The 72,089-nt window shown below is 43.6% G+C and overlaps 1 protein-coding gene across 1 annotated transcript; it reads left to right on the top strand.

The window, feature by feature from the left end:
- Positions 1-45,170: 45,170 nt before the first annotated feature.
- On the top strand, positions 45,171-64,140 carry GDF6 (growth differentiation factor 6). The gene is made up of 2 exons (XM_054498775.2): positions 45,171-46,334; positions 61,060-64,140. The coding sequence occupies exons 1-2, from the start codon at positions 45,929-45,931 to the stop codon at positions 62,019-62,021; spliced, it is 1,368 nt and encodes a 455-aa protein (XP_054354750.1). The 5' UTR covers positions 45,171-45,928; the 3' UTR covers positions 62,022-64,140.
- Positions 64,141-72,089: the final 7,949 nt, after the last annotated feature.

Raw genomic sequence — 72,089 nt, 5'->3', positions numbered from 1 at the left:
TCCTTAGAGGATTTTGTGTGGGTCAAATATCCATTTTTTTAAATGTAGCTGAGCTCTCTGGAGAGGCAACAAGCCGGAAGAAAGAATATAGGCATTGATGCAAGAACTGGCTTCACATCCCACACATGTCCCTAACTATCTGTGTGCCCGTGGGCAAGTTGCACCAGATTTGTGACACTGAGTCTCCTTCCTTCTTAAGTGGGGGCAATAACGTCTACTTCATAAAGTTATGAGGATAAAATAAAGCATTATCCTGAAGGCACATAGCAGAGCACCCATCACATAGACAGTAAAGGTCAGTTGCTTCTCTGCACACACCTCTAATTTGTAGCATAAATTAGGCAATAAGCTCCTGTCTTGTCCTAGGCACTCACATTAGATGCTGGCGGTTGAAGGATGAGTAAGACACAACCCTGGCTGTTGAGGTTCTCAGAGTATTTTAGGGAATTCACTCATTCATTTACTAGGTATGCATTAAGTGCTTATGATGTTTTAAGAGAACACTCTACTTATTACTGTTATTACTCTTTTATTACTGTTCTAAAAGAGAATTGATGAAGTCCCTGTCCTCAAGGAGCTTTCCTTTTGCTGTAAGTAGCTATATGGACAAATACAAAGGAAAAATTAAGTAGGTAGGGCCAGTGCTCTGAAGAGGGTAGGGGTCTAGAGAGTGGTGGTGGGAGTTGGCACTAGTTGGATAGGGTGTTTGGGGACAGCCTCTCTGAGGAGGTGGTTCTTAAGAGGGAAATGAGGGAGTGAGCCACGTGGCTCCAGGGGAACAGAGTTCCCAGAGAGTGCAAAGCCCTGATGTGGCAACCTGCATGACTGAGAAATGGATGGAAAGCCAATGTGGCTGGAGCAGGAAAAGCAAGGAGGGAAATGCAAATTGAAACCATAGTGAGATCTCACCTCACATCTGCCCAATGGCTATTATCAAAAGATGAAAGATAACAAATGTTGGTGAGAATGTGGAGGAAAAGGAGCCCTTTATACTGTTGGTGGAAATGTAAATTAGTACAGCCATTATGGAAAAATGTATGAAGGCTCCTCAAAAATTAAAAATAGAACTACCATATGATCCAGCAATCTCACTTCTGGGTATTTATTCAAAAGATTTCAAATCAGTATATCAAAGAGGTATTTGCATTCCCATGTTCATTGCAGCACTATTCACAATAGCCAAGATATGAATCAATCTAAGTGTCTACCAATGAATGAGTGGATAAAGAAAACATGATATATTTACACAATGGAGGATTATTCAGCCTCAAAAAAGAAGGAAATCCTGTCATTTGTGACAACATAAATGGAACTGGAGGCCATGATGCTAAGTGAAATAAGACAGGCACAGAAAGATTAATACCACATGATCCACTTGTGTGTGGAATCTGAAACAATCAAATCCACAGAAGCAGAGAGTAGAATGGTGATTACAGAGGCTAGGGGGTGGTGAGAATGAGTAGTTGGTGGTCAAAGCAAACAAAATCTCAAACAGGAGGAATAGATGTATATATATATATATAAATATTTATGTATATAACTATACACACACATATATATATACATATAGAGAGAAGGGAGGGAGTTCTATTGACAGTGTAGTGAATATAGTTAATAAGAGTATTGTACATTTCAAAATTGCTAAGAGAGTAAATTTCAAATGTTCTCACCACAAAAAATGTTAAGTATTTGAAGTAATGGATATGTTACCTAGCTTTAATTATACCACACTGTATGCATAAATCACATCATTTTGTGCCCCATACATTTAAACAATTATAAATCATTAATTTAAAGTTTAAAAAATGAAAAATCAAGGGGGCAGTAAAGAAGGTAAAGTTGGAGAAATAACCAGGGCTCAGTAGTGGTGACAGGTTTTTCTGGTGAAATGAATGTGGTGCTTCGGAAACGCAGAGGAGGGTTTTCTTACTCCTGCTTGGAAAGGAGAAATAGCATGCTGGTTGGTGTAAGGGAAGGCTTCTCAGAAAGGTGGAAATGGAGCTGAGCTATTGAGCAGATGCTCAGACACTGCTCAATGCTGGGGTGCAGAGACAATCAGATAAGGTACATACAATCTATTGAGCTTATGAAACAAAATACTTGTCCTGATAAACTGGAATGCAGTGGAGCCCCATTGAAGCAGAAGTCAGCAGCTTGTGGTGTGTATAGGGCAGGGGGTTGCCTACTGAGTATTTGGCATTTGCTGAAATTAATTCAAAGATATGCTTTCTCTAACCCGTCCAAAGGAGATCTTGGCCAATGGGACACAATATACACAGGCCATCTCTCCCTCCTGTCACAAGAGTGTGGATGAGGGTAGCTGTTGGCGGCTTCCTCTTCTGTATTTCATTTGTGTTCCCTCATGATTTTGGTCTCCATTTGGTCTGGAGGCCCCTGTGCATCCAGAGGATTATCAGAAAATGTAGATATGTACTCGGGATGACTCCATGTCCTTTTGCACTGGCTATCCTGTTGATATGGGAAATGACAGAGAGAAACTGTAAGATGGGCTTACCAGAAGCCATGAGAGGCAGCAGGCATGGAAAGCTTTCAGTGAATCAGGCAGATCCAGGCCTGATTTCCAGTTCCACCCTAAGGCAGCTGATGGTGGGTCAGTTACTAAACCTTTCTGGGCTTTCTATTGCTCATCTGTAAACTGCACTAATAATTGTATCAGTGTCATCATGTTGTTGTGAGGACAAAGTGAGTTAATGCTTAGAAAGCATAAGCATCTTGCCCAACACATACTCAATTTTCAATAAAGGCTTTTTTTAGTTAATAATGCATCTCATTAAAAAGACAGAAATGGTCTCAGTTCAGATTGAAAAGTTTGAACTACTTGAACTTGAGATGGTGAACCCATAGGAGCTAGCAAAGTGCTTTGAGCAGTCAAGCAATGGGATCAGATGCCACAGTGAATAACATTGAAGATAAACTTGAGAGGGGAGAAGGTGGTGTTAAAAAAAAAATGTAGGCAGCATAGTAGGTCCCTGTTTCAAGACATTTGGTGGCAAAGGGAAGGAAAGACTTTCAGATTGCTTGAGGGGAATTTTTAGGTTAAGTTTTCCAGAAGGTTGGGAATCTAGGCTGATGCAGCTGATGTGATGTGCCCTAGCATGGGTATCATTCACTCCCAGGGAGGTGGGTTGGCTCTTTACTCTGGCCAAGGGGTTGGTAGAGAAGAAAGATGGTCCTGGCCTTCTTAAGCTGGTACCAGAGAGTGGAACAAGGACAGAGTCCTTACTTAGACATTACTGATAAGCCCAATTGTCAACCATAGAAATTGCTTTACTCATAGCCTAAAGCTCATCCCATGGTTAACTCATTCCCACCTCTAAGGCCAGAAACAACACTCACCGTGCTTCACCATACCTGGCACATCATACATACCCAATAATTATTTTTGGCTGTATAAATAAATCTATTTTTTTCTTTAATCAAAAATTAGACAAGGAGTTAATATCTAGAATATACAAGGAACTCAAACATCTCAACAGCAAAAAACAATCCAGTTTAGAAATGGGCAAATGATCTGAACAGACATTTCTCTAAAGAAGACATACAAACGTCCAACAAATATATTTTAAAATGCTCAGCATCACTAATCATCAGGGAAATGCAAATCAAAACCACAATGAAGTATCATCTCACCTTAGGATGGCTGTTATCAAAAAGACAAAAAGTAACACATGCTGGCAAGGATGCCGAGAAAAGGGAACTCTTACACATTTTTGGTGGGAATGAAAACTAGTACAGCACTGTGAAAAATAGTATGGAGTTTCTTAAAAAAAACTAGAGGTACAATATGATCCAGTAATCCCAATACTGGATATTTCTCCAAAGGAGAGGAAATCAGTGTATTGAAGAGACACTTGCATCCCCATGATTTTTGCAGTACTATTCACAATAGCCAAGGTATGAAATTAACCTAGCTGTCCATCAACAGATGAAAGGATGAAGAAAATATACATATACATGATGGAATACAAAATGAAATCCTGTAATTTGCAGCAACATGGATGGAACTGGAAGACTTTATGTTATGTGAAATAAGCCAGGAAAAGAAAGTTAAACACTGCATATTCTCACTCATGTAGAAGCTTAAAAAAAGTAGTACTTTTTACAGAAGTAAAAAGTAGAGGCTGGAAAGGGTAGGGGAAGGAGGAAGAAGGAGAGAGATTTGTTAAAGAATATAATATATAATATTACAACTAGATAGGAGAAAAAATTTCTAGTGTCCTTTATCACTGTAAGATGACTACAGTTATCAATAATCAGTTATATAGTTTCAAATAGTTAGAAGGAGGCTATCAAATGCCCCAATATAAAGAAATGATAAATGTCTGAGGTGACCGATATGCTAATTACTTTGATCTGATCACTATACATTTTATGTATTGAAACATCACTATGTAGCCCATAAACATGTACAATTATTATGTGTCAATTTTAAAATAAAATATTTTTTAAAATAAATTATAATCTATTATTGGATAAGCACAAACTGATCCTGATGGCTAGGTCTGATGATTAGATGAATTGACCAGCGCATAGCTGATTCAAGTTCACAGTCATAAACTAGAATTATTTGGCAAAAATACTACTAAAGATTTTGAAGGTCACATGCATTTTTATTGGCCCATGTTTGCCAGAGAAGTGACACAGGTGGAACAATAATTGAAGTCAGCCTTTTTCACGTGGCCTTTGAAAGTCGTTACTTACTCTGGACAAAGAAATGGTGGAAAGGCTATGGAGCAGAAACCTTTGCAGTAGAAAACCTTGAGACATGAAGACTTATCAGCAAATTTCACGCTGGAAAAATGATGGTATAGGAAGATTAAGTGACTCAGTCAGTGTACCAAATTTAGGGACATGTGTTGGAGATTATTAGTGATAAATTTCCTGTGAAATTCATCAACAGACCACTAAGGAAAAGTTGTTCATTCTAACACAGAACTCACTAGAAGGGGGAGATGGTAAGAGGAAGATGATTAAACAGTAAAACTCTACTAGGGGGAGGTGAAAATATGTCCAAAGTATATAGACAAGGAGCAATATTAGAGTCAGCCAGAAAAGACTCAAGGAGCTACAACTGTTTAAATAAAATTGCCATTTTATATTCACAAAGGGCCAGATTTTGTCCCAGTATAGCTCTGCAGGAATTCTTTGGAAAGATTCCTAACTCTAGAATTACTTGGTGAGAGTGAATTGGGGCCCTATGAAAATGATACTTGGTGATTTTATGCAAACCACCTAATAGACATAGAATTACTTTTCTACTAGTCCCACATTGACACAGCCTTGAGCCACATAGAGATGAACATTCAGCAAATCCCATTATACATGAATTTGACTTTCCTTTCAGTTTAATAGCTTTTATGGAAAAACCCTCCAGTGAGTTGTGTATTTGTCTAATTATTTCAACATACATATTAATTTCTACAGAATACGTGTACTATGCAAAGTTGGCCCAGCCATATAAGTTTATAAAGTTCAGCAAATGCTGTAAGAATCATTTAAGGAATGAAAATTTAAAACTTAGCAATGTCTATGTACCTAGATAATCAGATTGCTTCTAGTGCTGCCTGTTCCCTTGTTATGGGCAGCAAATACCAAGGAAGTTTATTCTGTTTCCTCATGCTTTGTCCATCTGTTATCTTTATTGTAATTACATCCTTTCTTCTGATAGTTTAAAATGTTCCTACCAACTTAATCTTTCCTTAAGTTGTCCTCAAATTTTGGGAGCTGTTATCTTCTTCCCTATGCTTTATTGTCCCAAACTCACCATCTATAGAAAAGCTGTCTCTCTCCTTCCCTCCCTTCCTTTCCTAACTCTCGTTTATATGGTGATAAATAAATCATAACTTTTGTCCTTGAGAAAGTCACAGCCTAGTAGAAGGTGGAAGTATAGTGATTAGGAAAATAATGGAAGCATTAAAGAGAGGAATACAAGGGGACTCCAAAAAGTTCATGGAAAATGGAATTTAAAGATAAAAATTTTGAACTATAACCTTTTTTCTCAATATAAGTTCCATCAAGTTACTTTTGGAAGTGATGATACCAGCCATTTAGCCCATCCCCCAAAATTGAGGGTATTGGGAATTTAACGAGGTATATGCAGTCTTTTTTACATTATTCAACTGAAGAAAAATAGGTGCCCTTTAGAGACTTTTTAAGATTAGCAAGAAAAAAGAAGTGAGAAAGGGGCCAAATCAGGACTGTAAAGTGGATGCCTAGTGATTTCCCATTGAAACTCTTGATGAGAGTAACAAGAAGGAGCATTGTCTTGGTGGAGAAGAACATTCTAGTGAAGCATTTTTTTTTTTTCTGCTAAAGCTTGGCTAACATTCTCAAAACACTTTCATAATAAGGAGATGTTATCGTTCTTTGGCCCTCCAGAAAGTCAACAAGCAGAATGTCTTGATCATCTCAGAAATCTGTTGCCATGACCTTTGCTCTTGACTGGTCCACTTTTGCTTTGATTGGACCACTTCCTCCTCTTGGTAGCCATTGCTTTGATTGTGCTTTGTCTTCAGGATCATACCAGTAAAGCCATGTTTCATCTCCTGTTACAATTGTTTGAAAAAAAATGTTTTAGGATCTTGATCTCACTGGTTTAAAATTTCCATTGAAACCTCTGCTCTTGTCTGCAGTTGATCTGAGTGCAATGGTTTTGGCACCCATTGAGGGGAAAGTTTGCTCAACTTTAATTTTATAGTCAGAATTGTGTAAATTTGAACCAAGTGAGATGTCTATGAGGTTGCCTATTGTTTCTGCTGTTAATTGTTGGTCTTGTTCAATTAGGGCATTAACAAGGTTAATTTTTTCCTTAAAAATTGATGTGGATGGTTTGCCACTGCAGGCTTCACCTTCAACATCATCTCATGCCTTCTTACAATAAGAAATCAATTTATTAACTGCTTATTTCTTTGGGGCATTCTCCCTACAAACTTTTTGTAAAGGATCAGTAATTTCACTCTTCTTCCATCTAAATTTGATGTTTGTTCTTGCTTCAGTGTTAGCAAATTTGTGTTGCTCTGACAGGGGTTCTTTTCAAACTGATGTCTAATTCTTGTTAGTGGTTCAAACTAAATCCTGTCTAGAAATGTTATAGCAAGTTAGTATGAGTTTGTTTTGGTGCAAAATTTTTTTGAAATCTATGCATAATTTTTTCATAATAAGAATTTTCCATGAACTTTTTGAAGACCTTTCATATCTGCCAGCCTGGAAAGAAATCCCAGAAGGACTCCAAAAAAACCTGGCATCTTAACAGAGTCATAAGGTATGAATGAGAGCTGGAAGTGGGTAGGCAGAGAGGGGAGCAGGGGAAAGAAGTCTGGGCAAAGAAGACATGAGCAAAGCCAAAGAGAGGGGCAATAGGAAAATGGGTATTGTGGCCAGGGGTGGAAGACTACAGGTCCTTGGGATGGCACAGTAGGAAGCAGGAAGCTGGGGAGATGGGGAAGGAGGGGTAGACAGGTCTTCATCATCAGACCCAGTCATGCTTGGAGATTCTCTTTCTAGAACTCTTCTGTGCCAAATCTTCACAGAGTTCTGTTCCCAAAAGAAAGTCTCCTTTGCAGTCATGGGTATGTAACAATACATTGTCGGAGGAATGAAAAATGAATCACTAAGAAATTGTTTTTATGGTGAGGTTCACAGAGGTATTGAATAATATATGTAAAGTTCCTTAACACAGTTCATAGCAAGGACTTGGTTTCTGTGTAGATTAGACTCACAATCAAATTGCTTGATGATTTATTCAGTTTTTATTGTGTACATTATTGCCTACGATGTGCCAAACCTTTACCGGATGCTAAGAATACAAAGATAAAGAGATACCAGCATGCCTGGCTCAGAGTATTGTGTTTTCCTTTAAAGGTATGGCTCATGGAATTCATGTTTGGTTACAAAAACACAAGCAAACACTGGTGACGTGCCCTAATCAAGGCTTGAGTTAAGCTGGGTGGTGGTGAAGCCACTGATATGCAATCGGGCAGGAGGCAGCATGGCGCCGAAGAAAGATCTGGGGCTGGGAAGTCAAGACTTGCTCTTCCAGACTGTGCTCTAACAATTAACAGCTGCGTGTGGCCTTAAGCAAGCTACTGACCCTCTCTGAGTCTGCTTTCCTTCTGTCAACTGAGAGTAATGACGTTTACCTCAGAGAGCTGTTTCAAGGATTACATGAGATCATACATATGCCTGGCACATTGTAGGCACACACATTTCCTTTCAGCAAACATTCCTCCAAGATGCAATTTGTGTTGAGTCATATGCTATTTCTTCCTTTATTTATTTCCTTTGTTTAGAGGAGGTACCTCACTCTGCGGCCCAGGTTGTAGCACAGTGCTGTGATCATAGCTCACCGCAGAGTCAAACTTCTGGGCTCCAGAGATTCTCGTGCATCAGCCTCCTAAGAAGCTACAGGTGCCTGCCGCCATGTCTGGCTAATTAAAAAAAAAAAAATTTATAGAGACGAGGTCTCACTATATTGCCCAGGCTGGTCTCAAACTCCTGACCTCAAGTGATTCTCTCATCTCAGCTTTCTGAGTAGCTGTGATTACAGGCACACACATATACTATTTATTTTTTCTTTTCTTTTTATCTTTTTTTGAGAGGGCTCATTCTGTCACCCAGGCTGGAGTGCAGTGGCACAATCACGGCTCACTGCAGCCTCAACCCCCAAGAATTGGGTGATCTTCCCACCTCAGCCTCCCAGGTAGCTGAGACTACAGATGCACACTACCATGTCTGGCTAACTTTCTGCATTACATATACCTTCCTAATCATCAAAACACTAAGAATTCAAAGATGAATAAAACACAGTTTAAATTTAAGACACCTATCACCAAGTGTTAGCTCTTTTCCAATAATTACAGATATAAGCTTCTGTTTCATATTTCTGTTTCTCATCAACTATAAGGTTAGTTTTTCTGCTTTTCTCCCCTCCTCCATAGATAGTCTCATCACCTAATAGTGTAAACATTTGCCAAGCACTGGAAGAATAAAAAACTTACGCTATAAAACTGAGTGTATATATATATCTATATCTTATCTATCTTATCTTTTCTTTCTTTCTTTCCCTTCCTTCCTTCCTCCCTCCCTCCCTCCCTCTCTCTCTCTCTCTCTTTCTTTCTTTCTTTCTTTCTCCTCTCTATCTATCTGGGTTTTTTTTGAGATGGAGTCTTGTTCTGTCTCCCACGCTGGAGTGCAGTGGAGCAAGCTTGACTCACTGCAACCTCCACCTCCCGGGTTCAAGAGATTCTCCTGCCTCAGCCTCCCAAGCAGCTGGGATTACAGATGCCCACCACTATGCCCAGCTAATTTTTTTGTATTTTAAGTAGAGACGGGGTTTCGTCACATTGGCCAGGCTGGTCACCGGACTCCTGACCTCAAGTGATCCGCCCGCCTCTGCCCCCTCAAGTGCTGGGATTACAGGCATGAGCCACCGTGCCCGGCCTGAATGTATATATTTTTATATAGTGTGACATTAAACATACATCCTGAAAATAAGTTACCAAACAAACAAACAAAAAAACCATGCCAGTTTCCACATAGGCTAGGGCTGGTGCTGCTTTGGCTCCTAAAGTTATAGGTTACAGCATGGCTTCTCCCAGGATATGGAAAAACTGTGGGCAGGTTTTTCTGGCTCATGCCCGTAATCCACTTATGTCTCCTTGGTGAGGGAAAGGCAGACAAAGTCACAGGAGACTCAGTGTTCTGATACTGCTTCTAAATGCCAGTGCTATCACTGGGCAGGAACGCAAGAATTCCACAAGCCAAGTACTTTTTGATGATCATGACGGGGTGAGATGGGGTGGGGGCATCTCCATCCTTTAGAACTTTGTTTCTTTCTTGTGATGTGCTACACTTGTTCATCTGTTCCATGTGTCCTCATTATTAGCCAGCAGCTTTTTTCAAGCTATCTGGGCCAATCCACAGGAACACTTAAGCATTCAGAGAACATTAGTGATAATGCACCCAATAAATCCTTTTCTGTTACATTGTTTTCCTGCAGAGAAACAGGGAAAAGACCAACATTCTGATGATATTCTAGCCTATGGGGCACATCTACCACAGATTAAATGACCATTTCAGGGGCTCATTTCTGAAAATGATTTCTTTTCATTTTGGAAGGACAGCTACAGCTGTGCCTCCCTGCAGGTTACATTCTATTAAAAGCAGTCCAAACTTAGCAGTTGTTAAAAATTTCAGATCACTTTCACTGATGTGTGTGGGTTTCAATGAAGCAGAATTTGTCAAATAATGTTGTTGTGTGTATTTTTTCTTTTCATTTCTTTCTTTCTTTCCTTCTTTCTTTCTTCTCCTTCCTTTTTTTGAAAATAAATCTTTTAGGTGATTCAATTGAGTTTTAATTCATCAAAAATCTTGTCCCACAGTCCAGAGCATCCTGTTAAGCGTGCAGTCTAACTGGAATCTTCTGTAGTTCCTCCACAAACAGATGGTGTTTAGAAATGTAGGACATATCAAAGTTAGAAAAGTAGAATTTGCAAAACACAATATGGCCCACCTGCATGTGTAGACCATGGTTTGTACTCACCCTGGCGAGAGTTTGTAGTGAAGGAGATGTCGTGTGTCTTGCAATGACAGAGTTCAGGACAGTTCTAGAGCTACCTGGCCAGTCTACTGTCAAAAATAAACTAAGGAGAGAGTATTCTGCCTCCTCTCCTCTTCTTGTCCATCCCTAGGACCCAACCTAATCTCACCTCTCATGCTAGCCCTCAGGTTCTCTCAGCATAATTCAGGGGGAAATAAAGTAGAAATCTGATTTGTGAATGGAAAACAGGAGGAACTCCTGGTGAGCTCGGACAATGGCTTTTTGGTTACTAGGAACTGAAATTCTGTCATTGTAGCTCCAGAAATGGGTACTCTTGTAATAAAGAAGACTGAATATCATGAGAATCATAAAACACTGGCATGAGCAGACCTCAGGGAGCCAAAGAGGGTTCAGGGCATCTCTGAAGCTGGGCTTTCTGAGTCTGTACCCTTGTCATCACATTTGGTGGCTTCCGCATCCACATAGAGAGATAATCCCCGTAACACTTGCCTCAGTCCCATGCCCTGTCACTTCGAATGACCTCTCCTGCAGTATCTGTTAGTTCTCTACTCCAAGAGTCTAACCCTGAATCTTGACATTACCAATAACTGCACCACCTCCTAAATCGCGATTTCCAGCACCCCACATTCCTTTGTTTAGTATTTCCACTCCCAAAATTCCATCTTTTAACACCCTTTTCACGGTCCTTTCCCACCATCTCTTCTGCCCCAACCACCTCATTTCCCTCTCTACCCAGCATGGATTCTGTAGTCCATCAGGGTAGCCTATTACTACACCCCCAATCTACTACTTATACCCTCAACTCCCAGAGCTCTCTTTTCCTCCACCATACTCACCTGGAAAACTCCCAATTCAAATTCTACCAAGCTCTCTGATTACTCTGTGCCTGCCCTCAAGCAGCTAACTCAGCTAGGGGAGAACACACATCATGTTGATTTTTCCTTGTTTAAATTTATGATCATGCATCTCAAGTGGGCTCTCTGCACCCCCTAGTGCTCTTACCACCTTTCTCTGCTCAATTCACTCTTCCTTCCACAGGACAACTATGTTACACTTTCTTTTCTCTCCCTACACAACTATCCTACGCTGTCCCCTCCTCACTCTCCGGAGGACCTCTGTTCTCATATCACCAGGAAAGCAGAAGCTGTCCGAAAAGAACTATTTCATCATTCTGCCGCCAGAACAACAACCTGTCTCTGTATCTACCCACTTGCCCTGCCTTTCCTCCTGTTATAAAAGACAAATTGGTTTTTTATTTTGGTCTCTCATCCAGAGTGAACTTCCCTGTCTTATGGAGTAGATTCTACCACTTCTCATCTACTCAAGAACTTTACTGCTGCTGTTTTCCCTTTCTCACCTCCAGTATTCTCTTCTGCATGTCAACATTCTGTAAAATCTTCCATCTTTTAAGATTTCTCCCTTGACCCAAACTCTTTCTCCAAATACAGGCTCATACATAGTTTACCTCCATAGCAAAATGTTTCAAATGAATTTGTATACTCCTTTTCCTACTTGCTCATTTCCCACTCTTTTCTGGATCCTCCCTAATTGGGGTAACCCATTACTCTTCTAAAACCCCTCTTGACAAGGTTGCTCATCACCTCTATGCTGCCACAGATGTTAATTCTCAATTGTCACCTTCTACCTTTCAGTCAGCTCGAAACACTGGACTCACTTGGCTCCCAGGACACTGCATTCTTCCATTACTTCTTTCATCTTAACCTCTAAGTGTGGCATTCTGCCAGCCTCGTTTCTCTTTTCCTGTCCATCCATAAGTCCCCAGGTGGTCTCAGTAATATATATATTTTAAAAATGACGGTATGTATATACTGATGAGTTCCCAAATTGTAGCTCCAACCCTAATCTCTCTTTTGAGCTCCACCTTAAAAATGCCAACTTCCTACTCTGCTTCTTCATTTGCATATCTCCAAGCCATCTCCAATGTCACATGCCCGCCACAAAGCTCTTTATTCCTGCCATCCACCTCTCCTCCCAACTGTTCCTGATTTCAGTAAGTAGCACCACTATTCACCTGGTGATGAAGCCAGAAACTAAGACTCATCCTCGCTGTCTTCCTTTTCCTGGCATCCCTTAACCGATCCATCAGCAAATGCTGTCAGCTTCAAGCTTCCTGTGTCTCAGTGCTCAATCTATGAAATGAGAATATTAAGATTTACTTTATAGTTGGTCATGAGGTTTAAATGAGGTAGGTGTGAGAGATATTTGCTGAGAGCATAGTAGCCACTCAATGAACATTATTCTCCTGTGACTTTCCAATGACCTTGAACAGTACTGATGCTCACTGCATCAGTTCCACACCTCCATGTGGCATTTGAGACTTTTCATGTTGTGGTCCCATCTTATCTCTTCACACTTAAGGCCCAATGATTACATTACTACTATGATTTATACTTTACAGAGTTTTTTGGCATATCTTACTTGTTTCTAATATTATCCACATTAAATTGGTATTATTATCCCTATTTTACAGGTTAGAAGATGGGAGGCTATGTGAATTGCCGAAAATCATAAACCAGTCAGTGATAGAGCTGGAAATGAAACAAAGAATTTCGAATATGAGATGTCTTACTTTTCCTATCATGCTATGCTGCCTCCCCCACACAAAACTTTCTTATCCTCAGGCCAGAGTTATCTTTTCACTCTATCTGAAACCCACTCCATGCCCTGCTTTTCTTTGATTTTCTTACCAAGAAGGCTCTCTCCCTCTTCTTCTTCTTTTTATTCATAATTCCTTTGCCGAGTACTCCAGTGTACAATTGTCTCACAGATTAATGTTTATTGTTTCATTAATTTACTCATTCATTACCTCCCTCTCTCATTTTCTTGCTCATCAAACATTTAATGATAATAAACTATGTACAATTCACCTTGAAGGGGTCCTTCACATCCCTTGTAAGCTGGATTCCTAGGTATTTTATTCTCTTTGTAGCAATTGTGAATGGGAGTTCACTCATGATTTGGTTCTCTGTTTGTCTGTTATTGGTGTATAAGAATGCTTATGATTTTTGCACATTGATTTTGTATCCTGAGACTTTGCTGAAGTTGCTTATCAGCTTAAGGAGATTTTGAGCTGAGATGATGGGATTTTCTAAATATACAATAATGTCATCTGCAAACAGAGACAGTTTGACTTCCTCTCTTCCTATTTGAATACCTTTATTTCTTTCTCTTGCCTGATTGCCCTGGCCAGAACTTCCAATACCATGTTGAATAGGAGTGGTGAGAGAGGGCATCCCTGTCTTGTGTCAGTTTTCAAAGGGAATGCTTCCAGTTTTTGCCCATTCAGTATGATATTGGCTGTGGGTTTGTCATAAATAGCTCTTATTATTTTGAGATATGTTCCGTCAATACCTAGTTTATTGAGAGTTTTTAGCATGAAATGCTGTTGAATTTTGTCGAAGGCCTTTTCTGCATCTATTGAGATAATCATGTGGCTTTAGTCATTTGTTTTGTTTATGTGATGGATTATATTTATTGATTTGCATATGTTGAACTAGCCTTGCATCCCAGTTATGAAGCCAACTTGATCGTGGTGGATAAGCTTTTTGATGTGCTACTGGAATTGTTTTGCCAATATTTTACTGAGGATTTTTGCATCGATGTTCATTAGGGACATTGACCTGAAATTTTCTTTTTTTGTGTGTCTCTCTGCCAGGTTTTGGTATCAGGATGATGTTGGCCTCATAAAATGAGTTAGGGAGGAGTCCTTCTTTTTCTATTGTTTGGAATAGTTTCAGAGGAATGGTACCAGCTCCTCTTTGTAACTCTGGTAGAATTCAGCTGTGAATCCATCTGGTCCTGGGCTTTTTTGGTTGGTAGGCTATTAATTACAGCCTCAACTTCAGAACTTGTTATTGGTCTATTCAGAGAGAACTACAAACCACTGCTCAAGGAAATAAGAGAGGACACAAACAAATCGAAAAACATTCCATGCTCATGGATAAGAAGAATCAGTATCGTGAAAATGGTCATACTGCCCAAAGGAATTTATAGATTTAATGTTATCCCCATCAAGCTACCGTTAACTTCCTTCACAGAATTAGAAAAAAACTACTTTAAATTTCATATGGAAACAAAATACAGCCCGTATAGCTAAGTCAATCCTACACAAAAAGATCAAAGCTGGAGGCATCATACTATCTAACTTCAAACTATACTACAAGGCAACAGTAACCAAAACAACATGGTACTGATAGCAAAACAGATATATAGACCAATGGAACAGAACAGAGGCCTCAGAAATAACACCACACATCTGCAACCATATGATCTTTGACAAACATGACAAAATAAGCAATGGGGAAAGGATTTCCTATTTAGTAAATAGTGTTGGCTAGCCATATGCAGAAAACTGAATCTGGACCCCTTCCTTACATCTTATACAAAAATTAACTCAAGATGGATTAAAGACTTAAACATAAGACCTAAAACCATAAAAAACCTAGAAGAAAACCTAGGCAATACCATTCTGGATATAGGCATGGGCAAAGACTTCATGACTAAAACACCAAAAGCAATGGCAACAAAAGCCAAAATTGACAAATGGAATCTAATTAAACTAAAGAGCTTCTGCACAGCAAAATAAACTATCATCAGAGTGAACAGGCAACCTACAGAATAGGAGAAAAATTTTGAAATCTATCCATCTGACAAAAGGCTAATATCCAGAATCTACAAAGAACTTAAACAAATTTACAGGAAAAACAACAACAACAACAACAACAAACCCCATCAAAAAGTGGGCGAAGGATATGAACAGACGCTTCTCAAAAAAAGACATTTATGCGGCCAACAAACATATGAAAAAGAAGCTCATCATCACTGATCATTACAGAAATGCAAATCAAAACCACAATTAGATACCATCTCACAGCAGTTAGAATGGCAATCATTAAAAAGTCAGGAAACAACAGATGCTGGAGAGGATGTGGAGAAATAGGAAAGCTTTTACACTGTTGGTGGGAGTATAAATTAGTTCAACCATTGTGGAAGACAGTGTGGCGATTCCTCAAGGATCTAGAACCAGAAATACCATTTGGCCCAGCAATCCCATTACTGGGTATATACCCAAAGGATTATAAATCTACTATAAAGACACATGCACACGTATGTTTACTGCAGCACTGTTCACAATAGCAAAGACTTGGAACCAACCCAAATGCCCATCAATGACAGAATGAATAAAGAAAATGTGGCACATATACACCATGGAATACTATGCAGCCATAAAAAGGATGAGTTCAGTTCCTTTGCAGGGACATGGATGAAGCTGGAAACCATCATTTTCAGCAAACTAACACAAGAACAGAAAACCAAACACCTCCTGTTCTCACTCATAAGTGGGAGTTGAACAATGAGAACACATGGACACAGAGAGGGGAACATCACACACTGGGGCCTATTGTGGGGTGGGGGACTAGGGGAGGGATAGCATTAGGAGAAATACCTAATGTAGATGATGGGTTGATGTGTGCAGCAAACCACCATGGCACGTGTATACCTATGTAAAAAACCTGTACGTTCTGCACATGTACCCCAGAACTTAAAGTGTATATGTGTGTGTGTGTGTGTGTGTGTGCAATTCACTATGCTAAGGATGGAATACAAAGATGAAGGTCATAATAGACCTTAAGATTGAGGAGCTCACAGTTTAGGACATGCATTCTTAGCAGGGTAATATGGCTTCCTCCAGTGGGTGAAAATTGGCTCCTGGGGAACAAAAAATCCATAATTTGTGACCCCCTCAAAGCTGGAAATCTTATTTCTTAGTATTACTTAGCATTTACTTTCTGTCGTTGGGTTTTCTTGAGTGGCCCATCAGCAGCATTGCCACTGAGTTCATGGAAAATACACAAAATATATGCAAGATAGTGCTATGTAAGGTCAGTGCTACAAAACTATGGTGACTAGGGGGCTGTGATTGTAGATCTTTCCCTCAATTGATTTTGTAATCTTCAAGTTCCCTTGTGAGAGGTGCCCTGTGTATGCCTGATGGCTGCTATTGGCTGTCTTGCAAATGTTGTTTGTATTTGACCTTAGTGCTTTGTCTTTGAGAATTAAAAAAGAATACTTTTGTATTATCGAAATGCATAAACTTGAATTATCATCTCAGTAAGCATTTTAACCTTGCATTAAAAATAAAGTAATCCTTATACTTTTAAAATGTGGACCCAACATTATTACATGTTGTATATAGCATATGAATTTTGTACACTGGATAAACATATATATGGCAAATAAATAAGAAGTATATCTGTGGGGTTAAAATAGCACACTCTGGTTGCACACATCCACAGGGTGATCATCACCACTGTCTTAGTCTGTTTTCTGCAGTTATAACAGAATATCACAGATTGGGTAATTTATAAACAATAAAAATGTATTTGGCTCATGGCTCTGGAAGCTGGGAAGTCCAAGGGCATGGTACTGGAATCTACGCAGCCATTTGGTGAGGGTCTTCCTATGGAAGAAAGCAGAAAGGCAGATGAGCACACAAGGCAGAGGGAGGCAATTGGGCCAAACTCTCCTTTCTGTCAAAAACCTACTCCTGTGATAACTAACCCACTTCTGCAGTAATGGCATTAATCCCTTCACGAGGACAGAGCCCTCATGGCCTAACCACCTCTTAAAAGCTCTACCTCTTAATATGGTTGCAATGACAATTAAATTTCCAACCATGAACTTTTGGGGGACAACACTCAGACAACAGCAGCTACCTAGTTGCAAGTCAATCATGTTTTGTGAGACTGAGTCATCATTATATAATCCATGGACAAAGTAGCAATATGATACTGATGATAGAAGAAGTTGTAAGTGGGGCTAGATGTTAGATCCAGGTGACATGGTTCTGTCAGTTCCTGATTGGAGAGATTTGCTTTCATATTTCTTGCTGTTCCTCAACAAGTCAAGCACATTCCCACCTCAAGACCCTTGGTGGGACTCATGGTTCCCTCTGCCTAAATAGCTCTTTCTTCCAGAGTATGGCTCACTCACTCATTTGGTTCAAGACTTTTCAAATTTCATGTTCTCAGAATGCATGTCCTGCTGGCTTCTAGCACTTTCAACCTTTTACTCCGTTGTTTGTTTGTTTTAACTTATGATACCTACCACCACTTGACATTGAATTTTATGTCTTTTTGGTTGGTTACTTTGTTGATTTTCTATCCCCCTCGTTAGACTGTAAACTTCATAGGATGGGGTCTTTTGTTTACAACTGTACCTCCAACACTTCCAAACTAGGGACTCAGTGTTGAGTGAATGTGTAAATTATACATTAATAAATAATGGAGCCCTTGTTCAATTCTTAGCTTTAATGGAACACAGCTTGAACATTTATTTTTCCTTACTTTAGGCAACTTTTCTACCTAGTAGTGGAAGTGAAGTATCTCAAGAAAACAAGCCTCTCTTACTCTCTCTAGCTATTTTTCTCTTATGCATCCCCCCTCCTCTCTTTTTTCCCTCTCTTGCTCCATCTATCACAGTTTTCATATTAAAAGTGATGATATGGTCCAGGCCCTGAGTGGATAAACCTTAGAGGACCTGCTCCGAAGACTCCTCCTTTCTCTCTTACCTACTTAGAGCAAGTCTATAGCGGAATTTCCATGGACATATAGTCTTTGAAGATGCTTTCTTCACCTGGTTGCGAGGGAGAGACACCCACCACTTGGCCACATAGCACTGGGATGACCAAGGGCCTCTGGCCCAGCCTGCTTACCAGGTCCTATTGTCAGGTGTGAGTTACCGTGGGCTTGCATGTCTCATCTGAGTGTGATGACAGTCTCCTCCAGAACGGTCATGCAAAACATTTCTCCTGGAATATATTGCTCTAATCAATTTCAGACCTTTCCTTGGATGTCCTCGAAGCTTCCCAGGAATGTCTGAAAGTGAATTCCCATGAGATCCTGGCCTAGGACATCAGAACACTTTGAAATTAAACTCCCTGATGAGTTTAGACATTGCTATATACATATTTCTGGAGCAATCTAAAAGGACAATGTAATTTCTATTGTAGGTCTGGGGGTTGTGTTTATCTATCATGTGAAATTGCAGAAAAGGAAACACATACTGATTTTTGCAAATGTATACTTTTTATGGTCTCTAAAGAAATGAAATAAATTAGAAACCCCATTTGCTATTGCCATATGGAACATAGTGCAAGAAAAATTTACCAGCCTGCAAACCTGCAGTTTCTGGTCTTAAATCTTACCTATGAATTTTGTTTTTCTTCCTACACATGGAGATCCCTTGAACATTTAAATGGAGCACTCACTTGTCCCAGTGCAGATACCTTTTTCACTGGATTAGGTTGTTTAGGTCCCTCTAGCCATAAAGATTCTTTCCTTGTCATCCATATATGTTTTGGAAAAGTGAACAGATCAGTAGGAGAGAAGTTAACCTGACATACCTTTTGTGTTGATGGCATGGCAGTATAGCATACTAGTTAAAGAGCGAGCTTTGAGTTTGGGCAGACTTGGATAGGAATCTTGTATACTCTACTTCCCCAGTTCTGTCACTGGGGGCAAGTTATTGAAGGAGGTGGTATTGAAGTGTGATTAAGAACATGGGCTTCCATGTCTGACAGCCTGAGTTTAAATCTCAGCTCTGTTACTTGTTCTGTGATCTTGAACAATTGACTTTACCTCTCTGTATCTCAGCTTCTTCTGTAAACTAATGTTTACTTTACTGGATGAGGATTAAGTGAAACAATGCATATAAAGCCCTTAGCACAGTGTCTGGCACATAGTAAGGGTGAAATAAATATAGCTGTTATCATAATAATCATCAGTAACATTGGTAATTGTGGTATTAGTTAAGATGACAAAGCTAGTTAGTGATGAAATCTAAAAAAAAAAAAAAAAACAGCCCAAGAAAACAAAACAAAAAAATACCCTCTCACTCTATTCTCAGCCAAATTATTATTATTTTACTATGTCAAAATATGTCACGTTGGGAACACATGGGTCAAGGAGTTAGATAAATGAGGGTGGAAATGATGATGATGTTGGTGATGATGGTGATCAGTTGAACCACAGCTTTCCTTAGAGCAGTGGGTCTCATGTTTGTCACATATTGGCATCATCTGGATGGTTTTCAAAAATACCGATTCCTGGGTTCCACCCCCAAAGACTTTGATTTAAATGGTTAAGAGTGCCGTCTGGGAGACGGATCTTTTAACATATGCCCCTGGTAATTCTAATGTATACCCAAGGCTGAGAACTGCTGCCTTAGAGGTGCTTCCTGTGGCTTTCAGATCCTCAGTGACAATGGCCAAGCTAAGGTCAGGCTCCAGTGCCCCCAGGAAGGAAGTCAAGCAGAACAGTTTTATTCACTTGTTCCAGAATTATCTGCTTTCACAGGACTGAGAGAAGCAGCATGAGCTTCGTTCACCTCACAGGGCATTAGGAGAGGAAGCACAAGCAGCTGGCTACCTCCCTACTGGAAGCTGCCAACCCTTGACTTTCTATGGGCACCTCTCTCTACACCTCTGTCAAAAGCTAACTCAGAAGCAGAAAATGCTCCCACATGGAGGCCTGCACATGTTTAAGAACACATTATCTTGGAGATTGCCATGGGAAACCTGAAATACCTCTGTGTGTGTGTGTGTGTGTGCAAGCATGCATGTGTGTGTATGTGAAAATGGAATCATTACAATCGATTTCCAGATCCCATATTCAACCATATTCAATATAAAATTGCTGAATATTATGTAGTGAGGGGACCCTGATTTGAAAGTACCTTAGAGTTGCTCTAAACCACCAGGTGGTACCATATTGCACACCTAGCTAATGGCTTTCTGTTTAAGAGGGGTAGTCAAGTCCACATAAGGATTAGTAGTCATTATTTATTAATATATGGTACCCCTTATGCTCAGCGGTGAACAGTGGGAGGACAGCCAGCCTGGTTTGAGAAAATCTCACAAGAGTGACATTTTAAAGTTACGACGTGTCAAGCTGGAGAAAAGAGGCTCAGAATAGTGTCCTTGAGGAGTGGGGAACTGAAACTGTAGTAACAAATCCAAGAGCCAGGGTTCCGGAGAAGGAACCAAGGTGTAGAGTCCAAATAGCGTGTTGTGATACCAGGAAGGCAGAAGATGAGGGGTACAGGGGATGGAGAAACAGAAGGGGTCTTGGAAATATGCTGGCAAAATGGACCAATGTGTCTCCATTTGTAGGGGAAGTGGAAGCCAGAGTTAAGTGAACAATTATTATTATTATTGTTGTAGAGACAGGGGTTTTGCTGTGTTGCCCAGGCTGATCTTGAACTCCTGGCCTCAAGTGATCCTCTTGCCTTAGCCTCCCAAAGTGCTGGGATTACAGGAAAGAGCCACCATGCCCAACCCTGAAGTGCACAATTGTATTTGTCTATAATTGTCTATGTCTCTGGTAAATTATTTGCCTTGTGAAATTCCAGCTACTTCAGATAGCTGTCTGGAGCTGGTGATTTTATCAATCCACTAATCTCTTTTAAGCCACTGTGGGGTCTTGTCCATGGATAATATGCCCTCTGGAGTCTTCTTTTTTTGAGACAAGGTCTTGCTCTGTCACCCAGGAGGGAGTACAGTGGTGCGATCATAGCTCACTGCAGCCTGGAGCTTCTGGGCTCAATAGATCCTCCTGCCTCAGCCTCCCAAGTAGCTGGGACCACAGGTGCACACCACCATACCTAGCTAGTTTTATGTTTTGTAGAAAAGGGGTCTTGCTATGTTGCCCAGGCTGGTCTTGAATTCCTGGCCTTGAGCTATCTTCCTGACTCAGCCTCTCAAAGTGCTAAGATTACAGGCATAAGCCACTGCTCCTGGCTCCTCTGGAGTCTTCTCCCCACCTTGCTTTAGTTGCTGCTTCCCAAGCCAAACCCTGCCTTTCGTCTTCCAGGTGCACCTTCTTCTGAGGAGACACTTCTGCCCTTGCCCTGCCCCGGGCTCTCGACTTGGGGCTGCTGTGCTGTGTCCTTGCTCTGGACCCTTTGTTTTTTCCTGCAGTCTGTTAAATCCCAGCAGTCAGCGAACCTTCCTGCTGAGAAAGGTGAATAAACTAATTTACACCAAGCTATGACAAATTTAGAAAAGCTTACCATGTTACTTCCCGTTAGAGTACTTGCATTTTTATAGGGAAGAATACTCTAGGGAAAAAACTTTTAATAAAATAGCAGTACAGGTGTCTGTCATTAGGCTGGTGACAGATGAATAAAGAAAGACACCTTTGAAAAGGGCTGTTTGAGAATTTTTAAAGTTATCATGGCCACTTTCTATGCCTCTGAGTCAAGAACTGTTTAAATTCGGCTTTGTTTCTCCAATGTGCAGGGCTGCATAGAGGTCCGGGAAGGGTGAGGCGGAGAGGCACAGAAGGACAAAGCACACGATGGAGACTAAGAAACCTGGGGCTAAGCTCGCACTTGGGCACTCAGCAGCATGTGGCCCAGGCAATATACCTGACCTTGCATTTTCATTTGAAAAATTAACTCAGCAACATTTATTGGACACACACTGAATTCTAGGGCTGTGCTAGCTAAGCTTGGGCATGTATGAAGAACAGTGTTTATTAGGAAAACGAATGCCTCATCACAATGCTCTTATAGAGGGACATTCAAAGGGTGCACAGAAAAGGAGTGGAAGAAATGCATTAACTTTGTAGGGGGCTGTTGGGGAGATCATTTCAGAAGTTAATATTGTGCTAGAAGACAGCTGCTGAATGACTACTGCCTCATAGGCAGGAGCAAGGAGCCCCGGAGTTATAGAGCCAGCGTGGATCCAGGCCCTGCCACTTACTAGCCGTGCAATGTTGGGGGCATTATTTAACTTCTCCGTGCCTCCATTTTCTCATCTGAAAAATGGGGATGAAGATAGTATACATCCCATAGTGGGAAGTAAGATAATAGGAATGATATGGTTGGAATGGTGCCTGGCACATAGGAAATGCCTGCCTTTGTAATTTATTGAGAAAATGATAAGGAGGTTTCCTGGCAAAGACAAGAGATTGAGGTAAGAGTACTCTAGGCATAAATGATGACTTGAGGAAAGGCAGGAATACGAAGAGAATGATGTGTTTGGGGACTGGAAGATATGATAGGAATGGAAGACAGGTTAAGGTGTAGGGGGAAAGTGAGGGACAAGGCTGCAGGGGGCCAGTGAGAGCCAGACCTAGATAGGCCCTGCAGGCACTCGGAGGAGTGTGGTCTCTACCCAGAGTACTGGGGCAGCCATTGACAGTGGGTGATGGGGTTGGAGGATCAGAGAAGGAAGTCTCTGGCAGCTTCATGGAGGAAGGGAGCCTGGCAACAGAGGTGTGGGGAGAGCAAATGAAATAATGAGTGTGAATCAAGCTCATTTTAATCCGCAAAGTGCAAGGTGAATATGAGTGGCCCAGGGAGACCAAGGCGTGGCTGGGAACTCCCCTGTAGCTGGAGGGACCTTGGGCAAGAACTGTTCCTGTCCTGCCTGGGGAGGAGGTGGAGAGGGCTGGGACAAGGCTCCCACTTCTTTCTGCCTGTGCTTGAGTTTACAGCAGGCTGCTGCAGGCCAGCAGACAAGGATCATCAGAAAGGACTCCACCCTGTCCCCGTCCATGCATGCTTTTGGATGGGAAACTCTCCATTACAGTTCTACATAGACTAAGGATGAAGGTGCTGGAAATAGACTGGATTTAAATCCGCTTATCTTAATTACTAACTCTGTGACCCAGGCAAGTTACTTAACCTCTATCTCCTTTGGCCTCAGTTTTCACATGCATAAAATGGGGTTTTACATGCACCACATAACATGGCTGTGAGGATTAAATGAGTCAATACGTGAAAAGTAGTAGAATGGTGCTTGGTACACAGTAAGTGCCAAAAATAAAGTTATTAATTAAAATATATAGAATAATAATTGTACCTACTTCAAAATTAATTGTGTGCTTTAAAGTATTTAGGGTAATGTCTGGCATATTATACACCCTTAATTAAGTTAGTTGCTACTATTGCTATTCTAATGGATGCCCAGACCCAAGCAAAAACCAAGGTGTGAGGTAAAGGTGTGGATGGGAATGATATTTTCTGTTTCAGTGAATCTACTTGAATATGAACTTCATTTTGTTGCATTTCTATTTGAAGTTTACTTCGGGTATGTTCATCATTTTTTTTTTTTTTTTGCATTTACAGATTCTCACCTATACAGCTGCAATTTCCAATGTCCGTCTATGAAGAAATATTTATCCCCACCCCCACCCCCACCCATAGGATGAGGCTGTTGTCTGCCTAAAGCAAGTTGAGTCCACTTCTGCTCTGAGACAGAAGGATGCACTAAATGTCCTCCTCCCACCCTAAAGATTATTTTTCTAAAAGCAATATCACCATGACCTTTCTGACAAGTCAGATTCCCATCTCTGTGCCCCCACACTTTTCTTCCCTGACATTTCTCTCAGTTGCTTTGCAAGATACATGTAGGATCACTTCTCAGTTTCCTGGAGCTGCCCCTGGGTTTGGAGGGAGGGTGGCCATAGGGTGTCTTCTTTGGGACCTGTGGGGCCCAGCCTCAAGAGGGAAGAGAAGGTGAACATTTCCCAAAAGAGGAGAGAAGAAACCAGGCAAATGGGAAGCTGGGAGAATCAAGACCTCCCTGTTGTACAAGGGCTTCATGCCCTGGGCCTTCTTCCATGCACAACAGCATGGCCACCCACAGGAGGAGCTAGCTTTCTCCAAGGGGCATCAAGGAAGCCCGACTCAGATCCCAGCTCTGCCTCTTGAACTACAGGATCTGGCACCACGTACTTAACTTCTCTAGCTGTTATTTCCTCATTTGTAAAATGAGAACACAACAACACATCATGATTGTTTATAAGGATTCATGAGTTAATAGCTTTGTTTCTGCTTCTCAGACACATAAAGTTTGTTCCCACCCCAGGGCCTTTGCACCTACTGTTTTCTCTGCCTAGAGTGATCTCCCTCTGGACTTCTGTGTGGCTATATTTATTTCATCATTCAGGCTTCAGGGCAGATGTTCTCTCCTCAAAAAAGTCTTCTCTGACCACTTCATCAAAAATGGCCATCCCTTGACACCTTGATCACCTAATTCCATTTTATTGTTTACATAACACTTATCACTACTTGAAATTGTTTTTACTTGTTTACTTGGATGTTACTGTGTTCCCTGACTAGAGTATCAGTTCTGTAGGTACATATTCATCGACATACACCATGCTTGGCACATTTGGTGAATCGATAATGTAGTAAAAGAACCTGTACATTCAGCACCTAAACCTCAATGATGTAGTTGCTATTATTATTATTTTACCAGGAAAGGGCATCAGTTTTACCATTCTCTTGTTTTATTTCTAACAATTCGGAATTCTCTAGACTTTTATCATGGACAGCTTCAAACTATGTGCTATTCAATTCTGACAAAAACCCATCTTTGAGAAAAAATATCTATGGAGGCATGAAGTCCCTCTTTTTCTAAATATCTCAAATGCTGCACCATCAGAAAAACTATAAGAACTTGCCCATTTCAAAGAGTAACTTAAGTTTTTTGCTTTGCTTTTAGCTTTCATTAAGGGATGCTGTGAAAAATCACTATAAGAATCATTTGCTGTTTGATCGATATTAGGGAGATGGTTCATTAAAGCCTCAGGAACCACTATAAGAAACCCCAGTGTGAGAAATTCCTTTCCAAGTTCAACCCTTAGTAAAATGTTTGCTTCCTTTAGGGAGCTAGTAAGTATTTTTGTCTTCAAGAACGAGGTAAGAGACCATATTTCCCTTTTCACTTCAGCTGCCAGGAAGCCCAGGGTCAAATATTTAACTCAAATGTACCCACTTTGTAAGCTTTAAGGTAAGGGCCTGCATACTTACATTTTTTTCCTTACTCTTTATTTCATGCTCTAATTCATCTTCAGTATAATTCATCTCTGGGAAGATAAAAAACATTTGGCTCAGGAAATGGGCAGGTGCCGATGGAGGCTGGACAGTGAGAACCAAAGCCTAATCATACCGCAGTGACTATCTGGGAAGGGCACTGCTACCCTGGCCTCTGGACACAGGCCCCTGACACTGTAGGTGCAGAGTCCTCAGAGGTAGTGTCCACCTAGTCAAGACCAGGCATGTGCACAGACCCTCACAGCCAGGGAAGCAGTGCGAAGTGAGTATCTGAGCTTCAAGGCATCTTTACGAGAGGCAGCCCTGCCATTCACCCACTCAAACAGTAGGTAATTCCTCAAACATGGGAAAATGGTTCATATATTAGACAGCTTCCAAAGTATAGCTGCTCATTAGAGTTTATTTGTAATCTATGGATTTTCTTATAGACCTCAAAGTTTTTGTGAAATGAAGTGAGACAGGAATAAATCAATAAATACATAAAACTTGTATGAATTGCTCCACGCTACCAGGAAAAAGACGCTTTCATTTCTTTACTTTTCTAAATGAAAACCTGCTCCAGTTCCCACTCTCCAACGTTGGTGAGAAGTTCAGTATGAATTACTTCCTGTGGCCCCGTCTTCATTCCTTGGGCTATCAGAGCCTGGGAGTCACAATTTTTAGGAAGAAAAAATGGGAGAGAGGATCCATTCTCGGATGAGCGCTCCACTGTGGTTACTAAGGACATGCACGCTATCCAGATGCCTGCATCCATTCTGAGGTGGGCGATCCCCATGGTGACACCCACTCCCTCTGGGCCATCTCATGTTATGTGTTGGTTGCAAACCGAGCCACTCTTAGGTAAAGGAGGAAGTATTTTAGATACTGTACCTTTTTAAACAGATTAAACCGGCGCATGCTGTGGTCTGAACACCAGAGGGCGCCATTAGCTTGGTTTCTGGACTCTGCTGCTGTGATCGGTACAAGAACCTGACAGATGACACCGTCAAATAAAATACAATCTTAATCTTTTTGATTCAGACATAGAGTACCAGGCTCCTTGCTGTGAATTAGGGTCACTAACAGTAAAATAGGGAAGAACTTCTTTGATTCCTTTTTTCCTTTTTAAATTATATATTTATTTATTTATTTATTTATTTGAGCAGGATCCTCATTCTGTGGCCCAAGCTGGAGTGCAGTGGCGTGATCTCGGCTCACTGCAACCTCCGGCTCCCGGGTTCAAGTGATGTGTTGAGGCCTGCCTCAGCCTCCCGAGCAGCTGGGATTACAGGTGTTTGCCACCATGCCCAGCTTTTTTTTTTTTTTTTTTTTTTTTTTTGTATTTTTAGTAGAGACGGGGCTTCATCATATTGGCCAGGCTGATCTCGAGCTCCTGACCTCAAATGATACGCCCGCCACAGCCTCCCAAAGTGTTGGGATTACAGGCGTGAGCCCCCGCGCCCGGACCCCTGTTTTCCCAATCTTAAGATACATAAGTAACCAAGAGGCTAATTTAAATGGTTTCCAAAACACAAATTATTCTAGACATTGAGGTAAATAATAGTGATTCTGGGCACCAGAAGCCCTGAACCTTGTACTAAGAATGAGGCAGGCTTTTAAATAATTTCAATGAGAAGGCTCCCAGGCTCTGCCACTTTAATCATCTCAGAGTCAAGCAGCAGATGCTCATTCTCTGCAGCACCGCAGCAGCTCTGGGACCATCCCCGGTCCGGCATTGTTCCCAGAGCTTCTGTTTGAAAGTGGCCCACCACAGGGACCAACATGCAGCCATCGGGGTCCTTCCACTGGAAATGCATCGTCTTTTTAAGTCTGCCCAGAGCCAGGGCAAGTTATGGAGAAAGCACTAGTTAAGCAAATGAAAACCACAAATAAGATCTCAGGGGATGTGATTAAAGCTTTTGGTCGGTGGCTTTTTTTTTTTTTTTTGACGGAGTCTCGCTCTGTCGCCCAGGCTGGAGTGCAGTGGCACAATCTCGCTCACCACAAGCTCTGCCTCCCGGGTTCACGCCATTCTCCTGCTTCAGTCTCCCCAGTAGCTGGGACTACAGGCGCCCACCACCAAGCCCGGCTGAATTTTTTTGTATTTTTAGTAGAGACAGGGTTTCACCGTGTTAGCCAGGATGGTCTCGATCTGACTTCGTGATCTGCCCGCCTCGGCCTGCCAAAGTGCTGGGACTACAGACATGAGCCACCACGCCCTGCCAGGTCGGTGGCTTCTTTATTGTGTGTAAATAGATTGAGCTGATCATAAATGAGTCTCATGGGGCTGTAAAAACAGGTCTCAGCAGGGCATTCACTTGGAAACACTGATAGCAGTTATGGTTTTGAAAATAACACATTCTTTAAAATCCATGATTCAGACTCTATTCATTTATTCAGCATTCAATTAATTACTTATCAAACACTGGCTATTTGCCATTGTGTCCCAAATGTACCTCACTGGGGGATGAATTTGATGTGGTCTTTTGCCCTGGGGCTGCTCTTGGTCTTGTGGGAGATAAATACATGTGAAACGGAATTGCTTTGCTCTAGGATGAGGGCTGGAATGCCAACCATGCAAGTGGAACATAGGAAGAGAACCAAGTCAATATGAAACGTTAAAGGCACATTTCTCCTCCAATAATTCTGTACCTAGTCATTAATTCAACAGGTACTTATTACTCAGCATCTAGGTGTAATGCGCTGTGAGGCCCTGAGTGCAGCAGTGCATGGAACAGACATTCTTCCTGCCCACATGGGGCTAACACTCACTTCTTTCCTGTTGACCTGAAAGAAAGGCATTTCGGTTTCTCTCCTTTCCCAAATTCACAGAACCAAATAGGCCATATGTCTCTAAAGGAGGATCAGAAATAATTTTTCTTCCTAAGGGCTACTGACCGATGGAGAAATGGAGGAAAGAGGAAATGAATCCACGAAAGTTAAGTAGTAAGTTTCAGAAATCCAGCTTAAACAAATTTAAGCAGAAATTGAGATTTATTGGAATGACATTTGGTACGGTTTACAGAATGGAAAGATATCTGACCATCCCAGCTTCGCGGGGGGAGGGGCGCAGATCTGGGATGTCAAAGGCTGGAAGCAACTTCTTTTTTTTTTTTTTTTTTGAGACGGAGTCTCTCTCTGTCGCCCAGGCTGGAGTGCAGTGGCGCCATCTCCGCTCACTGCAAGCTCCGCCTCCCGGGTTCACGCCATTCTCCTGCCTCAGCCTCCCCAGTAGCTGGGACTACTGGCGCCCACCACCAAGCCCGGCTAATTTTTTTTTTTTTTTTTTCTTTTTTTGTATTTTTAGTAGAGACGGAGTTTCAAAGTGTTAGCCAGGATGGTCTCGATTTCCTGACCTCGTGATCCGCCCACCTCAGCCTCCCAAAGTGCTGGGATTACAGACTTGAGCCACCGCTCCCGGCTCCGGAAGCAACTTCTGTAATAGTCAAGACTCTTTGGGTCACAAGTGATAGAAAGTCAACTAAAACTAGCTTAGGCCAAAAAGGGCAGGGATGAATCTTAGATGAACAGAACTAGGGACTCCATGCCATCAAGACTGTCCTCTCACCTTAGCCTTTCTAAGAGATGGCCCCCATTCTCTCCGACGGAGCACCAGCTTTCTCTGAGGGGCTTCAGCCAAGGTTGCTGGCAGCTCTTTGCTGACTTCTTGTCAACTGTGTCACTAGAGAGAAAAAGGACCATCTTCCCCAACTCCATTTAGAAAAATCTGGGCCAAGCGTTCTGATTGGCTCAGCACCTGTCTTTCTCCAAACCTAGACCAACCACAGGGGCTGGAGGGTAGGTAGAATACTATGACCAGGCCAGCCTGGGTCCTGGTCCTGGTCCTCACTCCCTATACAGGGCTGGGGTGGGAGGTGCTGGGATTGGGGTAAGAGGGACTTTCCACGAAGATGAAGTTCTGGTCACCTAAAGAAGGGGTAAAAAGCACTGAGTCAACAAAATAACAGCAGACTGCAAGTGGAAGATAGATTGGGGAGGAAATTGTCAAAATTTACCAATGATTATTAAGTGCTGAATGCATGCATTATATCTCGCACATCTTAACATTTGCAGTTGAACCCAAAATTTACCTTATTAAGAATTTCTTCTCCAAAGGTCTAAGGTTGGTTTTAGTTGGTCGTATAGAAAGAAGGAGAACAACAATAAAGACTTTAATGGGGAAATCCATTTATAAATATGTGTTTAGTCTAAAAGGCAGTGTGATAAGAGAGAATTTAATTTTAAAATTTTATTATGACTATGTTTGGTTCAGAAAGAGAACTTGCATATGGCTCCTTGAGACCTATCACTGGGGAACATGTCTTCCTTTTCAGGGGAGAGTCCTTGGAGGGTATTCTCAGATATGTAAATGTAAGTAGACATGCTCATTGGCTTGGGTGGCAGGTGCGATAGGATTGTATGAGGCCTAGGAAGGATGCTTTTTCTGGTACTCCTTAATAAGCAAATCTGGCAGTTTGGTAGGGGGATGGGAACTAGGCATAGGAGTAAAGGAGTTTTCTAGGAAGGAAATAACTCAGGACTCACCGCCCTTCCTTTCTGATGAGAACTTTTCTGATGGGCTGAGATGGCCTCAATGAAAGTCCACGTGCAGAAAGGACCCCAAAGGCCCTTGAAGAGCGCTCACATGCAGGAAAGGGGGAGTATCATTTATTCTAGTCCAGTGTATATTTGAGCCTGGAAGGCAGCCTTGACCCTGACATCCTGTAAGAAAGGGCAGAGTTGGGAACCTCTGAGCACAAACATAAAAGCTTCACACCAGAGACCCCAAGGGTGGAGCATCCTTGGGTGAGAGTAAAACACAGGAGGGAGGAGGAAAGACTGGCTCCTTTAGACTCAATAAGTCTCTGAGGCTCTTGAATCATTTAAGTGAGCAGCAAAGACGTAAAAGTAGGGAACCAGTGAAATTGGCTATTCTGTTAAAATGGACAAGTGGGAGCTCAAATGATTACTTGAATATTCAAAAGAGATGAGGTCTTATTTGGATATCAGACTCCAGGTATGATGAAGCAGTTCATACCAGAAACATTGGAATGAGTAAAATTTTGAAAACTCACAATAAAAAAGATCTTCAAGGCCAGTGCAGTGGCTCATCCTGTAATCCCAGCACTTTCAGAGGCCGAGGCTGGAGGATGGCTTGAGCCCTGGGGTTTGAGACCAGCCTGAACAGCACAGGGAGACTCTGTCTCTACAAAAAATACAAAAATGAGCCAGCTGTGGTTGGCACACACCTGTGGTCCCAGCTACTCAGGAGGCTGAGGGGAGAGAATCGACTGGGCCCAGAAAGTCAAGGCTGCAGTGAGCTATGATTATGCCACTACACTCTAGCCTGGGTGGCAAAGTGAGACCCTTTCCCAAAAAAAAAAAAAAAAAAAAAAAAAAAAAGATTTATACTTCACCTAAGATTTGGAGCATGAACTTTGGAAACAATTATTTTTCTTTTTTTTTAAATTAGACTTTAAGTTTTGGGGTACATATGCACAATGTGCAGGTTAGTTAATATGTATACATGTGCCATGTTGGTGTGCTGCACCCATTAACTCGTCATTTAACATTAGGTATATCTCCAAATGCTATCCCTCCCCCCGCCCCCCCACCTCACAACAGTCCCCGGTGTGTGATCTTCCCCTTCCTGTGTCCATGTGTTCTCATTGTTCAATTCCCACCTATGAGTGAGAACATGCGGTGTTTGGTTTTTTGTCCTTGCGATAGTTTGCTGAGAATGATGGTTTCCAATTTCATCCATGTCCCTACAAAGGACATGAACTCATCATTTTTTATGGCTGCATAGTATTCCATGGTGTATATGTGCCACATTTTCTTAATCCAGTCTATCATTGGACATTTGGGTTGGTTCCAAGTCTTTGCTATTGTGAATAGTGCCACAGTAAACATACGTGTGCATGTGTCTTTATAGCAGCATGATTTATAATCCTTTGAGTATATACCCAGTAATGGGATGGCTGGGTCAAATGGTATTTCTAGTTCTAGATCTCTGAGGAATTGCCACACTGTCTTCCACAATGGTTGAAGTAGTTTACAGTCCCACCAACAGTGTAAAAGTATTCCTGTTTCTCCACATCCTCTCCAGCACCTGTTGGGAAACAATTATTTTTCAAGAATAAGATTGCCAATATGGAAACTAGGGTATTGCCTCTAGGGACTTTCAATGCCATATTATCCTAACACAACTATTGTGGAAAAACTGCTGTTACTTGTTGGATTATCTCCTTATGGACCACAAGTAATAAAATAGACAATAAAGTTTGAACAAACTCTTCTAATCCTTGCTCTAAAATATCTACAGGACAAGTCAAGAATAGATGCAGAGAAAACAGAGAAAACGAAGCATCTATCCAGGCACTCTGCTTAAGTAAGTATATATGTATATTGGAGCATGTTGTCTTGTCCAGTTCTCATTTTTTGCCTTGATGGAATCAGGTCAGCCAAATGTTGAAATGTACCCTTAACTAATTTAGCTAAAGGCTTATAGACTCAGCCAAAGCTGTTGGTTTAGGGGGTTTTTCCTTAGCCGTGATGAAGTTACCCATGTGACTTACATTTAACTTCATACAAGAGATGTGGCTGGGCTGGCAGTGTGCTAGCTAGCACATTGGGCTAGATAGCAAATATCATTAACAACAACAATAACAAATTCTACATTGAAGAGTCCTGGAAGTATGAGCACATATTTTCTTACTCAGAAAATTCTTTCAACATGCTTGGTTTTTATAAACTCTAAATGTCACATATTTAATAAATCAGTTTCTCAGTTAAGCAAGTTTATTAAATATCCATAGTAGTGAGAAGAGGAAAAACACTGTTAGAAATAAACCTTTAGAGAATCTGACTAGGTCTGTTTCTGCTTTTAAAGATTGGGCAGCATATTTCATATCAGGGTAAGGGTGCCTTCCCCAAGAATTTAATCTGATTCAGAGAAAAAATGAGCTTTTGATTTCAGTATATTTACAGGCTTCTATATATAATGACTGGAGACTGGCCATCATGGTTGAGTCTATTGTCAGTTGGCTCATTGCAATGGGCTTTGTATCTCTTGGGTACCAATAGAGGAAGAAACGGGAAGCTGCTTTGATTTATGTAATAAAGAAACAAGATTTTGAGATGTCATGGGCAGTCTGTGAAGAAAGAAGGGGGTAGGGAAACTGGGCAGAGATGAGAGGGATGGGAATTGGAGATGGCTTGTAAGAAGGTCACAGAGGTGACCCAAATGAGAATGGCTTAAAAACAAAGACATCTAGACTGGGCATGTTGGCTCATGCCTGTAATTCCAGCACTTTGGGAGGCTGAGGTGGGCAGATCATCTGAGGTCAGGAGTTCGAGGTCAGGAGTTCAAGATCAGCCTGGCCAACATGGTAAAGCCCCGTCTCTACTAAAAATACAAAATGTAGCTGACCGTTGTGGCGGGCACCTGTAATCCCAGCTACTCGGTAGACTGAGGCAGGAGAATTGCTTGAATCCGGGAGGTGGAAGTTGCAGTGAGCTGAGATCCTGCCATTGTACTCTAGCCTGGCGACAGAGCGAGACTCCATCTCATCTCAAAAAAAAAAAAAAAGACATCTAATGTTGGCATCTGCTGGGCTTCCACCTTCAGTAGCAGCCTGACACAGGTGGCATTCTTGTGTACTGTGGGGAGCCAGAGGCGAAAACAATGGCAACTGCATTCAAGGCAAGATTGCAAGGAGAGATGGTCATAGAAGGACAGAAGAAAGTGAAAATTCAGCATAAATTTGGAATAAGAGGAAACTGGGAGAAACATCTTCCGAGAATCCCCAGAAATACCAAGGACAGGAAGAATACTAGTTTTCTCACTTATGTGGGATAGAAGCTCCAGACACTTTAAAGTGAAAGATTAAAGAAATATTGAGGTGGCAAAATTGACCGGCACCCACACATGCTTGGCCCTTGAGTCATGCTACTCTCTCAGGCACTCTGCTAGAGTTTTCCAATAGGCTTTTAAATCAACTTATCAACTACCTGGTTCAAAAGCATGTTAGCGTACCCTGAGGCTAACTGGTCTGGATTGAGTTTTTCTAAACCAATAAGTTTCAAGAACAGTGATTTGATGGGGGCAGGAGAAGAGGACAAGAAATAACCAGGTTAAGTTTGCTGTCTGTGTGTTTTAGTTTTATAAAAGAGAGTCTGAAACGAAAAAAAAATCACATTGAACAGTTGCCATGAAGATCTTTTTCAGTTCTTTGTGGGAGGGAATGGCAGCTTGAATTAATTGGCCTCAGTTATTGGTTTTCTTTCATCTCCAGCCATTTTATAAGAAAGATAACCACAGGACTGTAGTAATTATAGAGTCATCAGAGTGATTTGCCAAAGGTAAACCTAGCTGGTGGAGTACTAGGGATTCTGTAAACATTTTGTCAGTTTGCACATTTTGCAGACAACTTTTAAGGAAACATCAGTTTGTTTAACGGGCTTCTTTGGGTGAGCTCTGTCCTCAGAGACACTGACTGTAGCTTTTAATCTCTCTTTCATTTAAGCTGATGCTGTTAATATTTTTCAGCCATCAATCACGTGGCCAATGCAACCTGTCCTGGTGGAAATTTGGAGGCTATGGTCAGGGCTCTGATCTGGCCAGCCAGCCAGAGTAATCATTTCCTGGAAAATGGTAGCAATGAGCAGCCTCTGCCTGCAGCTACACTTTTCCCTCACTCCTTTCTCCTGGTTCTTTTGCCTGCAACGTAACGTGGCTAAAGCAGATGAGTATCCCGGGGAGGATAAATAGAAAAGGCCATTGTTGGTGAAACCATTTATTCCAAAGGAATTAAGAAGGTTGTTCCTCACAAATTTTCTAGCTATATATCTAACCATGCTAAAAAGTGTTAGAGAACAATTCTAAAGAAATGTTTTTCAAAAAAAAAATTACCCACATCTCTAGTAAGAATTTTATGGACAACCCACAACGCACACACACACACATGCGCACACACACACACACACACACACCACTCAAACAAATTTTCCAAGAGAATGTTTGTACTATGTTCAAGGTATTCTGATCCATTCCATTCCATTCCATTCAATTCCATTCTATTCTTTCTGTTCTGTTTTATTCTATTCCATTCTTTCACTTCAAAAAAATTTGTGGTCATTATTCATTACTCTGATATCATAACCCACTACTATGTCACAACCCCACAGTTTGTGAAACACTGCAATCGAGAGCATTTGGCATTGCGTCACCACATTGAAATTGTCCATTTGTTTTCAATCCAGCATGCCTGGATAGTGATTAGAAGGCATTGGTTGTAAGCTCTACTCTCTGATCAGTACCCCCAATCTTTTTTAAAATCTGTTTAGTCATCCTGCAAAAACTCATTGTGAACTTCATGAAGTTCATGAACACCCGCCCTTTTATTACCTGGTTGAATGGTAGTCAGGAGACATGGCTTTTCATCCCAGCTCTGTCACTAACTGTGAGACTCTGCACAGAACCTAACCCTGAGCATCATTCCTCTCATCTGTAAAATAATAATATTACAAACAGTAAGGTGTTTCTATATGCCAGTCAGTATTCAGAGTGTTTTACATGCATTAGTTCATTTTATCCTCACTGCAAACTTGTGAGTTAGATGGCATGTTGACCCCACATTATAGAAGGGGTTAAGAACAGAAAACATTCTGTAAGATGCCTATACAGAGGCTGTATAGCTGCAATGGTAGTGGCAGGATTTGTGCTTGGGCAGCTTGAACCATTATTCTACACTGCCTATTTTGAGCCAATTATACTGGGTGATCTCTTAGGCCTTTCTAAGATCTGACTTTCTGTGATTCTTCTTGTCACAGTGGTTAGGAGTTTCTCAAAATGTAGTCTCACTAAATTTTCCTGCCTATGGTTCTTTTGGGAGAGCTCTGTGCTACATGGCTCTAGAGAACTGTTACTTTACTAGGATAAACCCCAACCAATGCTTCTTACTCTAGGAAGAGATGTATGTATGTGCAGAGGTGGTTGGAGAACATGGAAGGCAGAAGAGCTGATAAAATCACTCAAGGGGTTTATTTTTCTTCTTTATCTTTCAGATCCACATACGCCCATCCTGCAGGACACATCAGGAGCTAGGGAGGAGGGAGGGTGCCATAAAACGTGTCTGTTACAGTTAGGTGCAGATGGTGGAGAGGAGGCAGGCAGGCCAGCCTTCCAGATGAGGCACATGTGTTTGCAGAACATAGGTGGCAAGAAAACACATGCAGATTTAGAAGGATTCACAACGTCGTGTGGCTCAATTGCCAGATCTCTGCTTAGAAGTAAGGGGAGATGAAGTTATGGCTACAATGTATTGGCCACAGTAGATGCATTGGCTCATGCCTCTAATCTCAGCTACTCCAGAGGTTGATGCAGGAAGATCATAAGGCAAGGAGTTTGAGACCAGCCTGCGCAACATAGCAAGACCCTGTCTCTAACAAACAAACAAACAAAACCTAAAGAAGACCTTGAGTGCCAACAGAAGCCAAAATGCTTATGAAAGAGGCTTATAGTGTTAAAATTATAATTTCAGATATTATTAATTTATATTACACTCCTAAAGTGATAGTCTTGGCAAGTTACATACTGCCTAATACTGCTAAGATATGAGCTAACTTCTAAGAGAGGGTCAAACTGAATCCATGGCAGCCATATGAACCTTCAAAAAATGCAGCAAGGGAATTGTAGTGTTGGCTACACTACACCCAACCATAAAAACACACCAATACAAGGAAGGAATCCTTATTTATTTGATGCCATATTTAAACAAATACCAAATAATAAAATCCTTATGGGACAGATAGGGTTTAAAAAAGTTTTTTCCCCTTTCAGGGCCACTGTGGGAAAATAAATCTATCAAGGGCCACATTTAAATAAAAGGAAAAGTAGATTAGTTTCAACTGGTAGGATTTTTTTTTAGAGGGAAATATAAAGTTCAATTCATTTGGTCCTTAAATTAGGGTCAATGTGAATGGAAAGTTTTAAAATGTGCTTCAGTCCCAGATGTTAGCTAGTTAGAGGAGAAAGGATAGGAAGAGAGCTGGAATGAGAAAGAGAAAAAGAACAGGCTGGGAGAAGGAAGAGGAGGCAGGAATGAAAAGAAGGAGGAAGACGGAGAAGAACCAGTAGTGGGGAGGAAGAGAGCCAGTCTCTGAGCAGAGAAGAAAGAGAGCAAATGATGAGAGAGGCCCTGCTGAATTGGAAAGTCTCAGGGAGCCAGGGAAGTGAAAATAACAGGAGGCAAACTCCTAACTCATCCCTTGTTATTTTCTTTAAATTGCTAATGGGTGAATTCACCACTGTTTCTGCAACTCTGATTGTTCTTTAATATTAAAATGTTAGCATTCTCAATAATTAGAAATGCGCTAACCTCCACCTCAGTGACTTTTTTCTACAGTGAGAATGTGTAGAGGCCAAAACTAGAACATTCCCGAAAGTGGATTAAAAGAACCCATGGCTTTATCTGAAATCTGTCTAGATTAGGTTGTGTAAGTTCCTTTATGGGAGGGCATTACGTTGAACAAATAAAGTCTTGTTGAAACACCTAAAGCAGCCAGAATTATTCAGACAGAAAAGGAAAAATTGGCCATGAGTTCATAATAGTCTTCAAGTAAGCAAATTGCTCTATATGGATTATAATTCCTGTTGTCCTTGCTGTGCAGGAGATAGAGGACAAGAGAAAGCGAAGGTCAATTCATTTCAACACAGATACTTAAATAGATGATACAGATTGATAACTATGTCATGTGTGCCTCACCCAGTGGGATATACCTAACAGCATTTAAAGTATGTAAATACCTGTATTTGACACCTGTAAATATCAAGTACCTGAATATCTCTACATCATGCTTACCCAGCCCAGAGGGGAATAGCTAAAAGTATGTAAAGCATGAAAATTATCTTCACAGTCCTCAAATTTTTTGGAAAGGAAGGACATTCAAATGGATACTCTTTGGAGAACAGTACAGGAAAAAGTGCTGGTATTCTAAAAAGAGTCCTGGATTCGTGATTGGGGGCTGGGGCTGTCAACTTGATGAACTACACAAGCCTCAGTAAGTCTCTTACCAGTTTCTACAGCCATAGTTCTTCATCTCTAAAAGAAAGGGCTGGACCATGTGATTTTTATAGTCCTGTCCTGCCTTCACGAGCTATGATTGTAACATGTACACTGTAAATGTGGCAAGATTCCAAGAAAGGAATACAGCCACATAAACATATGGGACTGTCATTGTGCCTGGATCACCACCACCACCATTCAGGCATCATGATTTTTGACCTGAATACTCTTTTGGTATTCAAAAATATTTTATTGAAATACATGTATTTCTTGAAAGCTTAAGCCTGGAATCAATTTACTCTTGGAGAGGTAGATATTAGGCATTAATTGACAGTTAGCCAAGAGAAAGACACACTGGGAACATGATGATTCTGGAAAGAGAAGGCAAAGAGGAAAAATATAAATTTTAACTATTTCAGAATTTTTCCTTCCTTGGAGGCCTGTTAAACATCGGAATAGGCACACCAGGAACTTATAGAATCAACTTTTCATATGGTGCTTTAAAATCTCCTTCACAGAGAGGGATAGCATTAGGAGAAATACCTAATGTAGATGACGGGTTGATGGGTGAAGCAAACCACCATGGCATGTGTATGTAAGAAACCTGCACGTTCTGCATGTGTATCCCAGAACTTAAAGTATAATAATAAAAAAAAAATTTAAAAAAATCTCCCTCACATATTAGTCTTTTAGTAAAACAGCTTAGCAAATTCTAATCTTTACTGAAACAGTCTTATCTAAGGAAAAAAATAAAGTGAGAAATTCAGGATGGCTCACATGATACAGCTGGAGAGGTAGAGTCAAAAGGACTAATAAAACATTCCCCTTGACATTTCTGTAAATAAACAAAAAACCACACTCAGTTATGCTTATTAACAAAATCTATGCGGTGAAATGAAAAAGCCAAAATTGTCAACAAAGCTGTCTAAAAAAGTTTTGTCTTTAAGCATATATTTTGCAAGTGGATTTTTTCGGAAAATTTTTATTAAATCCGTGTACTTTTTATTGTGGTCAAATAGATACAATGTAAAGTTGACCGTCTTAACCATTTTTAAAGTGTACAGTTCCGTGCCTTAGGTACATTCACCCTGTTGTGTAACCATCAGTTCTGTCCGTCTTCAGAACTTTTTCATCTTCCCAAATTGAAACTTTGTACTCATTAAATACGAATTTCCCATTTCCTCCTCCCGCAGCCCCTGGCAACCACTATCCTACTTTCCATCTCTGTACTTTGTATTTAAGATCAACTTATTATAACTTGCAGCTGTGATATTTCATAATCTTAGCACTTGAGAAGAAAAGTCATGGAAAGGTTTTTTGAGAAAGGTAGGGTTTATCCTGACTTTTCAAACTCTTAAATCCCATACTTACTCATTTCAAAATAAAGTTTCAACCATTTCTAAGACTTAAAGTATTTATTTAATTAATTCTAAATAAATAGACAACAAATTTGTGGGGTTTTTTTTATTCCTAGAAACAGACACATCGAAGTACTGTTTTAAAAAAAGCACATACAATTGTTACATCAATCATTTTTATTTGAGTAGAATATATTGAAACTACTCCACACAGGCATATGCCCTAAATATTAACACAAAATATAGGAAATTTTAAAATTATCAAGAAAGCATTTGACACGTTTGATTGAAAGTTAATTGCTCTTTTCCATTTCCCTCATGAGTAAAACCTGTTAACTAATGGACACGAGAGCAATAAACAACGGATACTGTTATCATTTTCTAATACTATTTTGAGCTCTGAAGTAAAAATAGATTATGATAAATTGATAGTAAATGTGACATTCTCTGTGTATGTAAATAAACCCTGAATTTGAGAACCTCTGTTTTCCCAGAGCCCTAGTAAATACACTTTTAACAGAGATCTCATGTAAAGTAGCCATATGCTTATAATTATCCAAACATTGTAGATCCCCTGTGTGAAATTTCACATCTTTATTGCTTCTATTTTAATGTTTACAAAGTTGGTAGTAATTTTTCAAACCAAATCTGATCCTAAACAGGAAAGACAATTTCCTATATGATTGTTATTCTCTATGCTAGATTTGGCAACGATCAAATCATTCCTAGAATTTAATCATCTTTACTCTCATAAGCATCCTAGACGCTCATTTGAGAAGGCACTTCGTCTGTTCAATTTAAGTATCCCAATACCTATTAGCAAACTGCAATGTGTTTTTAATCTAGAATATTTGGACAAACATAAAACATGTCAAATCATTACAGAAGAAAAGTGTTGCCCCAAATTCACAGCGAAATAGAGGAAAAACTTGCTGTGTCAAACAAACAGCCATTTTAGAGAAGTTACTTAACGAAAAAAAAATTTAAGAGAATATAAAAGCTAGTTAAACTAAATATTTTAAAGTGTAACTCCAAAATGAAAGTATCAAGATTGAGAACTACTAAAATTAAAGAATTCTTCAATATTTAAAAAATCCAAATAATTAACTAATTAATAATCACCATATTTACTTACATCTGTGGTAAGAATTTACATATGTTATTGTATAGTCTGCACAAAAAACCTAGAGGGACATATTTTCACCTCTGAGGTGACAAAACTCACAGTAGAAGATTTTGAATTCACGTAGCTAGGAAGTGACGGAGCTGAAGTCCGAACCCATGGGTCTAAGCCCCTCATTTAACATCCACAGTGTATAAGAAGATTTCTGCAGTCGACTTCATTCTGATGACGTTTCTGTCTTCCTTTCAGATTATAAACAGGCCCAATTTCACTTACTTTTAGAGATCAAGCCAGATTAGCTACATTTGGCCTGGTATGGCTGTAGGCAATTAAATACACCTGGTTCACATGGAGACTGAAAATTATTTGCTCATTAGGAATGAGAATCATTAATTTGAAAATAAAATTGCATACTATGCATTTCCTTTACAGCTTTCCCTTTAAAATCGAAGCATTTCTTGAAGTTCTTGGCAGGTAACTTGCCCCTGTTTCATGGTGTAGGCCAGAGGGGCTCAAATCTTGGTGTTCATGAGAATTCCTTCAGGGCTTGTCAAAACACAAATTGCTGGGCCTTAGCAACAGAGTTTCTGATTCTGAATCTGGGTGAGGCCTAAGAATTAGCATTTCTAACAAGTTTTCAGGTGATGCTGATACAGCTGCTCGAGGGGCCACACTTTGAGAACTACTGGTGTTGGCAAACTACAAGATGGTTGGACATCTATGTGCCCTGCAGTGGAACCAAAGAAGGGCAGTGACTGGGTTGCTTTGATTCCCCCCGTGAGTGTTGGTGCTTCTTTCAACATCCAGAACTAAAATGCCAATTCCTACCAATCTCAGTGCTGTCATTCTGGTGGCACACATGGGACCAACTGAATCTCTGATTTGCCTTTCACTGAGACCCCGTTCAGCTGATGGTGGGGGGAAGCTGAGACCCAGAGTATTCTGTCATCTGGCACAACTCGTTTCATTTAACTTCTCTGTAAATTATTCTGCCAAGGAAACAAACAAATAAACAAAAGAAATGGAATAATCAGTTTCAATATAAATTAGGGAAAACAGAGGGTATTAATAGGGCTGGTAGCTCCCAGTCTAAGAGATAAAGGAGAAGCTGTATTTTATGTGTATCTGTCACAGGTTTTTTTTTTTTTTGCCTCTTCTTCCACTTTCCTGAAGCAGAGTCTTTACCTTTCCCCCTGCTGCTCAAGACTTCACGCATTTTTCACCCTGACCACCCTTTGAGGAACACTACCCAGTACTCTAAGCCAATAGCTTTCATTTTCTTTTCTTTTTTTGAGGGACCTTTTTGCAGATGAAATTTTATGAGACTGTCAAAAACAGATAAAAGCAGGACTGCTCAGGCTGAAGCAAGTGTGGGTAACCTGAGGTGCACCTGATTGGTTTCTTCCTTATTCTTGCCAGAGGCTCTAGGAGTGCAAAGGAACAGAATTTAAAACCTAGCCCTTTCTGTCTTCTTATAATCAAATCCACCAATCTTAAGTCTCATTACTTTTAGACCAAATAGGTGCCAGCTAGCCAGTCTTATAGGATTATTAGTTTATTTGGAATAGTCTAATAGTGGTAGTAAAATACGAATAGGGATCCTACTAGATAATGTTTGTGTTTCAACAGCGGTCTTATAAAGAAAGTACCTTAAAGAAGTGACTTTATTTTTGCAAAATTTCAGGTGCTAAGACATCTTTCTAGAGTACATTTCCAGAGCCCCTTAAAGTATGATTATGTCACAGCTAGGTAGAGTCCATACCAAAGTCCAACAACCTCAGTCATTGTTATAAAAGTTGTCTTTGGAGTGACACCTGAGTGAAAAATAAAATAACAAAAGATATAAACTCTTCTACTTATTTAAGAGAATCTTCTCTCCCTAGATTATTGTAAAATCATAATTTTAAAACAATACCAGCTCCGATTTAAGATAATAACAGGACAATTCTATTTGCTTTTGGTCCTGTATCTCTGGGTGGACAGATCTCTCATTTATGGATGTTTTGTTGCCAAATGATACACATACCTTAGACATGACTCTCTGATTTCTTAAAATTATGTTAATAGATGCCACTATCCCTTGCTCAACTTTGAAAGCGCCTGTAAGCATGCTCCTGTCCAGTATTGTTTTGGTTCTCCACAGGTAACTCCGTCGGCGTCCACAGGGGGGCAGGAGATACCATACTGCACAGTTGTATGTCTTTCCATCTGTTTGGTGTAGAAAAATCTAACCACTACAAGAATGCCACGGTGCCCACATCAGACCTTCTCAATTCATCTCAAGAAACTTTCACTTTTCTAACATTTTTCACAGATAAAGTTGTTTAAGAAATTACTAGAACATCTAAGATTAGATCGAAAATTTAAATTGTATAGCACTAGTTCAAAGACTCAAAATGTTCCCTGAAGATCTTAAAAGCAGATTTGGACTTGTGGTTTGCTCTTTGTATCTTTATTTTTCACACACACACACACACACACACACACTGAGAGAGAGAGAGAAAGAAAGAGCATGAGTGCAAAGGCTTTGGTATGGTCTCCACATTGGGGTGGATTCCTATCTGAAACTATCTGAAATTTACCCACTGGAGAGGAAGAGATCAGACACTATATACTACTGTGGGTCATTGTCATGATATTTGAAATATATTTTTTTAATACAGGAGAAGTATTCGCTTAGGAGTCAGAATGTCTTGGCTCCTAATCCTAGTTGTATTTCGGACTAGTTTAAAACCTCGGGCTCTCTCCACTGAGTTTGTCTGCACCTCTGTTTCCTTACCTGTAAAATGATCGCTGCAGCCCTTTCAGGCAAAGACCAGCTAGAACTTTCCTTGCAAAGACCCGAGGCTGATAGCAATGAAGGAGGGTAATGTCAGCCCCGGGGGAATCCTGAAAGACAACAGACCATGGCCTTTGCGGTCCCTGTTTCAGTGTCATTTACTGTTCCGTGTGGCTCCATCTAGCAGGCTGAGAGGTCCTAAACCATAGCAATAGGCTCATTACTTTGTTTCCTGTTTACTGATAACTTGCAGCAGATAATAATTGCTGTGGGCAAAATGAAGAGAGAACACACAGAGTTGCCTCTGCAGGCAGGAAACATACAGTACTTATTGGATGGAGGGTCTGAAACTATAAAACTATGAGAATCATTGTTAACCAGACACCATACTGATAGAAATTAAAATATTGATAACACAAACCACAAGTGTTGTTTCCTGGGGAAGGGATGGAAATAGATCACAAGGAGGGCACTTTCCTGGATGACACTTGAGAGGCAGACATACAGAGCAAGACACAGGGCAGGCCAAAAAAGACCGCTTACATCCCACGGGTGACAGGTAGGCAGGGGGGAAATGTTCCTTCTGCAAATGAGAAATGGGGAGTTTTGAGTCTGTGGTTTTGCAGAGATGGCATTTGTAGGCCAGCAGAGGGGCAGTGAAGGGGGGACATAGGGGAGAGACATTGAGGGCAGTTGATTTGGTTGTAAAATATTAAGTGACAAGGGAGGAATCTGACATAATATCTATCCCTGGATTGCAATAATATGAAAAGGATATGTGCATAACAAATAAAGAAGGAGTGGAAGGGAACCCAAAAGGTAAAAACATTTGGATTTGTTGTAGTGGCAAAAATCTGAGAAATAATTTTTCTTTCAGTTTATCTCCTTTTATTTTATTTTATTGTAAATATTAATAAGCCATTTTAAAGCACAGAGAGGAAGGAAGAAAATGTTATAGTAAAAGCACCTTCAAGTATAAGGTCTCAGAACTTGACAACCATGAAACCAAAACTAGGGGACATAAGTAGAATTGGGATAGGGCCAGAAGGGGCATCCATGGAGACCAAGGGGAGAGCAGCGAAGCTCAATAGCCCAGTGGTTAAGAGCCCAGACTCTGGAGTAGTGTGACCCTGGGCCTCAGTTTCCCTATCTGTAAAATAGGAATAATACAGCACTTATTTCAGGATTGCTGTGAAGATTAAGTAAAATAATATTGGTGAAGGGCTTCAAACCATGACTGACACACAAGTTCTCTGTGGGTGCTTGCCATTACCTGGAGGAGGCCAGTGTCCAGGGTGGAGGGCATATCCCAGACCTCAAGGAAGTTAAAGGATGAGGGGAGCAGTGCAGCAAAACTCCCTCCCCCTTAAGGCTGTCATGTGAGTGGTCCCTGCAGGACAGAAGAGGTGATGAAAAAGCAAAAGGAAGAAGGGGTTAGAAAGAGAGAGGGAGGAGATTAGAGAGACTGGGAACACACACAGAAAGTAGCATGGCGGAGAAAGAAGCCACCTGAGATCAAGTGAAACCATAAAGAGAAGAAAAAAGCCAGAACTCAAATAGAGAAGTTGGGCCAGGAATGCTGTCTACGCTATAGTGGGAAGAATCTTGGGCTTGGGGTGGGAGCCTGGGTACTGTCCCTTGCTGCATAACCTCTTGGCAGAGTGGCCTTGGAAAAGTCACTTATCTCCCTTGAGTCTTTTTTTTTCCATCCGTGAAAGTGAAAATAGTCAACGCCAACCTCACAAAGCTGTTGGCACGATTAAAGGAGGGTACTTTATGGTTGGTGCCTGAGCACCCAATCAGTACTGAGGGAAACTCTTCTGCCCATAGCAGTCCAGGGCAGAGCACTGTGGCAGACAGAAGCAGCGCTAGGCCGCCTCGCCTTTCAGCGTGCAGGCCCAGGAATGAGCGAGGCAGTGGGCGGGGAAGACAGGCACGGGGAATCTGGGGACAGATAAAGGAAACTCGTGATGGGGCGAGGCTGGGCTGAAGAGAAACAGATTGGGGTAGAGCTGCAAAGGGAGGGGTCCACTGGAAGGCGAGGGGGGAGGCCGGGAAAAGAGAGGGTGGGAAGGCAGTGTGAGATGGGAGGGCAGTGTGAGAAGAAAAGCAGGCTGGGGAAAGAGGGATTGGAATGCAGAAGGAACTTGGGGAAGGAGGAAGTCCTGCAGGCGGGAGGGAAAGAAGAGAGGGAAAATGGGGATGCAGTGGAGGCGGGGGACAGGCCGCGAGACGGAGAGGATCCCGGGAGCAGACGAAGAAGTGGAGCAGCTAAAGTCTGCGTCAGAAGAGGTTGGGGACTGCGAGAGGAGAGACTGGGGCCTGCAGGGGAGCGCAGCAGCTTTTAGCATCGATCCAAACTCTAAAGACTCGTGGCCTTTGCCTGACCTCGAGGGTCGGGAATAGACGCCTGTCTTTGTGGAGAGCGATACCCCACCGAGAAAATGGGGCTGTTCCGAGCTGGGCCCTGCGCCTGGCCCACGGCGAGGCTTCTCTGGCTCCGGGCTGGCCCCTGAGGGGCGCAAACGGCAGGCCTGGCGGTTGGGGCCGAGGAGGGAAGGTACCACCGCCCCGAGGCAGCGCGCAGCCTGCAGCAGAGGCGCCTGCTCCAAGCCGTCTCTCTGGGGCGCCGCCGCCGCTTCCCTCCTCCGGGGCCGCTCGCTCCCAGGAAAGTGGAGGCGGCTGGCGAGGACCGAGAGCCGGAGCCGCGCTGCGGAGGGACCACACCTCCGGGAGTTCGAGGGGGACCCTGGCGCGGCGGGCCAGCCTTTGCTCCCAGGCCACGGACCGGCCGCGCCCGCCTTCCCCAGTTCAGCGCTTGCGGCCCGCGCCGCGCGCACCGCCTGGCAACCCCGCGCGCGTCCCGCGGGGGCGCTGCGTCTTCCTGCCACACCGGTGCACCGCGGCCCCTCTCCCCCACACCTCCGGCCCGCACCACCCGGCTCTCCTCCCACCCTCCCCACCCCTCCTCTGCCCTCCCTCCCCATTCCTCCCCTCCCGGCGAGGGGCGGGAGGGGGCGTGGCGGGGCCGGGGTTTGTGTGGCTGGGACCCGGCTCCTCGCACTCCGAGTCCGCCCGAGGAGCCGGGCCCCGGCCGCTGTCCAGCCGCTCCGTGCCCCGCGCGCCCTGCGCCGCCGCCACCGCCTCTTGGGGAGGCGCAGCCACTTGCCTGCCATGGATACTCCCAGGGTCCTGCTCTCGGCCGTCTTCCTCATCAGTTTTCTGTGGGATTTGCCTGGTTTCCAGCAGGCTTCCATCTCATCTTCCTCGTCGTCCGCCGAGCTGGGCTCCACCAAGGGCATGCGGAGCCGCAAGGAAGGCAAGATGCAGCGGGCGCCGCGCGAGAGTGACGCGGGCCGGGAGGGCCAGGAACCACAGCCGCGGCCTCAGGACGAACCCCGGGCTCAGCAGCCCCGGGCGCAGGAGCCGCCAGGCAGGGGTCCGCGCGTGGTGCCCCACGAGTACATGCTGTCAATCTACAGGACTTACTCCATCGCTGAGAAGCTGGGCATCAATGCCAGCTTTTTCCAGTCTTCCAAGTCGGCTAATACGATCACCAGCTTTGTAGACAGGGGACTAGGTAAGTGGCAAAGAAGACGCTCGACTCCCCTCCCGCTGGAGCTCCGCAGCCAGGGCGCTGTTCCCGCCGGCGGCTGCATTTGTGAATTCCCTTCCCGCTCTGGACACTTCCCGTTTACTTTTCTTAAATTGTTTTTCTCAAGCCCGAGTAAGTTTCTGAATGCGGCTGCAGATTCTATTCCAGTCTCTAAACCTCCCTTCCTTTTCCCCCTTTCTCTCTCCCTTCTTTCCTTCTTCCTCTTTTGCAGAAGGCAGCGTGGTTGCCGCTTGTCTGGTGGCTGGTGGGGGAAACGTGGAGGACGGGAGGCAGCAGGCGGATGAACCCGGCTGGAGAGGGGCCGGGATGGGGACTGATGGAATCGGTGTCTCGGGATACTGGGTTCGCAGTCCAAGGCCTGAGCTGCTGGGGCAGATCTAGGGCATGAGAGAGCCTTGGAAAGCCCTGGGCAAAGCCGGCACTAGGGAGTCCCACAGTCTGAGGAACTAGTCCGCGAGCGGCGTCGGGCAGCCCCCTGGTCCTGACGCCGCGCGGGTTTTCCGTTGGTCCCTGCGCTGGGTGCGGGGATGGTCAGCCGGACTGGAGCCCTGCGCCCTGCGGCTTTTTTGCTCCTGCGTGGTGCTCCCGGCTGCTCCGAGGCCTCAACACGAGTGGTTTCTGCAGATGCGGCGGCAGCAGTTGGGCGGGCCGGGACAGGGACGGTTAAGTTCGGAGGCTGTGGGTACTTAATACACAAAGGTACATGGGTATGCCCATCCACCTTTCTCAGCCAGGCGATGTTCCTCTCTCTGCGCTATTCCTGGGAGCTGGTGGGGGTCGGGGAAATCCCTGGTACCCTCTGTGGGAACGCCTGCATGTGTGGGTGTCTGCGGAAACCCTTGCGGCCCCTTCTTGCCACCGGCGTTGATCTGCAGCGTAGCCAGTGCCCTCAAGAAAACCTCGCACCACCTCTGGTCCCAGAAATCAGGGAAGGATCCACAGGCATCGGAAACTCAGCTCCTAAAGGAGAGAGACAATAATGTGGAAGGAGACAGGAAAGGAAGGGAGAAAAAGGAAAGGAAGAGGAAAGAGAAGGAAGGAAGAAAATGAGGGGATAAAAGCGATTTAGGCAGATATCCACTCCTCCATCCTCCCTAGACTTAGCTCCATAACTTTGACCTGCTCCCAGTTAAGTGGGGTTTCCCGGAAACCTTGCAGCGCTGGGGTTTGGGGTTCGGAAGCTGCTTCAGCCACTGCTACCCTGGGTGCTCGCACATCTCTTAAGCTTTTTAGAGCAGGCTAACGGCCCCCTCCCCCCGCCCCCAGCCCCGAGCTCTTCCCCGGTTCCAGTCCCCGCCTCTCACTCATAGTCGCGTTCCTTGCTCGAGGGTCCTGCCCACGCCGGGTTCGCCGCTGCAGCCCGAGGTCAGCGAGGTTCATGAGCTGCTGAAAGGTCCAGAGGGCAAATTAACGCCGGGTATTTTATGATGATTTTAGGGCTACTAAAGTCACCTTTGCAAAGACACGTGGCTTCTTCGTAGTAGTGCAACTGAGTCCCTGTCCTCCGTGCTGCCCGTGCAGCTCGCCAACCCTCCGCAGGACGCAAGCCTTGTTACAGTTGTTTCTGTCCCTCCAAGTCCTCTGTTAATCGTGCACTTTCTCTACTACAATTGCGGAAAGAGGCTAAGGAAGCTCAGAGAAGACTGCTCAAGAGGCCCTTCCTCAAGAGAAGAAGTCCCAGAGGCCTAGGCTGGCCGGCGGTTGGGCGCGGATTTTCTTTGCCCGGGAATGAAGTGGCAAGAATCTCTGCCCCTCCCCCAAGTGGGCACCCTAACTGGTTCGCTGCGCCCTGTGAGTTTGGCACAGGACCAAAAGACCCTGCGGGCTGTTCGGAGGTGTCTCCGGAAGCCTGCGGCATTCAGACAAGGGTTGGGGAAAAGTCTTGGGGGCCCCAAATCCGGCGTAGACGCGAAATCACTTTACCCTGGTTTGCCCTGTAGCCTCCCCACCCCCATCCCCGCCACTGCGCTGTGAGCTCCCGATCCTGGAGATAGAGGAGGGACTGCATGTGCACCCAGTCTGGGGAGGCCTCTGTTCCCGAGCCAAGGCCTCCAGACTAGCAGGACCGAGATCCACAAGTACCGCTACAACCCCGGAATGCGGTGGAGGGCTAGGGATGCGAGCGGTCCACAGCGGGAGGAGACGCTGTATGACCACCCGGACAGCAGCTTCAAAGGCGCGGTCTCCTCCGCGTCTCCGGGTTCTCAGAAAATGCGAAGAAAGGCAGTTCGTTGACTGGGAAGGCGGTGCGGCTTGTCGCACGCCGCGCGGGGGTGAAGGAGTGCGGAGCCGCGGGCGGGAGGGGTGCGCAGAGGAGGGGGTGCGTTGCTGGCTGCAGCCCCAGCTTGATAAAGGGAAAGCCTCACTTTCCCTCTCACTGATTTTGATTTGATGTGTCACCGGCGGTGACCTCAGGCTGGACCTTCCGGGGCTTGCTTAGCATCGGGCCCCTGATTGGAGTGTTTCAACTCAGCGATCTAATTGAGGGTTCATGTCATAACACATCAAACGGTGTCTCGTCTCCCGTGATGGAAGGGACCCGCCAGCCGCGCATCCCCGGCTCCTGGCAAGGACTTCCGCCCCTCTCACGTGGGGCTCTTAACCGCGCCAAACCCCCTAAGGTCCCCTCCCCCAACGCGTGGACGGCCTGGCGAGGAGGAAAGAGCAGCGGCCCGCCTAGAGCTGGGCCAGCAGCGCTAACTTGGCGCCTTGCCTAAGGGATGTTTAAATCGCCGTCGAGTGGGGCTGGCCTGGCTCGGTGGAGCCGGGGGTCCCCCAAGGGGAGGAGCGAAGAAAAGGAAAGGAGCCCCGAAGCCAGTCCAGGAGGCATGGGCGACTTGCTCATGTACAGTATCTGTAAAAAGCCTTCCTTACCCCGGAAACCCCAAAGTTACACCTGAAGCCTATGTTTGAGAGTGGGAGAGCAGGCATAAACTCTGCCCAAAGTGAATGAAGGACGCTTTAGGTTTACAAAGAAAGCAAGTTCTGTACTACCCCATCCCAGGCCACTTCTCCCTATCCTCCAGGAGGAGAACTTATTGGGAAAAAAACACAAACAAACCTAAAACAGGTCCCTTCTTTCAGTATGCTCTCCAGACACCTAGGAGTAATAATAGTAACCACGATTTATTGAAAATTTACTGTGTACCAAGTATTGCACTAAAATTTGTTACATGAATTATCTTGCTTAGTTATCACAACCACTTCCTAGGAAAACGCTATCATCACCACATTTTACAGGTGAAATAAAGAAGACAGAGGAGTTAAGCAAGTTGCTCAAGGTCACACAGCTAGTGAGAGGTGGGGCTCATATAAGATTCGAGACGCTGCATGTTTAACTAGAGCACTGTATAGATAGTTTAAGTGGTGAAGTGGTTTCTAATGGATGGTAACAAGAAGCAGAAGTCAAAAAATGGAAAGAGTTTCCCCCAGTCTAATATTTGTCTGCAGTCACTTAAGACCCAGTTAGGAGTGTGAGTGAAACTAGATGTGAGGGTCTGAATTTTGGTGTGCTTTGCTTCCTCTTGTTCTTATTTTAGCAGAGGCACAAACCATATTATCCCTGATTTTTAAAAATGCTCTTATATTGTGCTTTAAAAATGATGTTGGATCCATAAAGGTGAGCAGGTGTGTGGCTATGTGTTTCGGTGCCATCATGGGATGACAATGGACAAGGTTGGACATGGTGAAATTAAAATTTGCTCATGAAATAACTCATTAAAAGGCTACTAGTACTGGGGCCCTGGACCCCCAGCCCTGGGGCCTGGGACAGCCAGACAAGTAGTTCTATGAATTCAGGAGGGCTGAGAGATAGAGGGGAGGGAGGAGAAGAGACAGAGAGAGAGAGAGAGAGAGAGAGAGAGAGAGAGAGAGAGAGAGAGAGAGACTGACTGATTCAGACTTTCAGTTTATGTAGGGAAAAGTGCCACATAATTCCAACAAGGAGAAAAAACAACTCTCAAGAATGAGAGAATCGAAATGAGTCTAAGACTATTGCTGTGAGTTAGGTTTCCAGATGGCTTTGAAATAAGAATACCCTTTACTTTTTTCTTGTTGTAATAATATTCTCAAAAAGGAGGCAGTAAGGAACAGATAAAAACCAAAACGAGATGGGAACATCCTTGAAGAACTTGATGCCCTAGAAATAACTCTCAGGACAGTTTGCCACTGATTGTTTGTTGGCTTCTCCGTTCACCTTCTGGGTCGTGATTATCAAAGGGCAGAGCAGGACCATTCTGGGAATAGCCCGGCTGCGGGGAGGGCACTCAGAGAGTTGCATAGTTCCCTCGCGATTGAAGTTCATCTGGTACCTCATGTTATGCAAAACAGCGGGTTTCTGGGTGGACCTGGGCCGCAGAGTGGTGTAATCAACTCAGCAGTGCTTTTGCCGGTACCCTGTTGTCGTTGGCAAACCGAAAATGAAATATAAGCAGGGAAGTATTTTAATGGGGACGGAGGGAATTCACAACTGTTAATTATTTGGTGACCTTGTATTCGATTTGTTTGAGTCCCTTATAAAAACAGTAATGCAGACCAGACGGCCAAATGAGGAAGCTGGGCAGAAGGTTCCAATCTAGGCTTTATTTCCCCGGAAAGAGGGAACAGCCTTGGAAAAGGCTTGCTAAGCGTTCAAGTGTGTGCGTATGAGGGTGCGCCTGCATGAGCGCGGGCACGGGGTTTGCGCCACTGTCCAGGTTCAGGGTCCTCCTCCAGCCAGGTGAACTGGAAGGTCCTGCAAAAAGCCCAGGGGTAAGGGAAAGAAGCCTTAAATTAGAAGTTTGTTTTGCTCTTCTGGTTCGAATAACTAAGGCATGTTTAAGGCCGCAGACCAAACTCTTAGCCACTGACTTGCTGTTAAACATCAGTTATTGTAGTTCCAATCCTTAAGGCCTTAAGGTCTGTCTTACAGGGAAAAGCAAGAAGATTCTAAAAAGAAAGAAAGAAAGACCACCTAGTATGCTCTACAGCGAGAGCGCAGGTTGCTCAGGGATTCTTGGCGAGTTTCCTTGGCAAAGGAGGCTAATCTGAGACGGACATAGCGTTTTCCTCAATGCGGGAGGCTCTCGGGCCTCTGGGAGTTTGCGCGGTGGAGTTGCCGATGGGGGAGGGGATCTAAAAACGTGCTCAAACATCCTTGTGGTTTCTGCGCATTAAAAGAAAAAAGTCACTCAGACCACAGATCACGACAGGCCTGGCGAATCCCTCTTCTCCACCCTCCCCACCCCCCAATTGAATCAGGACTTGAAAGCTCCTCTTTCCAACCGGAGAGGATGCGTGTCACCTGGACCCGCGGGGAACACAGGGCACTGCATCGGAGGCCCTAACACCACATGTTTTTCTTAGCTGGAGTTCTTGAGGTTCTTACACACCTCCTCGAAAGTGGTGACGTCTTTCTGGGGCGGTGGCGGAGAAGGAAGAAGGGAATGAGATGGAGAGGTGGGGAAGAAGATGGTATGATAGAAATAGGGCAGAACGAGAACTTCTGTTTCCTGCTAGGACTACTGCGTGCACCAAAGGCCCCAGAGCAAATCAACAGTAATCCCTGGGGGCTTTTAAGTAAAAGGAAAGGCATTAGTTCGATAACTCCTCGGGTATTGAATAACCCGGGTCAAACGACGCTCTTTGGACCAGGGGACTGAATCGAGCCGAGCCCTCGAGGTGTGGAATGCCGGAATGTGGATTCACCGTGCCATTCCGTTGCTTGACATCCCTCCATCCCCCACCCCAAGGCCTGGCTGTTTATTTTTAAGCTCAAAGTCGGTTAAATAGTATCTCCTGTTTACAGGAATTAAATAGGTCCTCCTTGGACTAATGGGTTCCAGGGTTGCAGTTCTCTGCCTTCTAAGACAGTCCATTAGCATTGCTGGGGACTGAGGGTTGGGTCCACTTGGGGTGAGGGGCTGCAAGAGCTTGGAAGGGGCGGGCGGCGGGCGGCGCTGGACAACGTTCCTAGGGAAGCGCGCGCGGCGGCGCTAGTGGCCCCGGCGCCTGGGGGCGGGGCACGGTTTAGGGACCCGAGAGTGGGCGTGAAAGAGGCCAGGGGCGGGCCTCTAGCCCAGGCTGGTTTAGCTTGGGGAGAAGGGCAGAGGACGGGAACAGGGGCAGCGCGGGGGATTGGCTTTAGTGGGGTGCCGAGGGCATCCCTTAATAACGTAGGAGCCCAGGGGAATCGGTGCGCCTGCTTTGCAAACCTGGCTTCCAGGCAAATTGGTCCAGCCTCCCACTCCACTTCCTAGCCCACTGCCGCTCGGAAGCTCAGTGTGGAGGGAAATTGACTGGGAATAGACTAGGGTCCACGAATCTCACTTTGCTAAATTGTTTCGAAAGTCAGACCTAAATGAACTCCGCAGACAGAGATTGCGGCTCTCCCTTCCTCCCAGACTGCACCCGGCCCAGCACCTTAAAGAGCACAGCACAGTGGTTTCTCCTGCGCAGGACCCCTGGGTGCTGAGTCCAATATCCTCCCCGCGACCACAAGCCAGTTTGAACCCTCGCCCCCACCTGCAAGCTCAGAACCGGTCAGGGAGCGGAAGTCACATAAAATGAACACCCTTCCTTCTATTTTTGATCTCAAAACTGAAGCCATGCAGCCCGATCATATTCCAGCCCCGATGGCAGCTTGAGGATTCCTCCCTTTCTGCTCCCTTAGCCTTCCTGGAGGACCTGGTTGCTCCCCTGGGCTCCCGAGTGACTTACCGGTCGACAGTGCAGGGAAGGCCGCCCCTAGCCAACCCCCCAGGTCCGGGCCCCAGGGGAAGGGCAGGCCGCGTGCGCGCCGCAGTGAAATGGGGAGGGAGAACTCAGCGCGGGAACAGTACGAGAGCTTCAGTTTGGGTTTCATCTGCAGTGATGTCAAATTAAGATTTGAGCCGCTGTGGTCGGGAGCCCAGAATGGGACCCCGTTGAAAACAGAAGCACAGTGAAGTGTCCTTGATCTCACTTTGCCTCTCTGGCCCCTCAAGAGAGCATGCGGCCATCAGGGTCATTAACTAAGTTCAGGAAAACTGCTTTGTAAATGAATCTGTTTCATCCTCTAGAGACAAAAGGAGTTTCCCTAAAGCGCCTTGGAGCTCCTGATGCGGTGGGCAGCACTCACGGGAGAGGGCTCCTCCCCAGCCAGCACTGCTTGTCAGAAACAGGCACCCTGGGGTTAGAGCTAAGGCCACTAAAGGCGGTGCTGAGGCCCCGAGGTGAGGGGTGCGAAGCTGTTTTCAGTTGGGTGGGATTCGAGGATCCCCTTTCTTTTCTTTCTCTCCACTCTCATGCATTTGCCTCACCTTGAGCCACAGCTTGCTGTGCCCATACAGGGATTTCTCGGAGGGATCCAGGCAGGCCACTAGATCCACTTAACTTGTGGAGTCTACAAGGCCCAGGCTCCTCAGGAAGAGAAGGGCCTGGGTCTGGAGGCCTGAGGGAAAGAGTGGAAAAGCCTCTCCAAGACTTCGTGGAAGACTTGCCTTGGACCCCTCTGGTCTTTGGAAGGAGAAATACAGGGCAAGCTACTGGGGAGGGCACCGGGGAAGCCAAGAGACATGAGAAAAGCTGGACTGGTGAATGTGTGATGAGAAGGAACACACACTGAAGACAGACCCGCCGACGAAACCTTCGAAAGTGACAAGCACCACAGGCCTGGCCTCATGCTGCAGCCCAAGGGGCCCTTCATTGCAGCCCTCCCCATCAATATGTGTCTGGCCCTTTGCACAGTGAAGATCAGTAACATCTGCCTCCTTATCCCCACCCCAGACTGGCCCTGTGGTCAGATCATGCCCCCACAAAAGGACACCAAAGTGGGGAAAGAAACGAATCCTCAGGCCTCTCAGGGCTGCACTGCCAGCCAGGGAGTCATTTGGGTTAGCACAAGCGCTGTCACTGGCCTTGACTCCTGCAGAAGAGGAAACCTGCAAGGAGGGCTGGATCCTTGATGTGGCTGGGGTGGAGGCCGTCTGTTCACCTGGCACTGTGGGAGGGACAGCAGTGGTGACAGGGCCTCACAGGACTGAGAAGAATCGGGATGATGAGGTGAGGCTGCAGCTTCCATGAGCCTTGACTTTCACTTGACTTCAGATAAGCAGGAACTGGAAGTGTCTTCATCTTTCCCATGCTTCCTAGCACCTTTCCTCCACTCACTTCTGGAATCTTGTGGAGAGAACTGGACCACAAGGACTGAAGTCCAGAGAACTGGATTTCAAAGGAAGTCAAGAGGAGGACAGGTGCACCTTCCCCTAGAAGATGTAAGTAGTCACAGAAATATTGGCTGCATTCATTCGACGTTTCTACGTACCATGCACATCCCTGAGTACTTTGACTCTGACCTTTACAATGATCCTGCAAGGTACAGGTGGTTCTCTCATTTTACAGCTGAGGCATATGAGGCTGGGAGAGATTATGTGACCCAGTCTAACCAAGGTCACCCAGCCACTAAGTCACAGATCAGGACTCAAATTTATGTCTCTTAGACTTTAAATTCCTATGCTCATTCCACATTGTCAGTAGTGACTGACATTTGCGTTCAGAAGTCTTTCTCTCACACCTTATCTCATTTGTACCCCTCTGTGGCCCTGTTAAGTTTCCTCCTAAATTCTCTTTCACAAGTCCAATCATCGACATTTCTTCTACTGAAGGAATGACTGCTGTAGTTCTGCTGAAGTGAGTGACTCTTGCCGGCCAGGGATTGATGCCCTCCCTCCAGGCATGGGCAGCATGGAAGAGTTTCTCAGGGTTTCTACAAGGCACAGAGATCAGGGCTGGGATGTCTAGGGTGGTGGCACAGATACTGGAGCCAGACTGCCCACTCTACTACTTAGTATCTTGAGCCAGTTACTCAAGCTGTCTCTTTTAGTTTAGAATGATGGCTGTCTCAGAAGTGGTTTTGAGGATTAAATGAGTTACTACAAGTTAAGAATTTAGATCATGCCCAGCACAGATTTAGTGCCACATCAGTGTTTGCTTTTATGATTATTATGCTGGGGGGTCAGGCATGAGTATTGGGGTCAAGAAAAAGCACCCTGGAAAGGGTGAATTTTATGGACTGCTTCCCGAACTTACATCTCAGTAAGAATGCTAGCAATGCGTCAGCAGCTTGCAAAGCTCAGATCTCAACAGAGGCCCAGCTCAGGATGAGTATCTCCTCAGGAGGAGGCCCAGGAGATCCTGTATTTCAGGAAGAGGGTACATAGTTGGCACATAGATTCCCCTTAAAGCCCTTCACACTCCAGGAGGAGGGTATGGTGGCTCATTTTTAATCACCCAGTACACCTGGCTCTATTTTCCGACCTGATGGACTTTGCCCCCTCAGTGCAGTGCTGAAGGTGAGAGACCTAGTTGAGAAAAATGACTCCAAGCCCAGTCATCAATTTTGAGCTTGGAGGTCTTCTTTGTAGTAAAGAAAAGAAAAGAAAAAAAATCCTGGGGGAACCCAGCCCACCTTGATTACATTAATAATGAAGGTATGTCCTATTTCCTGGCTCCCTGCCCAAACAGGACCCTGGTAGAGCGGCATGGCTGCAGGACTGGGGTCAGAGCACTTGGAATTAGGACCTTCAACACCTGTCCCTTGCGCTGCAGGACTGGGGTCAGGGCACTTGGAATTAGGACGTTCAACACCTGTCCCTTGCTAGTTTCAAGACAATGGGCAAGATACCTCTTAGAGCTTCAGTTTCTTCATCTATAAGTGAGTATCACAGTAGGCCTGACCTTAGACATTCGCTGTGAAGATTCAGTGAGAGAGGCCATCAAAGCTCTGAGCACGTGCCTAGCACAAAGGTGGTGCCCTACAAGCGCTCAATGCTGCTGCTGGCTCTAAAATGAGGGGGTAAGGGAAAGGCGCCTAAAGTTTCTCTCTCAAAGATGGGTGATTCTCCCTGCCTGGGGGTTGGGGATGGGAAAGTCCACTATCTTCTCGACTTTCTGGACAGTGGCCTAGTCGCGGGGCCTGTGCCACCGGAGAACGTGGCTGGGAGGCGTGGCGGGACGCCTGGCCAGTAGCTATCCAGGGTCACTGCGTACTCAGAGATGTGAGCCAGGTGCGCGCGGAGGAATCTCGTGGAGCCCAAAGTCAGCCGTACCAAGAATCCTGCAAGTCCGGGGAGTTGGAGCCGTGGGTGCACAGCCAGGCGAGTGACAAAATTCAACTAGGACTTTCAAAAGGGACCTCAAGCTGAGTATATATCTCAGAGATGTCTTGGGAAAATGCAATGCCGGGCCCTTCCCACCTCCAACCAAAGGAAGTTTCTGGTTTTTGGAAACCCTCTACAGGCTAGCCCAAGGAAGTAGCCCCCAGCAGAAGGCTCTGGGCCTGGAGTGGGCAGGCTGGAGTGGGCAAGCGCACAGAGTCCTGCAGCTACGTGTCCCTCACTCATGCCGCCCTCCTGGGGCTCAGGTTCCCCGGGGTCTGGCCTTTGGCGTTGCGGGCATCTTTTCCTTTCCACTCTGGAGTTTGCCACTCCAACTTTCTCCAGCCACGTACTGTGACCGTGGACAGATGCCCTTTTCCTTTCTAGGCCAGTTTTCTCATTTAAAATGGGTGCAATGGTAATTACCTTGCAAATAGGTACCATTCCTTCTCTTGGTTTCTTTTTTTTAATTAAAATTTTATTTTTTACCTTATATTCACCCTAACTGAAAATTTGTACCCTTTGACCAACTTCTCCCCTCTTTTAAATTTTTCCTAAATTCTAAACCAGAAAACTATGTTTGAGGCGCTTTCAGTCTTTTACCAACTCGTTGACCATTATGAAGGAGTATCTTCAAACATGACACGGTTTGTTCCTTCCTTCTTATTTTTCTCTCTTCCCCCTCCTGTCTCTACGCAGCTGCCAGGGAACGAAGATAAGGCCAAATCCAGCAATTGTAACTGGAAATGTTTATATGTCTAATATTCAGCAAACACTGTTAACAGAAGTGTGAATAAGCTGTAACAAACCAAGTTGATGCAAAGTAAAAGGGAAATAAAAAACTCCCACCATGTATTTCTGGTCAATTTCAATTTAAGGGCCCAAAGCATAGGATTCACTTCCAGGATGTGGGAAAGTTCCACAGATTTTGAAGTGACAAGTGCATGTTTTTTTTAGTCAAAGGGGTGGGAGAGAGGATCATTTGATGACATCAGTCTTCATTTATACAAGATTTAATGGGAGAGGAGGCTTGTGGAAGGGAGTATGAAGGGCTGGCTTTTTGCCCACAGATGGCTCAAGGCAGCTGAGCCAGGCTCTGTGATGCCAGGTCAGCAGGCAGCAGGCAAAGTGTCTTCAGGGTAACAGTGCATGGTGTTGTATTCACTCCCCAGGTTGGATGCCTCCTCTGAGCTATTTCTGTGATGCAGGTTTAGACAGGTAGGGAATGTGGTCTGCAGGGGAGCTCGCTGCACAGAGGAGCCACCTTCTTGGACCTTCTGTTTAGGGGTCAGAGGTTCTGGAGACCCAGAACCAAGAGAACTTGTGGCTGAAAGGATAAAAAAATGGGGGTGGCTTTGGGGGCCACGAATGGGCTGGGAGAGGTAGAATTGACTTGGTCCTGGTGAGTACCGCCTTAGATGCTGCCCTGAGCCCTGTGCTTTGCAGCACCTTGTTTGGTGCTCCTCCCTACGCAGTGGTGAATTCAAAGAACCTAGAGGACAACCCCCAGTTAGATCAGTGGTTCTTAGAGTATTTCCTTGGACCAGCAGAATCAGCATCATCTGGGAGCTTACTAGAAATACAAATTCTAGACCCTACCACAAGCCTCTAGAGCCAGAGAGAATCTGCATTTCTAGCAAGTGCCTATGTGATGCTGATGATGCAGATTTAAAGACCACTGCAGATTTAGTGGCTTTGAGAGTCACTATTCCAGACCAAGCTCTAGATACCTGGGCCATAGAATTCTTGCCCAAATATCCCTGAGCTCACTTGCGGGGTCTGGACAGCCTCTTTATCCATTCAGTTCCCCCAAAGGTAGATCACACCACTGATGTGTGCACCTGTGAAACTGTGCACAGCTTTAAGCTGTGAGCTGGGATGCCGACATGCTCACAGGTGAGGCCCCTTGAAGTAGGTGATGGAGCTAGGGTGGAAAGAGAAAAGAAGCTGACGTCCCATTTGCATTCTTGCACTGAAACCTGGAAAGGGTAGGGGTGGGCTGGTCTTGCTGGAAAGATCATCAGAAATCCTAAGGCTGCAGAATCAGTAAGAGATCTTTCTCTACAGATGCTTGCCTCAGTTTTAACTCAGCTGTGCAAATTAATCATTTATTAGCCCACACACTTCTTTTAAAAGAGTAAAAACAAAAGCAGGCTGATTTCCCCCATATTGCATGAGAGAGAAATAAATCATAATTCTTTACACCTGCCTAATGCACTCCAGCTAGTGGCAAACCATCTCAAGAGTTGTGTAAGCAAAGATGGAAATGATTTCCTAAGGGAGCTTAGATTTTATTCCTAGCAAGCCCTGCAAATAATTTGGACTCTTTTCCCCTTTTCTTATACACTGGCCACTTCTGGTTACTTTTAGACTCTAGTACCTGGACTACAGTGGAGAGGCAGTGGGGCTTAGGGGCTAAATGCTCGAACTCTGAATTAAATAGACATAAGTATGGCTCTTAGCTTCACCACTTTCTAGCTGTCTGACTTGGCAATACCTTAATTTCTCCAATCCTTGGTTTTCTCATCTGTAAAATGGGAATATACAAGTAATTACCTTTCAGAACTGTTCTGTGCAGGTGGATATAGATTAGAAATATGTTATTCCTAACAACATTTAGCTAGTGCAGCAAGTGCCTTAGATTTGTTGCTCTCATCTCATCCCTAGTTTGGGGAGAGAGGCAGTAGGTCCAGAGATCTGGGTGGAGGCTGAGCATTGTCAGACACAGATTTCTTTGAAGGAGAAGAAAGTGTGCTGAATTCCCCCTGATTTTAATGTGACCCTGGTCTGTTTGAAGGTCTTGGCTTCCATAAATCAACTGCCTGCAGCAGCTTTTCCCTTTTCACCTCTCTAACCCTTCCCACACCCCATCTCAGGTTGGGGCATGTGTGTAAGAGTGAACCAGCCAGTGCTACGGTCAGCCCCGAGTACAAACTGGGTGTGGCTGAGGCTCCAGAGCCAGTGCCCCCCGGGCTACATCTGGACTGGTAGAGAGGGTTGGATGCTGGGCCCAGCGACACTTTTACTATTGAAATCGACCCAAACTTTACTAGCTTCTGGGGAAGGCTGGGGGCTTTGGGGATTTTTGTATTTGCTGGGTTGTAAATATTTTATGGGAAGGCAGCCCAGGAAAATCTGGTTAGCTTTCCGCCTTGCACATTGAAGTGGAGTTGGCTTCGTGCACAAATGTGTCAAAAAAGAAGTCCAGTTTTGCCTTGGTTCTGAAGAATTTGCCTTGGATTTTAAAAGCCTGTTACACTCCCCTACCTCACCTGTCCTAAATTTCTTTTTCTCACTTATGACCAAATCTTTTATCTTCAGGAATAGTTGCAAAGCAAGAGAATTTTAGATTGGGAGTGGGAGGAGAGATGGGAAAGTCTCTCTCTCTCTCTCTGTGTGTGTGTGTGTGTGTGTGTGTGTGTGTGTGTGTGTATCTAATTGTCCCTGGCTGAGGTTTTCTGCCTTCCAGGTATATATTTTTCTCATTGACTGCAGGATGTTCTCAATGGACAGATGCAAGGTGTGTGTGTTTGTTCATTTGTCACCCCCTGCCCCCAATACTTCTGAAATTTCATTGCTCTTTTGTTTGTTGTTTAATGATTGGTGAATAAATAAATAAATCTCTCACCAGCTTTTCATTCTCCCTGCACTGTATTGGACCCACCAAAACCGCCTGATGGGCAGCAATGTTACCCCAGACTAGTGAGTCTAAACTAGAACTGCACCTTTAAATCATCTTGGAGTTAAAAAAAAAAAAAAAAGCAAACAATAAACAAAAGCCCCATGCCCAGTCCTGTCCTTAGACAGTGATTCAATAGGCTGAATCAAGCAAGCCCTGGCCCTGGCAGTTTTTCAGTTCTCCAGGACATTTTAGTGGGCCAGATTAAGATTCGCTGTCGTAGAAGTTTCCCACTTACCTGACCGGCGTGTGCTCCAGGTCAAGAACCGCCCTAGGCACTGAGGGGAGCAAGGTGGACAATGACATCGGCCTAGCTCCTGTGGGTTGGTGGAGGTGGACAGAGTGTTGCTGGGAAAGGCAGACTACTAAGGAGATAAAAATAAACAAGGTAATTGTAGATAATCCTAAGTACTGGGAAGATAATCAAGCCAGTCCTGTGATAGGGACCTGGAGAGGCTACTTTAGGTCAGGGTGGTCAGGGATGGCTACTTGGAGGAGGTGACATTTGAGACGTGAACGAGAACGAGCCAGCCCAGCCTGGAGGAGGTCTGGGGGAAGCGCGGCCCAGGCTCGAGACCACAAAGGGCACATTAGTGGTTACGAAGCCTTTTGGGGAGAAAACCCGGTAGGCCGCCGCCGCCTCGCCAGCAGCCACCGACTTCCGCCCTGACAGTCCGGAGCTGACGCGGAGGAGGGGGCCTGCCCTGGCGCGCCCCCTTCCCCGCGCCCTGCACCAGCCAGATGGGGAGCCGGGGTGGTCAGGCCCCGGGCCGGGCAAGCTGGACTGCCCGGCCGACCTGCCCCCACTCCCCGCCCTTTTCCTCCCGGGGCGGCCGAAGAGCACCGGGCTGATCTCCCCCTTAAGTGAAACTGACTGTAATTATTTTTTATCTCGCAGACGATCTCTCGCACACTCCTCTCCGGAGACAGAAGTATTTGTTTGATGTGTCCATGCTCTCAGACAAAGAAGAGCTGGTGGGCGCGGAGCTGCGGCTCTTTCGCCAGGCGCCCTCAGCGCCCTGGGGGCCACCAGCCGGGCCGCTCCACGTGCAGCTCTTCCCTTGCCTTTCGTCCCTGCTGCTGGACGCGCGGACCCTGGACCCGCAGGGGGCGCCGCCGGCCGGCTGGGAAGTCTTCGACGTGTGGCAGGGCCTGCGCCGCCAGCCCTGGAAGCAGCTGTGCTTGGAGCTGCGGGCCGCATGGGGCGAGCCGGACGCCGGGGAGGCCGAGACGCGCGCGCGGGGACCCCAGCAACCGCCGCCCCCGGACCTGCGGAGTCTGGGCTTCGGCCGGAGGGTGCGGCCTCCCCAGGAGCGGGCCCTGCTCGTGGTATTCACCAGATCCCAGCGCAAGAACCTGTTCGCAGAGATGCGCGAGCAGCTGGGCTCGGCCGAGGCTGCAGACCTGGGCACGGGCGCGGAGGGGTCGTGGCCGCCGCTGTCGGGCGCCCCGGACGCCGGGCCTTGGGTGCCCTCGCCAGGCCGCCGGCGGCGGCGCACGGCCTTCGCCAGTCGCCATGGCAAGCGGCACGGCAAGAAGTCCAGGCTACGCTGCAGCAAGAAGCCCCTGCACGTGAACTTCAAGGAGCTGGGCTGGGACGACTGGATTATCGCGCCCCTGGAGTACGAGGCCTATCACTGCGAGGGTGTATGCGACTTCCCGCTGCGCTCGCACCTGGAGCCCACCAACCACGCCATCATCCAGACGCTGATGAACTCCATGGACCCCGGCTCCACCCCGCCCAGCTGCTGCGTGCCCACCAAATTGACTCCCATCAGCATTCTATACATCGACGCGGGCAATAATGTGGTCTACAAGCAGTACGAGGACATGGTGGTGGAGTCGTGCGGCTGCAGGTAGCGGTGCCTTTCCCGCCGCCTTGGCCCGGAACCAAGGCGGGCCGAGGTCCGCCTTGCAGGGGAGGCCTGGCTGCAGAGAGGCGGAGGAGGAAGCTGGCGCTGGGGGAGGCTGAGGGTGAGGGAACAGCCTGGACGTGAGAGCCGATGGGAAAGGAGGGAGCGCAGCCTTCCCAGTAACTTCTACCTGCCAGCCCAGAGGGAGATATGGATTTTCACACCTTGCCTGGCCACCCTGGAAAAACAAGCCAAGGAGGATTTCTTTTGTTCTGTTTTTTTTTTTCTCTCTCTCTCTATTACTGTGGCTTTGGATTTCCTTATGTGTCTTACAGGCTTTGATAGAAGGGGGAGGGGAGGGGAGATGCATACCCGTTTCTCAACTGCTCCATGGATGGAAAAAATAACAGTTTTAAAAGGGAAACAATGTGGGAGGAAGAATCACCGTTGACCGCATCTTGATTTGGTTGGTTTTTACATGTGTGAAGAAGGTGGGGTCTCTGGCCATGTCATAGCCCATGTCTTGTGCTCTCCCACACAGGAAGTGTTAGATAGGGAAATTGGCAAAAGGAATAGTTAAGTCAGGAATGGTCCTGCCTATAGAAGAGCTTTGAGAGAGGTGGGCCCACGGGTGCCCGTTTCACCCATTTGTGTACCCTGTGAGTTTACCAGCTCTGCCCTGGCCTCTTTCGGTACCGAGAACTGGCAACCTTCATCTCACTCCTGAGGGCCCAGGTCTCTGCCTTCATTGTTGCTTTTTCTGGTGGGGGCAAGGGGAGCTGGTATGGATGGAATGACAAGAATTAGTCCAAATGGAACCCCTTGAAGGATAATGAGAAACCACAAGGCCTGCCTCTGGTTTTCTCTGAGACGGGGCTGACACGGAGGTGCATTAGTCCAGGCTGGAGGTAGCCCACCCAAACGCCCTTTCTGATTCTAATTGATTTCTTTCAACAGAATTTGCCAAAATTCAGACATGCCCTTCTAAGGGGAAGGTGACTTTCCAGTTCGAAAAAATGGGCAGGAGTGGGGAACAAAACAATTAACATAAGAGCTACAAAGGAGGGAATAGGAACCAAGAAGTAGAAGGAGTCCCATCAGGAGGGAAGATGGTGGACCTCAGGGAGGATGGGGATCAAGGGACAGGCCAGGAGCCAGGAGTGGGGAAGGGAGGGATGAAAGGGGACACAAGTCCCTGTCTCTGAAGTTTCTTTAAAATCTAAGTTCTCTCCCCTCTCTTTGACATTCCTGAAAGATTACCAGCCAGCAATAGCCCAGGGCTCCCCCAAAAGAATTGTTTCAGATTGTAATTATCAGTTAGGCAATGTTTTTAAAACTTAGTAATGAGAAACTGTGAAAAGAGCCAAGTGTTACATTGAGCTTGGGGTGGGAGATGGGGAACAGGCAGTGAGGAAAGAGACGGGTGGAATTCGTCTTCTGGGAGGAAGCTGGAGAGAGCACAGTGAAATTGAAATACCCACTCCCAGATAGTCAAAAACATGAACTTGCCCCCAGCCTGCACCCGTATTGTTTTCAAACATTGCCCATGAGCAGGCCCTTTGAAGAGTTAGCTTCCTCCTCATCTTTGACTATAAAATTGTTTAATCAATGGAATTTGTACCAGCCCTTAAAAAAAGTTTTAGTTTTTCCTAAGTGATTTTGCTCTCTTCCAATCTAAACCTGTTGCTTGTTTGGTTCAGAGAACGACAAACTGTCAAAGAAAGGGTGGGGATGATAAGAAATGCTAATATAAAAATGCTAAGTGAAAAAAAGACTTGGCCAGGAGAAATAATTTAAAATGCACATTTGCTTTGGATGCACTGTTGTTCTGTTAAGGCTGTATATATTTGTTTATTTAAGGTGACTGAAAGTGCAAAGAGGAAATGGACAGCATGCAATTCATCCTAATGTACAAAACGTTATATGCACTCAAATGTTATAATTTCTAATATTTTTAAAGTTTATATTCGAGTTGTACAAAGTTAAGCATTAATCAGATATTTCATTTTTTCATAATGTTATCATTTTCTTAAATATTATTACAAAATTTTAAGTCTGTCTAATGGAGAGTTTTTTTTAAACTGTCTACCTCATATAATACAAGTATTTACAACACTAAAGTTACCAGAGGTCAATGAATAATCAAAACATTTTTTACAGTACACCTTTCCTGGATGATATGCAATCGAATGCTATATTATTAAATGCATTTTTCTCCTTAATAACTCAGCCTGGTTTATATGGATCGATTTAGAAAAATCCTTTTCTCACGGAATTATTGTCAGAGGTAGTTTGTTCCAGTATGGGACTGAATGTCTGAAAACAAACTGATGATTTTAAAAATCTGTCATTTAGTGCATTACACTTTTTCTTCATAACTCTTCAATAACTCCTTTTTCATGACATTTTTATTCACTAGAATAAAGCCAAATCCTTGTCACCTATTAGACCAGTGTTTATAAGCCTGTCCCTCATCCCAGCACTTCAAGAATCCAAATAGAAGTTGGATTATTTCTTAGTTTCTTTAATGTTGAAAAAAACAAAGCAGTAATGTTGAGGTAAGAAAGTGGTTACCTAAGTCAACCAAGATGTCAGTGTAATTACTCATTACCTTTGTGGCATACTGGAGGCAGAAGATACAAATGTTTTTCTGTGCTTGCTGTGAATTGGGGAACTCGTGTGAGTGTGAGCACTCACTCTGTCAGGCATGATGTTATTCTACACATGTAGAATCTCATTTAAAACCCTCAGAGGTAGATATTATTATAATCCCCATTTTACAGATGAGGAAACCAAGGTGCAGAGAATTTAAGTAACCTGCCTGTGGGCATCCAGCCAGGGAACTGTAGTTAGGATTTAAAATTTGTTCATTTAGAGCCTGAGGAGTTAACCACTGTACAATTCTGTCCCCAGATCATCTACCTGCTCTCTGATTGGTCCCTAAATATTGATGTGGGGAATGTGCAGTTAGCTACAATCCTTAGGGTTGGTCAGCTGGTGGAGGAGGAAATGGTACAGGGGCCAGCAGCATTGCCTGAAGTTTTGGAGTGTGTGAATTGTAACTGCTGGCATAAGGGCAGCTGAAAAATGGGTATGGGTTGCAAAACTCCTTGAATTCTTAGCTTTGGGCTTGGCCCAGTAAACTTACAGTTTAAGCCATTACTGGGCTTTGGCTCTCTACTCTTTGCTGGGACTGCCCTGGGTGTGATTTTTATGAGTCTTGCTTATCAACACAATAGTCAATTTACAACTAGGTCATGTTGCAAAAAACTGGTTGCAAGTGGACCCTTAGAACTAAGAAACACTTTCCCGTGGGCACAGTGATTGTTTGAGTTTCCAGGTCATTTTGCAGAAACTTTATTTACCCAAATGGAAATTTTTAACAATGCAATTTTGACTTCTGAGTTTTGAGAGAATGTAATCACCTGGGAAAGTGGCAAAGAGATTGTCTTTTCTGGGTGGAAGCTGCTTTTGAAATAGTTGAGAATTCTTTGCATTTTTGCACCACTCTTTTTATACCTGGCACCCAATTTGCCCAAGCTCACAAATGCCCTGAGGACTTGTACTTTAATATGTTCCCAATCCAGAGATTTCCCTTTTCCGAACAAATATTTTCATGTCGAAAGTTGTTTTTCTTTCTTTCCTCCATTAGTTTATTCCTTAACTCAGGTATTAACACAATCTGATTGAATTACATGAAGCTGTAAATATCTCCTAGCCTTTAACCTTAGAGAGATTTGTATTTTAAGAAGAAAATCTTGGTTAACTCAGATTTTTTGGGAATGATGTGAAAAACTCCAGAACACAGAGGAGAAGATTCAACACTCAAGCTACACACAATTTTGAGAGTTAAACATGAATGAAGCACTAGTGATAAAAGAATGAATAGAGACACTTGTCAATGTGAGTTTTTGGTGTCCCTTAGGAGAAATAAAGGGATAAAGAGGCTATTTATGGCCAGTTTGTTTTATTGTTAATATCTAACATATTAAAGCAAAGAATTTAATAACTTAGTTTTTTAATTTTCTCTAAAGCTCTTAAGTTTAATGTATCCAGGCCCCATTATGATATGTTTTTGCCCTTGTTTTGTTCATTGCTATGTTCCTAGCACCCAGAATAGCTCCTAACACATAGCAGACACCCAGCAAATATTCTGAATGAATACATTACAAATCCTAGTCTACTTGTAAATCTAGAAATTTTAACAGTCACTTTCAAGGGAGCCTTTGATTGATGTCTTCAACTCACATTGAATGGACCAACCTCCCTTAATTAACCAATTCTAGTTTCAACCTAGTTAATAAACTTCCTTTAACTATTGTACATTGCTTTTATGAGCTTAATATATCCCATTTTCTTTTTAAGGCCCTTCAAATTTCTTTAACGGGAAAAACCTTCCAATATACTTAAACCATTCCAAGTAAAGCTAATACACTAAACTTCTAAAGATTGTGATTCATAAGTTCTGTTAAGCATCCCAGTGTAGTTTATACCTTTTGACTCAACATCAGGAACCTACAATTAATTACTCAACTACCCATTTAAATTGGTGTTAGAGGCTAACCTGTTAGGTATCTTAATAAAGTACATTTTTAAAGCTTGCCAACATTTTATTTATTTATTTATTATTTTTGGAGATGGAGTCTCACTCTGTTGCCCAGGCTGGAGTGCAGTGGTGCGATCTCAGCTCACTGAAACCTCTGCCTCCCGGGTTCAAGCGGTTCTCCCTCCTCAGCCCCTCAGTAGCTGGGATTACAGGTGCTTGCCACCATGCCCGTCTAATTTTTGTACTTTTAGTAGGGCTAATTTTTGTATTTTTAGTAGAGAAGAGATTTTGCCATGTTGGCCAGGCTGGTCTTGAACTACTGACCTTAGGTGATCTGCCCACCTCAGCCTCCCGAAGTGCTGGACTTACAGGCATGCCCAGCTACAAATATTTTAAATACCAAATATATACAGGTTGTCCCAATTATTACAAAAACTATTTTTGAACTTAATACAAAATTGTTAATAATTTAAATTTGATTTACCTAATCTCTGTACTTCATTCTAAAATATCTTTGGGTTAAAAACACTAACCCATTACAGAAAAATCATACTGTCACAAGCAAGACAGGGTGACTATTTCAGCAGACTGGCGCAAATCTTCCAGAGGTGTTAGTCTAGAAATGAGATGGATCTTCCCTGGACACTAACCAACATGTTAAGTCCCCTTTAAGAGTCACAGAAAAAAAGGAACCCCAAATTCCTATCTTTTATGAGTTGGCCTCTCTTGGGTTCAAGATAGGCCATTTAATTAATTTTTCCTCTCGATTTGGGTAAATTGAACTCCACACTCCCCATTAAGATTGTAGGTTAACTTGCTTCACTAATTATATTTCATTATTATTTATCTCTCTTAGGACATTTCTTTGCTTTCATCTTTGGCTTTAAAAGTACTTTATTGACACTGTATTGAATTATTCTGCCCTTACATATTTGTTCATAACCTCTTTTGACTTTATCATCAAACTCTGATCATCTGAATTTTGTGTGTTTCTTTTTCTATATTCTTCTGTCTGGAAGAGCTACAACTCTTACAGATGTTAAAATGACATCTAACGGAAACCATACATCCCTTATTCTTTGTCTAGTTCTCTGGTCACAACACTAACGTTGTGTTAATGAAAAACCGGTCCCTATGCTTGAAGAGTTCACAGGAATATTATTACTACTATTATTTTATTAGGTAATTTTTGCAACAACTCTATTATTACTCTGCTTTACAGATGAAAAAATTGGGAGTTAGAGAGGTTCAATAACTTGCTTGGGAGGAGCTAGAACTTATCTGGTAGAATCTAGAGCGCATTCTCATCTGCCCTCATTCAGCTGTTATTTAGTGAGTTACCATGGTCTGGCAGGCACTGTTTGAGGCTTTGGGAAACTTTACATATAGAACTAGAGAGAAAGGAAATTCAAAATTGAAGATGAACTTCTAAGACTTTCCAGACTCATACAGGCAAGCTGTTCCTTCAACCTAAGTTCTGCTTTTATGACTTACTCCTCTGCTGTCTAACTTACAAATTCTGTCAAAGTTTAATCTGCTCTTGTCCCCTATAACTACTGAGGAAGGAGGGAGAATAGGATTAGGCATTGAGGGATGAGGAGAAGGGTAATATTTATAGCCATGGGTTCTCTATACCATTCTGATGTTCAAAACAGGTATAATGCTGACCCTTCTAAGAAGTTCAGACTCATTAGGAATATAACATGTTTGTTAAGGCAGAATTTAATAAATACTTATTATACTTATTATATATTGGTATCATCTGCAAATAGGTATACCAGATGTGTCTGAGAATGATCACATGAGTGAAAATTAGAACTTCTTGATTCAATTTTCTTTTTGAAAATTCACATTTCCGAGTCATTATTTTTTAACTTCTGAAAAATAGTGGGTGATCTTAATCACGATAATTATTTAGTAACAGGAATGTGAAACTAGTTCATATATCGTTTCCCCTGAAAACAGATAAAAACCAACAAGACATGTCAAGGGAATTTTAAAACAAGCATAACAGGAGTATTTACTCTTAAACTAGGTCAATGACTAAAGGGACTATATCCATGATGCTGAGATTCAGCCATCCACAGCTTCATGTTTGGTCACCCCCTTGTTGGAAAAGGGCACATCTCATGTGTCTCTGTATCTCTTTTCTATTCAGAAGACTTCATGATTTACTTGGGAAAACCAAGTGACTTATGCCATCCAGTTGTACCCTAAACTTCAAAAAAAAAAAAAAGTGATTTGATTCCTACTTTGTTAACGTTCTTTTGAAAGTTCCAGGAAAATGATGGGCTCTAATTTGTTGGAAGAAAGGGATACTTGGACTCCAAAATATGATCACCCCTTTCCTTTAAAACCAATCTAGTAATCTACATGGGGAATATTTACCTGTCTATGTCAAGATAGTCTTAAAAGTCTCAGAGGTTCGGTCTCAATTTTGGAACTTCCCATATCTCCAGTTTTATCCTTAAAATATCTGACAAGCTGAGAAAACTACAGAAATAATTAGCCTCTGAGTTATATGATTATTTTTGCCCTTACTAGTGGCTAATGTTTATCGGACACCAACAGCATTCAAATCATGGTAGAAGATTTGGAGTTGTTCACAGCCCTTGGTTAGAGGGCTCAGTTCATGCTTTATTCACATAAGGAAGCACTTTTCATTTTTCTGACTTTAAAATTGCTGTCTAGGACAAACAACAACATTATTCTTATAAGTATGTTTGGTTTAGGCTTAAACAAAACTGTATGTATTCATTCCATGCTTTATCTTTTACTAAAGCCTGACTACTGAAGTTTGTTGGGAATGAGTTGTTAGTGACCACTAACCCCTCCCATTGCGCTGAACAAATGATTTTTCCTAAAAAGATTTCCTAGATAATAGTTTTATTAAAAAAGAATTTTCTGTTTTCTAAAAGTTTACTTGTGTTAATTGGAAAGTGGCTTCTTAGCCAGCACATAGATAGCTGCTGTTCTCTAGTCGGCAGTGAGAGCACCTTGGGCTAAACAATGGGCCAGGGTGGTGATTAGAGATCCCTTTGAGGCATTCTTTGAACAGCCACTGTATCTTGGAATTCCTCCAGATTATCCCACATGTCTGAATTTGGGCTGTCTATTGGTGGGTCTGCAGCTGTAGACAGGTCTGTCTTCTGCATATCTTTTCCCCTACACCTAAAATAGTCGCATTATTTGTTATTTAACACACTGATCTTTTTCTACAGATGGAGAAGATGGTAAATTTGTATGAATGTTATCAGTTGAGTTTCTTTCATGGACCACACTTTGAGTGCCCTATAACCTCATATGTTATTTTGCTTCAGAAAGGTAGACCATAGGTCAAAGTATTTCTTCCAAAAAGCACACTCAACAAGGCATTCAGAAGTCACTTCAGGTTCTGGATATGGCAGGGGTGAGTGGAGGGGAGAGGAGGGGCTTTCAGTGTCACAGCACCAAATTAAATGGCTTCTTTTTTGATTCTGTGTGACTTGGGCATGGAATGTAGCTATAGATATAATGTAGAACTAAATACACACAATACAGAAACCTCTCTCAGTGTTTTTTCAAGCTTAATAAATGACCTAGTACAGTTTGTCCTGGCCCTTTGTATCTGGGTGTTCCACACCTGTGGATTCAACTAACCCTGGATGAAAAATATTTGAGGAAAAAAAAGTGTCTGTACTCAGCATGTACAGACTTTTTTCTTGTCATTTTTCCCTAAACAATACAGTGTAACAACTATTTACATAGCATTTACATTGTAATCTAGAGATGATTTAAAGTATATGGGAGGATGTGCGTAGGTTATATGCAAATACAATGCCATTTAATATCAAGGGCTTGAGCATGGAGGATTTCAGCATCTGAGGGAGGTCCTGGAACCAATCCCCCATGGATACTGAGGAAAAAATCCATATAGAAAGTGCTCTGGTGAGAGGATTGCTTGAGTCTGGGAGGCAGAGTTTGCAGTGAGCCAAGATTGCACCGCTCCGCTCCAGGGTGACAGAGTAAGACCCTTCCTCAAACAAAACAAAACAAAAAAACAAAAACAAAAAAAGAAAAGAAAAAAAGTGCTCTGTAATTATTATTACCATCATCATTATTATTATTTTTTAATAGATGTTTTGAAAGCTACATTCATTTTCGACTGGTGATAGGAAGAGTAGTTGAAATGAGCCTGTAGTAAAGGACATAATTTATTAAATAGTTGTGATTTTTTTTTGTGCATCTACCATTTGGCAGGTATTGTGCTTAGCACTAAGGATATAGACTTAAATAGAAACATCTCTGTAGAAGACTTGCTAAAATTGTTGCCCAATGTGGTAAATAGATTAGATATTCAAATAATATGCTAAAGAAGAGGAAGCAGATCTGCTCTGTACAAAAGTGAAATTTCCCTGAGTCCTTAGTGAGCCATTCACCCTCACTGTTAATTTCTCACGTTGGTGAGATAGGCTGCCAAGCTTAGTGTGCAACATGTGATCACAAAATTAGTTTTTTCTCTACCTGAAATGAACTATGTATGCCTTTGGAGAATCAGAATATTGGCACATATCTTATTAACCCTGATGAGCAAACTCACCTGGACTCTATATTTCAGTAAACTATATTAAAAATTATGGAGGGGGTATTATGTCAACCCTGCTTGGTAGAACAGATAATCACATGAACTAATGCAGAGAATTTGTTTTGGGGCCAAAAAAAAAAGAAGGAAAAAGTAGACTTGTCAATTAATATTAGGTTCATCTGCCTAAAACCCCAAACAACAGTGGCTTAAACAAGAATATAGACAGTCCCTGACTTACGATGTTTTCAAGTTAGGATTTTTTCGACCTTACGGGCTACTAAATACATTTTGGGGTACTAGTATCGGGGTACTAAATACACTTTCAATTTATGCTATTTTTTAACTTAGGATGGATTATTTATCAGGACATAACCCCCATCAGAAGTTGAGGAGCAGCTGTAGTTTGTTTCTCTCTGGTAAGAAACAGAAACAAAAACAAAACCTGGAGTTTGGCATTTCAGTTTTGCTATGGTGATTTCTCATCAGATAATTTAAAAAGTCATTTAAAAGTATGGTTTTTATTCTCAAGTTTGCCACATAGTTCAAAATAGCTGCTGGAGCTCTGGTCATCACATCTATGTTCCAGTGAGCAAGACACAGAAGAGGGAAAGGCAAAAAGAGGTCACCCCCATCTCAGCAGAGTCAGCCACCTTTAAGAAGTCTTTCTGGAAATCTCACCTGACACTTTCACTTACATCTCATTGGCTAAAACTTAGTCATGTGCCTCCCCCAACCTGACTACAAAGGATAATGGGAAATGTAGTCTTTTACCTGAGCGCATTGTTGCCACCAATAAAACTGAAGTTCTGTAACCATGGGAGAAGGGATAATAGATATTGGGAAGATACTAATAGTCTGTAAGACAGTAGGCATTAGTATGGATTACCAGACTCCGCAGTTGTTAAGAAGAGTGGTATGGGACATGTCAGTGGGAACAGAGAAAGAAAGACGAGCCAGGAATGTAG

The sequence above is a fragment of the Pongo pygmaeus genome, chromosome 7 (assembly GCF_028885625.2).
Source record: "Pongo pygmaeus isolate AG05252 chromosome 7, NHGRI_mPonPyg2-v2.0_pri, whole genome shotgun sequence".
NCBI classification, from domain to species: domain Eukaryota; kingdom Metazoa; phylum Chordata; class Mammalia; order Primates; family Hominidae; genus Pongo; species Pongo pygmaeus.
The sequence above is the reverse complement of the archived record's forward strand: the minus strand, read 5'-3'. Positions and strand labels throughout refer to the sequence as shown.

What these genes read in the sequence shown, in the direction of transcription:
- GDF6 (XM_054498775.2), top strand. Translation starts at nt 45,929, where the DNA reads ATGGATACTCCCAGGGTCCTGCTCTCGGCCGTCTTCCTCATCAGTTTT. An exon ending in CTTTGTAGACAGGGGACTAG is followed by an intron (nt 46,335 to 61,059) that starts GTAAGTGGCAAA and finishes TTTATCTCGCAG; the next exon opens with ACGATCTCTCGCACACTCCT.